This window comes from Oncorhynchus keta, unplaced genomic scaffold (genome assembly GCF_023373465.1).
Source record: "Oncorhynchus keta strain PuntledgeMale-10-30-2019 unplaced genomic scaffold, Oket_V2 Un_contig_25824_pilon_pilon, whole genome shotgun sequence".
Taxonomy (NCBI): domain Eukaryota; kingdom Metazoa; phylum Chordata; class Actinopteri; order Salmoniformes; family Salmonidae; genus Oncorhynchus; species Oncorhynchus keta.
Genome location: NW_026284643.1, coordinates 1 through 56212, shown reverse-complemented (window position 1 = coordinate 56212; position 56212 = coordinate 1). Strand labels below are relative to the sequence as shown.

Below are 56212 nucleotides of genomic sequence, written 5' to 3'. Positions count from 1 at the left end.
ATATTATAATCATGTTCCAGGCCTGCAGCTGAATCTAACTAGTTGCCTACCCCTGGAATATATTATAATCATGTTCCAGGCCTGCAGCTGAATCTAACTAGTTGCCTACCCCTGGAATATATTATAATCATGTTCCAGGCCTGCAGCTGAATCTAACTAGTTGCCTACCCCTGGAATATATTATAATCATGTTCCAGGCCTGCAGCTGAATCTAACTAGTTGCCTACCCCTGGAATATATTATAATCATAAATACATAGAATATAAATTGTGTGTTGCAGCACGGACACTATTGAGAACAGAACAGAATTAAACATATGGGACTGCTACCACAAACTGTACAGAATACCTTAATTGTTACTCCCAGAATTATTGACAATGTCGGGATCTCATTCCTTCAATCTTTCATTTTTATCCAGTGGAGGATGTCTTTTTTTTTATGTTAAACTTTTAATTTTTATTAAATTCATTGAGGACCATCCTCCTCAATGAATTTTAAAGAATTTAAAGTTTAACCTAAAAAAAAAGCATCCTTTTTAGATAAAACTACTCTAAATATATTATTGTCACCAAATCATTGGTTAAAACACTCTTGTTTTGCAATGAAGGTCTACATTAGCCTCAACAGCACTCTGTAGGGTAGCACCATGGTGTAGCCGGAGGACAGTTAGCTTCCGTCCTCCTCTGGGTACATTGTCTTCAATACAAAACCCAGGAGTCTCATGGTTCTCACCCCCTGCCATAGACTTACACAGTAATTATGACAACACACTATCAGAGCTCTTGCAGCATGAACTGACATGTTGTCCACCCAATCAAAGGATCAGAGAATGAATCTAGTACTGAAAGCACAAGCTTCAGCTAGCTAGCACCTGCATATAATGGGGCCCACCGATGTGTAACTGCTAAACTGCTTTCTGACTGTACTGCATGATTGTAGCAGGTTTACTCACATGTTAGTTCTATTATGTTGACTAGGATGTGACAATGTTGTAGGTTGTGTGTAGAGGTTAGAGGTCATGATATGAATGTTTGGCTTGGAAATGGTATTTTCACCTGGTCACAGACAGCTGATGGGTTGTGCACTGAAGTCCACAAGCGAAGGGAAACGAGGAGAGGAGGAGAGGGAGTAGATAGTAGCGAGAAGGAATTATATATACAAGAAGGAAAGTGATTATGCTGTTTTTATGCGGTTGCTATGAAAGTGAGGGGTGTATTCATTCTGCCGACTCTGTTGAAAACCACTCCCTAAATGGAAGCAAACGTAACGACACGGGGATAAACACACCTGAATGTGTCCAATTGAAACTCTCATTTGCAACTGTTGGACTAATGATCACACCCTAGATCAGCTAGATGCAGGCCAGAGGGTACAAGGAGGTATTGAATGTGTCTCTGTCACCTTGATTACTCAAAATCCTCTCGACCTGCAACCTCATGATGGGTACAGGGAACATTCTAGTATCATGTCGTTGCCTAAACCTATCGATGATAACAATGAGCTGGGTGAATGGAATATGAATGACAGTCATCCAATATGCTGTAATAGAAATAAGGCAATGCTCATAAAAAAAATAAAAAATAAACGAATTCTCCCTCATTTTTAAACTCCACCGACCGCCACTGTCTGTCATCCCAGGTTGAGAAACAAGTAGCCCAGCTAAACGTGTCAGGCCGGCTATCTTTCCGGTCCTTTCAATACGGCTCGCTAACAAATCATGGCAGGATGATAGCTAGCTTTGAAATTAACCTTTATTTGAGGACAGAGTTTAGCTTGCAAATAAATAGTATAGATAGAACTATGCATTATGCCGAGCAGGTATTTAAAAAGTTCTATAATGAAAACGACAAAAACAGAAAGATTCATACCCATCAACGTAGAAATCTTCTCGATGGATTTGTACTGTTCACTATTATGTCCGGGCGGAAGCATTCCTTTCCCCCATTAGTTCCTAGGGCGAGAAGCACATCGAGACATTCCAGATTAGAAAACAGACGATGAGGTTCTGACAGCCACTGACGAGACAATAAATTCAACCATTATATCAATGAACAGATTAAATCAAATTATTTCAATTAAATATGAATTATAGAACAAAATGTGTTAATCTGCAAAATTGTAATTATTCGCCTACCTCCTCATGCCTTTTGCACACAATGTATATAGACTCTCTTTTTTTCTACTGTGTTATTGACTTGTTAATTGTTTACTCCATGTATAACTCTGTGTTGTCTGTTCACACTGCTATGCTTTATCTTGGCCAGGTCGCAGTTGCAAATGAGAACTTGTTCTCAACTAGCCTACCTGGTTAAATAAAGGTGAAAATATATATATATATATATATATATATATATATATATATATATATATATTCTTCTTTGAATAACCAAATTTCCATTCCGATACATCTTAATTTTTCTATTTCTCACAGCTCTGTCATATCTCCTAAATTAAATATATATTTTAATAGGGGCATACTTGAGAAAAGTATAAATTAACTAACCATTCATCTATACATGCATCTTATCTGTCCTCAGGTATTACATAAGGTATATTCTGATCCACGGTGAAGACCTCTCTCGCGTTGCGTCCTCGGGGTGATACTGCCATGAGCGATGCACCGGCTGCTAGAACCTCCCCACCATCCACCGTATGTGTGGCGCACCCCAAGAGTGAAGAAATTACACCCCTCATCTGGTACCAAACACACTTTCATGGCAGGTAGGACAGCGCTGTACTTATAGATATCTTTATATACTTTTTAGGACCTTTGTGAGTAATTTATCAAATGTTTATGTTAACATGTTGATGATAGATTTGTTATATTATGCATGATAACAAAAAAAAAATCGAAAATGATACCTAATATAAATAAATATATAGATATATTGAACAAAAAATGTATCTCAACATGTAAAGTGCCGGTCCCATGTTTCATGAGCTGAAATAAAAGATCCCAGAAATGTCAGCCCAGGACTTCCACATCTGGTTTCTTCAAATGCAGACAAGCCACCCGGACAGCTGATGTAACTGTGGGTTTGCACTACCGAAGAATTTCTGAAGGAACCGTCAGAAACCGTCTCTGGGAAGCTCATTTGCGTGCTCGTGGCGAGATCCTGAGGCTCATTGTCGTGCCATTCATCCACCGCCACCACCTAAATGTATCAGCATAATAATGCACAACACTATGTCGCAAATAGTGGTCACACCAGATACTGACTGGTTTCCTGATCCACGACCCGACTCTTTTCTTCTTTTTTTTTAAGTATTTTCTTAAATGAACTATAACTCAGTAAAATATTTGAAATTGTTGCATGTTGGGTTAATATTTTTGTTCATTGTAGAATCAAATTTTTTTGTTTAATTGTCCGTGTATCTCAGATGGAATATACACTGTGATATAGAACACACAATGTTTATACAAAATGGATCTGTGAACCAGGATGTTTCTCCTGAATCAGACAAACCAGAAACAAATGTTTATTATTCTGGTGGTTTATTCAGAATTTAAAACAATCTGTAGATCCAGTCAGGCAGATTCCATGAAAACAAAATCTTACAAATTAGTATTAAACTGTGGTAAAAATGATACATATTATATATTCAAAAGACATAACAGTGCTTCAACGGTGTAAACAACAACATATCGATATCTATAGTGATGATATGGTGATATCATGGTCAATGTGTATAGTAGTTACATACAGGGCCCTCCAACCCTGTTCCTGGAGAGATACTGTCCCGGAGGTGGAGTTAAAACCTACAGGACAGTATCTCTCCAGGAACAGGGTTGGAATTAAAACCTACAGGACAGTATCTCTCCAGGAACAGGGTTGGAGTGTAAACCTACAGGAGGGTCTCTCTCCAGGAACAGGGTTGAAGTGTAAACCTACAGGGTTGGAGACCCCTGGTACAGAGTTATGTAATGGCCACATACCAAAGTACACCTTTTATACACAAAGCTTTCACTCATACTGTGACATCAAGCATAACAAGGAGAGATTTAAAACACAATCAATTCATATTTCTTCCAAAAGGGTAAAATAGAAGATAGAAAAATTGATAGAAAATATTTTAAACTCATCTCCTTTTCTGACGTCCCCACGCCAAACTATGCCTGCTGGGTCTCAACTTTAATTCCAACTGTAAAGCTGTGAAACACCATCGTATCATTTATAAACGAGTGGGTCTTTTATGATTAGTATTCAAATATTTATCAGACCAAGTCATTATTGAAGCGCTCTATGCAATCCGTATCACTGAAGTACAACGCTACGGCTTGATTTAAATTTAAAGGCAATGTTCCCGCGTTATAGCGGAGACTGCATTTACCGTAAACACTGCAGATGTCGTCTCCATCTCAAATGACCTTTGATTAAATTTCTACCGCGCAGTCTGTAACGTTTCAGCCATCCGGGATGAATAGAGAGCTATGCGTCTGGTTGTAATGATGAGTGAAATGACATTCATATATAATATCACAGTACTTTTTCTTGGCAGTAAACAGGCAGGGGTTTTCTACTTACGTTTAACAGTCTGACATGGTAAAACAAGACATTTGTTGAATGATCCTCAACCTAAAGCCTAAAGCTCGTCAACTGTAAACTGTCATCAAGTGCTGTGTTTGTTTTACGTGCTCTTTAGGAAGGAATGTAAAGGAATCAGTCTAAATCAGAACCATTCTGTTGTGGAATGATGTCGGAACCCTCCTCTCTAAAGCCAGTTCATTCACAATATACAAAATTTCCATTTTTTTTTTTTTTTGGGGGTGATATTGTGACAGTTTCAAAACCCCAGTCAGAAGAATACAGACACCTTGACATGTGACACAGCTCTTCTATCTTCTATCCTAACAGTGGACTATGGATCACGGTCAGGAGTAGTCCACTATAGCCTCCTGGGTGACGTAGCGTTCTATGGTACTGCCTCTCAGTGCTAGAGACGTCACTACAGACCCGGGTTCAATCCCAGGCTGTATCACAGTTACTCTGTACAACTATACATAGAAACAGAACATATCATTTACTCTGTACAACTATAAAGCTACAGAGAAACAGAATATACCATTTACTCTATACAACTATACAGAGAAACAGAATATACCATTTACTCTATACAACTATACATAGAAACAGAACATATTATTCACTCTATCCAACTATACAGAGAAACAGAATATACCATTTACTCTATACAACTATACAGAGAAACAGAATATACCATTTACTCTATACAACTATACAGAGAAACAGAATATACCATTTACTCTATACAACTATACAGAGAAACAGAATATACCATTTACTCTATACAACTATACAGAGAAACAGAATATACCATTTACTCTATACAACTATACAGAGAAACAGAATATACCATTTACTCTATACAACTATACAGAGAAACAGAATATACCATTTACTCTATACAACTATACAGAGAAACAGAACAGCTCCATACATTTATTTACAAAAAGTAATGCGTATGTGTGTTGATGAAAGAATTAGAAAACGCGTCTTAATCCACACATTCTGCATTTGTGATGTCAATGTAATAACAATTACCTTATAAAAGAGTATTGCTTTAGTCATTAATTAAAAACATTTCAACAAATCATATTAACAAATGTTCCTTTTATATTCGGTTCATTTGTTTTGGTTGTTCCAATGTATTTTATTGTTATTTTTCTAAAATAAAATTTATAAATAAACACTCCCGTGAAAGTTACAGGAGAAAAGTCTCATCACTATGGTAATACAACTAAATCATACACGGTCTATGTGTATATATCATGTATATATCATGGTCTATGTGTATATATCATGTATATAACATGGTCTATGTGTATATATCATGGTCTATGTGTATATATCATGTATATATCATGGTCTATGTGTATATATCATGGTCTATGTGTATATATCATGGTCTATGTGTATATATCATGGTCTATGTGTATATATCATGTATATATCATGGTCTATGTGTATATATCATGTATATAACATGGTCTATGTGTATATATCATGTATATAACATGGTCTATGTGTATATATCATGGTCTATGTGTATATATCATGTATATAACATGGTCTATGTGTATATATCATGTATATATCATGGTCTATGTGTATATATCATGTATATATCATGGTCTATGTGTATATATCATGTATATATCATGGTCTATGTGTATATATCATGGTCTATGTGTATATATCATGGTCTATGTGTATATATCATGGTCTATGTGTATATATCATGTATATATCATGGTCTATGTGTATATATCATGTATATAACATGGTCTATGTGTATATATCATGTATATAACATGGTCTATGTGTATATATCATGGTCTATGTGTATATATCATGTATATAACATGGTCTATGTGTATATATCATGTATATAACATGGTCTATGTGTATATATCATGGTCTATGTGTATATATCATGTATATAACATGGTCTATGTGTATATATCATGGTCTATGTGTATATATCATGGTCTATGTGTATATATCATGGTCTATGTGTATATATCATGGTCTATGTGTATATATCATGTATATAACATGGTCTATGTGTATATATCATGTATATAACATGGTCTATGTGTATATATCATGTATATAACATGGTCTATGTGTATATATCATGGTCTGTGTGTATATATCATGTATATAACATGGTCTGTGTGTATATATCATGGTCTATGTGTATATATCATGTATATATCATGGTCTGTGTGTATATATCATGTATATAACATGGTCTGTGTGTATATATCATGTATATAACATGGTCTATGTGTATATATCATGTATATATCATGGTCTATGTGTATATATCATGTATATAACATGGTCTATGTGTATATATCATGGTCTATGTGTATATATCATGGTCTATGTGTATATATCATGTATATAACATGGTCTATGTGTATATATCATGTATATATCATGGTCTATGTGTATATATCATGTATATAACATGGTCTATGTGTATATATCATGGTCTATGTGTATATATCATGTATATATCATGGTCTGTGTGTATATATCATGGTCTATGTGTATATATCATGGTCTATGTGTATATATCATGGTCTATGTGTATATATCATGTATATATATCATGGTCTATGTGTATATATCATGTATATATCATGGTCTATGTGTATATATCATGTATATAACATGGTCTATGTGTATATATCATGGTCTATGTGTATATATCATGGTCTATGTGTATATATCATGCATATATATCATGGTCTATGTGTATATATCATGTATATATCATGGTCTATGTGTATATATCATGGTCTATGTGTATATATCATGGTCCATGTGTATATATCATGTATATATATCATGGTCTATGTGTATATATCATGTATATATCATGGTCTATGTGTATATATCATGTATATATCATGGTCTATGTGTATATATCATGGTCTATGTGTATATATCATGTATATAACATGGTCTATGTGTATATATCATGTATATATCATGGTCTATGTGTATATATCATGGTCTATGTGTATATATCATGTATATATCATGGTCTATGTGTATATATCATGTATATATCATGGTCTATGTGTATATATCATGGTCTATGTGTATATATCATGTATATATCATGGTCTATGTGTATATATCATGGTCTATGTGTATATATCATGTATATAACATGGTCTATGTGTATATATCATGGTCTATGTGTATATATCATGTATATATCATGGTCTATGTGTATATATCATGTATATATCATGGTCTATGTGTATATATCATGTATATATCATGGTCTATGTGTATATATCATGTATATATCATGGTCTATGTGTATATATCATGGTCTATGTGTATATATCATGTATATAACATGGTCTATGTATGTTTCCACCCAGAAAAACAAAATGGCTGCCGGATTTAAAGGCGAGACTTGACTGATCTACAAACCACCTTGCATCATAAATAACTACTCTATTATTTGTACATCAGTCAGTCACAATTTACCCATGATACCTCACGGTGTTCATGGTCTCACACTAGGCCAATGGATCCTTCATGTTATATTTGGACTGGTCCTGCCAGAGGGGAGGGGGGTCAGGCCCCATACCTGATCATAGTATAGAGCAGGAAGTCAGGCCCCATACCTGATCATAGTATAGAGCAGGAAGTCAGGCCCCATACCTGATCATAGTATAGAGCAGGAAGTCAGGCCCCATACCTGATCATAGTATAGAGCAGGAAGTCAGGCCCCATACCTGATCATAGTATAGAGCAGGAAGTCAGGCCCCATACCTGATCATAGTATAGAGCAGGAAGTCAGGCCCCATACCTGATCATAGAGCAGGAAGTCAGGCCCCATACCTGATCATAGTATAGAGCAGGAAGTCAGGCCCCATACCTGATCATAGTATAGAGCAGGAAGTCAGGCCCCATACCTGATCATAGTATAGAGCAGGAAGTCAGGCCCCATACCTGATCATAGTATAGAGCAGGAAGTCATAGTATAGAGCCCCCCATACCTGATCATAGTATAGGGCAGGAAGTCAGGCCCCATACCTGATCATAGTATAGAGCAGGTCAGGCCCAATACCTGATCATAGTATAGAGCAGGAAGTCAGGCCCCATACCTGATCATAGTATAGAGCAGGAAGTCAGGCCCCATACCTGATCATAGTATAGAGCAGGAAGTCAGGCCCCATACCTGATCATAGTATAGAGCAGGAAGTCAGGCCCCATACCTGATCATAGTATAGAGCAGGAAGTCAGGCCCCATACCTGATCATAGTATAGAGCAGGAAGTCAGGCCCCATACCTGATCATAGTATAGAGCAGGAAGTCAGGCCCCATACCTGATCATAGTATAGAGCAGGAAGTCAAGCCCCATACCTGATCATAGTATAGGGCAGGAAGTCAGGCCCCATACCTGATCATAGTATAGAGCAGGAAGTCAGGCCCAATACCTGATCATAGTATAGAGCAGGAAGTCAGGCCCCATACCTGATCATAGTATAGAGCAGGAAGTCAGGCCCCATACCTGATCATAGTATAGAGCAGGAAGTCAGGCCCCATACCTGATCATAGTATAGAGCAGGAAGTCAGGCCCAATACCTGATCATAGTATAGAGCAGGAAGTCAGGCCCCATACCTGATCATAGTATAGAGCAGGAATTCAGGCCCCATACCTGATCATAGTATAGAGCAGGAAGTCAGGCCCCATACCTGATCATAGTATAGAGCAGGAAGTCAGGCCCCATACCTGATCATAGTATAGAGCAGGAAGTCAGGCCCCATACCTGATCATAGTATAGAGCAGGAAGTCAGGCCCCATACCTGATCATAGTATAGAGCAGGAAGTCAGGCCCCATACCTGATCATAGTATAGAGCAGGAAGTCAGGCCCCATACCTGATCATAGTATAGAGCAGGAAGTCAGGCCCCATACCTGATCATAGTATAGAGATAATGAGAGAGATAATGTAAGAGATCATGTAAGAGATAACGTAAGAGATAATGTAAGAGATAATGTACGAGATAATGTAAGAGATAATGTAAGAGATAATGTAAGAGATCATGTAAATTACTCTTTGGAAAGTGCTTAAAATCACATGTGAAAGACTTTTACATTACACCCAACAACCCTCCCATCACAACAGTAAAACAGCCCTGACTGTGGTACAGAAAACACACAAAGCTTGAAGCGCACACACAACGAAACAGAAACAAAACGTTTACATACATACACGCTTACAAGATAATCAGATACAGATTGTCTTCAAATATATAGAATATATCACATGGTATATTACAAACATTTGAGTAATGTAATAATAGTGAAAATACAGAGGAATAATACATGTGATACCATGAGGTCCTATTACCATGAGGTCCTACTGTGATACCATGAGGTCCTACTGTGATACCACAAGGTCCTACTGTGATACCATGAGGTCCTATTGTGATACCATGAGGTCCTATTACCATGAGGTCCTACTGTGATACCATGAGGTCCTACTGTGATACCATGAGGTCCTATTGTGATATCATGAGGTCCTACTGTGATACCATGAGGTCCTATTGTGATATCATGAGGTCCTACTGTGATACCATGAGGTCCTATTACAATGAGGTCCTACTGTGATACCATGAGGTCGTATTCTGATACCATGAGGTCCTATTGTGATACCATGAGGTCCTATTGTGATACCATGAGGTCCTATTACCATGAGGTCCTATTGTGATACCATGAGGTCCTATTACCATGAGGTCCTATTGTGATACAATGAGGTCCTACTGTGATACCATGCGGTCCTACTGTGATACCATGAGGTCCTATTGTGATACCATGAGGTCCTATTGTGATCCCATGAGGTCCTATTACCATGAGGTCCTATTGTGATACCATGAGGTCCTATTACCATGAGGTCCTATTGTGATACAATGAGGTCCTATTGTGATACCATGAGGTCCTATTGTGATACCATGAGGTCCTATTGTGATACCATGAGGTCCTATTGTGATACCACGAGGTCCTACTGTGATACCATGAGGTCCTATTACCATGAGGTCCTATTGTGATACAATGAGGTCCTATTGTGATACCATGAGGTCCTATTGTGATACCATGAGGTCCTATTGTGATACCATGAGGTCCTATTGTGATACCATGAGGTCCTATTGTGATACCATGAGGTCCTATTGTGATACCATGAGGTCCTATTGTGATACCACGAGGTCCTACTGTGATACCATGAGGTCCTATTGTGATACCATGAGGTCCTATTGTGATACCACGAGGTCCTACTGTGATACCATGAGGTCCTATTGTGATACCATGAGGTCCTATTGTGATACCATGAGGTCCTATTGTGATACCATGAGGTATCATGAGGTTCTACTGGGATACCATGAGATACCATGTAATAGCTATGTGGTCCCATTGTAATACCATGTCATACCGTGGATACCATGTCAAACCATGTGAATACCATGTGAGGGAGGCAGGTAGCCTAGCGGTTCAGAGCATTGGGCCATTAACCAAAAAATCACAGATTCCAATCCCGGAGCCGACTAAAGTGAAACATCTTTCAATGTGCTCTTGAGCAAGGCACTTAACTCTAATTGCTCCTGTAAGTGTCTCTGGATAAGAGTGCCTGCTAAATGACTGACATGTAAATGTCCTATTGGAACCGTGTGGAGCGTCTCTGAAGGCTTCTAGGATCTTTTCTGTGTATTTGTTCCACACTGAAGCTTCAGTGTCTAAGTACATGTTGGGTACCAATGACTTTCCTCCCCTTGCCTGGGGTGTCAGGTGGGCTGGCCCTGAGGAGTTCACCCCAACACAGAGGGGCCAGAGAGAGGGGCCAGAGAGAGGGGCCACAGAGAGGGAGAAAGGGGCCAGAGAGAGGGGTCAGAGAGGGGGCCAGAAGAGGGGCCAGAGAGGAGAGAGGGGCCAGGTAGGGGGCCACAGAGGGGGGCCAGAGAGGGAGAGAGGGGCCAGAGAGAGGGGTCACAGAGAGGGAGAGAGGGGCCAGAGAGAGGGGTCAGGTAGAGAGGGGCCAGAGAGAGGGGCCACAGAGAGGAGAGGGAGAGAGGGTCCAGAGAGAGGGGTCAGAGAGGGGGCCAGAGAGAGGGGCCAGAGAGAAGTCGAACAGAGAGGGGCCAGAGAGGGGCCACAGAGAGGGAGAGGGGCCAGAGAGAGGGGTCACAGAGAGAGGGGCCACAGAGAGGGACCAGAGAGAGGGGCCAGAGAGAGGGGCCACAGAGAGGGGCCAGAGAGAGGGGCCAGAGAGAGGGGCCACAGAGAGAGGGGCCACAGAGAGGGAGAGAGGGGCCAGAGAGAGGGGCCAGAGAGAGGGGCCACAGAGAGGGAGAGGGGCCAGAGAGAGGGGCCACAGATAGAGGGGCCATAGAGAGGGGGCCACAGAGAGGAGAAAGGGGCCAGAGGGGGGGCCAGAGAGAGGGGCCACAGATAGAGGGGCCACAGAGAGGGGCCACAGAGAGGGGCCACAGAGAGGGACCAGAGAGAGGGGCCACAGATAGAGGGGCCACAGAGAGGGGCCACAGAGAGAGGGGCTGGTAGTAAGTGAGCAGCAGTCATGTTTTGGGAGGGATGGGTGGATAGCAGCCAGGGGGGGTCACAGAATGGGTTTCCCGAACATCCTTCTACATTCCATGACTCCTGCTCCCGGGGGCCGGTCACAGTTGTGTGTCAGCTTCACTTGGCTGGGGCTGAGGCGGTCGTAGGCAACCTTGTACTCACGATCAAACGCATCTGGAACAGAGAAGCAAGGTTAGTTTACAATCACTATTACTGATCATGATGTGGTTGTTTAAACCTACTAGGTGACCATGATGGGAGAATACAGGAAGAGGAAGAGGAGAGGAAACCCCAGGAAGAGTAGCTGCTGCCTTGGCAGGAACTAATGGGGATCCGTAATAAACCCCAGGAAGAGTAGCTGCTGCCTTGGCAGGAACTAATGGGGATCTATAATAAACCCCAGGAAGAGTAGCTGCTGCCTTCCGTAACAAACCCCAGGCTGCTGCCTTGGCAGGAACTAATGGGGATCTATAATAAACCCCAGGAAGAGTAGCTGCTGCCTTGGCAGGAACTAATGGGGATCCGTAATAAACCCCAGGAAGAGTAGCTGCTGCCTTGGCAGGAACTGGGGATCCGTATGGGAGATCTAGGAACTAATAAACCCCCAGGAAGAGTAGCTGCTGGGGATCCTTGGCAGGAAACTAATGGGGATCCATGGGGATCCATAATAAACCCCAGGAAGAGTAGCTGCTGCCTTGGCAGGAACTAATGGGGATCCATAATAAACCCCAGGAAGAGTAGCTGCTGCCTTGGCAGGAACTAATGGGGATCCATAATAAATAGGAGCGACAGGTGGTTAGAGTGTTGGACGAGTAACCTAAAGGTTGCACGATTCTAATTCCTGAGCTGACAAGGTAAAAAGCTGTCATTCTGCCCCAAAACAGCCCACTGTTCCCTGGTAGGCAGTCATTTGAAATAAGAATGTGTTCTTTAACTGACATGCCTCGTTAAATAAAAGTAAAAAACCTTTTTCAACATATTTCTCTAGCTTCAGTGGACGAAGAAAGCAGAGCGGGAAAGATATGGTTTCAACTCACCAATATTGATGTTGCTCTTCCCCAAGGCGGTCAACGCCAGGAAGAGGAGATCTCTGTACAGACTCCTGTAGAATAGAGAGAGAATGATTTGATTTATTATCATATTATCATTATGATGTTCACATGAATTCACTATTGAATTTGAATGAACTGATTGATGAGGATGATGAGGATGAAGAGGGGGATTGAACAAGAGGGTAAGAATGGTGGCAGCAGCGTCCTGCTCCTCGTCTTCACACAACAGATCACACAGTACTAATAAGGTGTAACTAGACTGCATAACGCACTACCTAGTACTAATAAAATCTATAAATAAAAGTAATTAAATGTATTGCACACTTCTTGTAGGAGTATCAAAAATATGTTAATGGGGATGTCTCAACACCTCTGTTTTATAGGGACTCCATGAGAGGGGCTGTTAATGGAGATGTCTCAACACCTCTGTTTTATAGGGACTCCATGAGAGGGACTGTTAATGGGGATGTCTCAACACCTCTGTTTTATAGGGACTCCATGAGAGGGACTGTTAATGGGGATGTCTCAACACCTCTGTTTTATAGGGACTCCATGAGAGGGACTGTTAATGGGGATGTCTCAACACCTCTGTTTTATAGGGACTCCATGAGAGGGGCTGTTAATGGGGATGTCTCAACACCTCTGTTTTATAGGGACTCCATGAGAGGGACTGTTAATGGGGATGTCTCAACACCTCTGTTTTATAGGGACTCCATGAGAGGGACTGTTAATGGGGATGTCTCAACACCTCTGTTTTATAGGGACTCCATGAGAGGGACTGTTAATGGGGATGTCTCAACACCTCTGTTTTATAGGGACTCCATGAGAGGGACTGTTAATGGGGATGTCTCAACACCTCTGTTTTATAGGGGCTCCATGAGAGGGACTGTTAATGGGGATGTCTCAACACCTCTGTTTTATAGGGACTCCATGAGAGGGACTGTTAATGGGGATGTCTCAACACCTCTGTTTTATAGGGACTCCATGAGAGGGACTGTTAATGGGGATGTCTCAACACCTCTGTTTTATAGGGGCTCCATGAGAGGGACTGTTAATGGGGATGTCTTAACACCTCTGTTTTATAGGGACTCCATGAGAGGGACTGTTAATGGGGATGTCTCAACACCTCTGTTTTATAGGGACTCCATGAGAGGGACTGTTAATGGGGATGTCTCAACACCTCTGTTTTATAGGGACTCCATGAGAGGGACTGTTAATGGGGATGTCTCAACACCTCTGTCTTATAGGGACTCCATGAGAGGGACTGTTAATGGGGATGTCTCAACACCTCTGTTTTATAGGGACTCCATGAGAGGGACTGTTAATGGGGATGTCTCAACACCTCTGTCTTATAGGGACTCCATGAGAGGGACTGTTAATGGAGATGTCTCAACACCTCTGTTTTATAGGGGCTCCATGAGAGGGACTGTTAATGGGGATGTCTCAACACCTCTGTCTTATAGGGACTCCATGAGAGGGACTGTTAATGGGGATGTCTCAACACCTCTGTTTTATAGGGACTCCATGAGAAGGTGGACATTTTTCTTGCAACAATTAAACCAATCACACGCTGCAGTATTCAAACTTGTTTTTTGAATAACTGCTAAGTCACGCTTTTGAAAATGTTACAGTGCCAGGACTTCATGTGTCCTTCCCCATACCTCTGTCTGTCTGTCTGTCTGTCTGTCTGTCTGTCTGTCTGTCTGTCTGTCTGTCTGTCTGTCTGTCTGTCTGTCTGTCTGTCTGTGTATAGATGTACCTCTGTCTGTTGAAGCCCAGCTCTGGTCCCAGCAGCTGTAGGATCTGACTCATGGGCTGGTAGACATCCCCCTTCTGGATGTTCCTCACTGCACCCTGTAGGACCTCAGAGGAGAAGAGATGGTCCTGGGGCTGGCCCTCCTCATATACCGTTCCACTGGCTGAGGGGAGAGAGACTAGAGACAGACAGCAGGGTCACAGAGTTAGCACCTAGACAGGGACAGAGACAGGAGGGGTCAGACTCTACAGAGAGACAGGGACAGAGACAGGAGGGGTCAGACTCTACAGAGAGACAGGGACAGAGACAGGAGGGGTCAGACTCTACAGAGAGACAGGGACAGAGACAGGAGGGGTCAGACTCTACAGAGAGACAGGGACAGAGACAGGAGGGGTCAGACTCTACAGAGAGACAGGGACAGAGACAGGAGGGGTCAGACTCTACAGAGAGACAGGGACAGAGACAGGAGGGGTCAGACTCTACAGAGAGACAGGGACAGAGACAGGAGGGGTCAGACTCTACAGAGAGACAGGGACAGAGACAGGAGGGGTCAGACTCTACAGAGAGACAGGGACAGAGACAGGAGGGGTCAGACTCTACAGAGAGACAGGGACAGGAGGGGTCAGACTCTACAGAGAGACAGGAGGGGTCAGACTCTACAGAGAGACAGGGACAGGAGGGGTCAGACTCTACAGAGAGACAGGGACAGGAGGGGTCAGACTCTACAGAGAGACAGGGACAGGAGGGGTCAGACTCTACAGAGAGACAGGAGGGGTCAGACTCTACAGAGAGACAGGGACAGAGACAGGAGGGGTCAGACTCTACAGAGAGACAGGGACAGGAGGGGTCAGACTCTACAGAGAGACAGGGACAGGAGGGGTCAGACTCTACAGAGAGACAGGGACAGGAGGGGTCAGACTCTACAGAGAGACAGGGACAGGAGGGGTCAGACTCTACAGAGAGACAGGGACAGGAGGGGTCAGACTCTACAGAGAGACAGGAGGGGTCAGACTCTACAGAGAGACAGGAGGGGTCAGACTCTACAGAGAGACAGGGACAGGAGGGGTCAGACTCTACAGAGGGACAGGAGGGGTCAGACTCTACAGAGAGACAGGAGGGGTCAGACTCTACAGAGAGACAGGAGGGGTCAGACTCTACAGAGAGACAGGGACAGGAGGGGTCAGACTCTACAGAGAGACAGGAGGGGTCAGACTCTACAGAGAGACAGGAGGGGTCAGACTCTAGAGAGAGACAGGAGGGTCAGACTCTACAGAGAGACAGGGACAGGAGGGGTCAGACTCTACAGAGAGACAGGAGGGGTCAGACTCTACAGAGAGACAGGAGGGGTCAGACTCTACAGAGAGACAGGGACAGGAGGGGTCAGACTCTACAGAGAGACAGGGACAGGAGGGGTCAGACTCTACAGAGAGACAGGGACAGGAGGGGTCAGACTCTACAGAGAGACAGGGACAGGAGGGGTCAGACTCTACAGAGAGACAGGGACAGGAGGGGTCAGACTCTACAGAGAGACAGGAGGGGTCAGACTCTACAGAGAGACAGGAGGGGTCAGACTCTACAGAGAGACAGGGACAGGAGGGGTCAGACTCTACAGAGAGACAGGAGGGGTCAGACTCTACAGAGAGACAGGAGGGGTCAGACTCTACAGAGAGACAGGAGGGGTCAGACTCTACAGAGAGACAGGGACAGGAGGGGTCAGACTCTACAGAGAGACAGGAGGGGTCAGACTCTACAGAGAGACAGGAGGGGTCAGACTCTAGAGAGAGACAGGAGGGGTCAGACTCTACAGAGAGACAGGGACAGGAGGGGTCAGACTCTACAGAGAGACAGGAGGGGTCAGACTCTACAGAGAGACAGGAGGGGTCAGACTCTACAGAGAGACAGGGACAGGAGGGGTCAGACTCTACAGAGAGACAGGGACAGGAGGGGTCAGACTCTACAGAGAGACAGGAGGGGTCAGACTCTACAGAGAGACAGGAGGGGTCAGACTCTACAGAGAGACAGGAGGGGTCAGACTCTACAGAGAGACAGGGACAGGAGGGGTCAGACTCTACAGAGAGACAGGAGGGGTCAGACTCTACAGAGAGACAGGAGGGGTCAGACTCTACAGAGAGACAGGAGGGGTCAGACTCTACAGAGAGACAGGGACAGGAGGGGTCAGACTCTACAGAGAGACAGGGACAGGAGGGGTCAGACTCTACAGAGAGACAGGGACAGGAGGGGTCAGACTCTACAGAGAGACAGGAGGGGTCAGACTCTACAGAGAGACAGGAGGGGTCAGACTCTACAGAGAGACAGGGACAGGAGGGGTCAGACTCTACAGAGAGACAGGAGGGGTCAGACTCTACAGAGAGACAGGAGGGGTCAGACTCTACAGAGAGACAGGAGGGGTCAGACTCTACAGAGAGACAGGGACAGGAGGGGTCAGACTCTACAGAGAGACAGGAGGGGTCAGACTCTACAGAGAGACAGGAGGGGTCAGACTCTACAGAGAGACAGGAGGGGTCAGACTCTACAGAGAGACAGGGACAGGAGGGTCAGACTCTACAGAGAGACAGGAGGGGTCAGACTCTACAGAGAGACAGGAGGGGTCAGACTCTAGAGAGACAGGGACAGGAGGGGTCAGACTCTACAGAGAGACAGGGACAGGAGGGTCAGACTCTACAGAGAGACAGGAGGGGTCAGACTCTACAGAGAGACAGGAGTGGTCAGACTCTACAGAGAGACAGGAGGGGTCAGACTCTACAGAGAGACAGGGACAGGAGGGGTCAGACTCTACAGAGAGACAGGAGGGGTCAGACTCTACAGAGAGACAGGAGGGGTCAGACTCTACAGAGAGACAGGAGGGGTCAGACTCTACAGAGAGACAGGAGGGGTCAGATGCTACAGAGAGACAGGGACAGGAGGGGTCAGACTCTACAGAGAGACAGGAGGGGTCAGACGCTACAGAGAGACAGGGACAGGAGCAGGAGTGTAAAGAACGTCACGCATAGCGAGTACCATTTCCGCCTGATTCGGTTCAGACTGAGACTACTCAATCACATGGCTTCCTCCAGGGGCATTTAAACCCATCACTCTACAGAGAGACAGGGACAGGAGGGGTCAGACTCTACAGAGAGACAGGAGGGGTCAGACTCTACAGAGAGACAGGAGGGGTCAGACTCTACAGAGAGACAGGAGGGGTCAGACTGAGACTACTCAATCACATGGCTTCCTCCAGGGGCATTTAAACCCATCACGCTATTGAAAAGGCCTTCTGGGGCCTCCCGGGTGGCGCAGTGGTTAAGGGCGCTGTACTGCAGCGCCAGCTGTGTCACCAGAGACTCTGGGTTCGCGCACCCAGGCTCTGTTACAACCGGCTGCGACCGGGAGGTCCGTGGGGCAACGCACAATTGGCCTAGCGTCGTCTGGGTTAGGGAAGGCTTGGCCGGTAGGGATATCCTTGTCTTATCGTGCACCAGCGACTCCTGTGGCGGGCCGGGCGCAGTGCGCACTAACCAAGGTTGCCAGGTGCACGGTGTTTCCTCCGACACATTGGTGCGGCTGGCTTCAGGGTTGGATGCGAGCTGTGTTAAGAAGCAGTGCGGCTTGGTTGGGTTGTGTATCGGAGGACCTTTGTCTCTCCCGAGCCCATACGGGAGTTGTATTGATGAGACAATATAGTAGCTACTAAAACAATTGAATACCATGAAATTGGGGAGAAAAAGGGGTACATGTTTTACAAATAAAATCAAAAAGAATCAACAATTCAGGCAGTTTCACAGAACAGGAAGTAACCATGTTTCCTATCACCCTTTATAAATCCGATCCATTGTGATGACTTACAATGTGCGTGCCAGAGCATGTATAGGGCCTGGACAGAGTCCTGGTGGAGTGACGGGTTGTCCCACAGGATGCGAACCAGGACATGTTTACTGTCCTCTGAAGATACGCTCTGGGCTGGGACCTGACAGGAGAGAAAACACAAATAACTGTCTCTTTCTGTTTCAATGACAACTGCTCCGATCCGGCTCGAAGGAACATGTAAAAGACAACTCATATGCGTTCTGTAAGTCGCCCCAAGGTCCAACAACAAACGCCCTAGGAACAACAACAAATGCCCTAGGAACAACAACAAACGCCCTAGGTCCAACAACAAACGCCCTAGGTCCAACAACAAACGCCCTAGGAACAACAACAAACGCCCTAGGAACAACAACAAACGCCCTAGGAACAACAACAAGCGCCCTAGGAACAACAACAACAAACGCCCTAGGAACAACAACAAACGCCCTAGGTCCAACAACAAACACCCTAGGAACAACAACAAACACCCTAGGAACAACAACAAACGCCCTAGGAACAACAACAAACGCCCTAGGTCCAACAACAAACGCCCTAGGTCCAACAACAAACACCCTAGGAACAACAACAAACGCCCTAGGTCCAACAACAAACACCCTAGGAACAACAACAAACGCCCTAGGTCCAACAACAAACACCCTAGGAACAACAACAAACGCCCTAGGAACAACAACAAACGCCCTAGGAACAACAACAAACACCCTAGGAACAACAACAAACGCCCTAGGAACAACAACAAACACCCTAGGAACAACAACAAACGCCCTAGGTCCAACAACAAACGCCCTAGGAACAACAACAAACGCCCTAGGAACAACAACAAACGCCCTAGGAACAACAACAAACGCCCTAGGAACAACAACAAACGCCCTAGGAACAACAACAAACGCCCTAGGAACAACAACAAACACCCTAGGAACAACAACAAGCGCCCTAGGAACTACAACAAACACCCTAGGAACAACAACAAACGCCCTAGGAACAACAACAAACACCCTAGGAACAACAACAAACGCCCTAGGTCAACAACAAACACCCTAGGAACAACAACAAACGCCCTAGGAACAACAACAAACGCCCTAGGAACAACAACAAACACCCTAGGAACAACAACAAACGCCCTAGGAACAACAACAAACACCCTAGGAACAACAACAAACGCCCTAGGTCCAACAACAAACGCCCTAGGAACAACAACAAACGCCCTAGGAACAACAACAAACGCCCTAGGAACAACAACAAACGCCCTAGGAACAACAACAAACGCCCTAGGAACAACAACAAACGCCCTAGGAACAACAACAAACACCCTAGGAACAACAACAAGCGCCCTAGGAACTACAACAAACACCCTAGGAACAACAACAAACGCCCTAGGAACAACAACAAACGCCCTAGGAACAACAACAAACGCCCTAGGAACAACAACAAACACCCTAGGAACAACAACAAACGCCCTAGGAACAACAACAAACGCCCTAGGAACAACAACAAACGCCCTAGGAACAACAACAAACACCCTAGGAACAACAACAAGCACCCTAGGAACAACAACAAACGCCCTAGGAACAACAACAAACGCCCTAGGAACAACAACAAACACCCTAGGAACAACAACAAGCACCCTAGGAACAACAACAAACGCCCTAGGAACAACAACAAACACCCTAGGAACAACAACAAGCACCCTAGGAACAACAACAAGCGCCCTAGGAACAACAACAACAAACGCCCCAGGAACAACAACAAACACCCTAGGAACAACAACAAGCACCCTAGGAACAACAACAAACGCCCTAGGAACAACAACAAACGCCCTAGGTCCAACAACAAACACCCTAGGAACAACAACAAACGCCCTAGGAACAACAACAAACGCCCTAAGAACAACAACAAACGCCCTAGGAACAACAACAAACGCCCTAGGAACAACAACAAACGCCCTAGGAACAACAACAAACGCCCTAGGAACAACAACAACAAACGCCCCAGGAACAACAACAAACACCCTAGGAACAACAACAAGCACCCTAGGAACAACAACAAACGCCCTAGGAACAACAACAAACGCCCTAGGTCCAACAACAAACGCCCTAGGAACAACAACAAACGCCCTAGGAACAACAACAAACGCCCTAGGAACAACAACAAACGCCCTAGGAACAACAACAAACGCCCTAGGAACAACAACAAACGCCCTAGGAACAACAACAAACGCCCTAGGAACAACAACAAACGCCCTAGGAACAACAACAAACACCCTAGGAACAACAACAACAAACGCCCCAGGAACAACAACAAACACCCTAGGAACAACAACAAGCACCCTAGGAACAACAACAAACGCCCTAGGAACAACAACAAACGCCCTAGGAACAACAACAACAAACGCCCCAGGAACAACAACAAACACCCTAGGAACAACAACAAGCACCCTAGGAACAACAACAAACGCCCTAGGAACAACAACAAACGCCCTAGGAACAACAACAAACGCCCTAGGAACAACAACAAACGCCCTAGGAACAACAACAAACGCCCTAGGAACAACAACAAACGCCCTAGGAACAACAACAAACGCCCTAGGAACAACAACAAACGCCCTAGGAACAACAACAAACGCCCTAGGAACAACAACAAACGCCCTAGGAACAACAACAAACACCCTAGGAACAACAACAACAAACGCCCCAGGAACAACAACAAACACCCTAGGAACAACAACAAGCACCCTAGGAACAACAACAAACGCCCTAGGAACAACAACAAACGCCCTAGGAACAACAACAACAAACGCCCCAGGAACAACAACAAACACCCTAGGAACAACAACAAGCACCCTAGGAACAACAACAAACGCCCTAGGAACAACAACAAACGCCCTAGGTCCAACAACAAACACCCTAGGAACAACAACAAACGCCCTAGGAACAACAACAAACGCCCTAGGAACAACAACAAACACCCTAGGAACAACAACAAACGCCCTAGGAACAACAACAAACACCCTAGGAACAACAACAAACGCCCTAGGAACAACAACAAACGCCCTAGGAACAACAACAAACGCCCTAGGAACAACAACAAGCGCCCTAGGAACAACAACAAACGCCCTAGGAACAACAACAAGCGCCCTAGGAACAACAACAAACGCCCTAGGAACAACAACAAACGCCCTAGGAACAACAACAAACGCCCTAGGAACAACAACAAACGCCCTAGGAACAACAACAAACGCCCTAGGAACAACAACAAACGCCCTAGGAACAACAACAAACGCCCTAGGTCCAACAACAAACACCCTAGGTCCAACAACAAACACCCTAGGAACAACAACAAACACCCTAGGAACAACGGATTCCATTCAGTGTAGAGTAATGTATGGGTACATTCAGTGTAGTGTAATGTATGGGTACGTTCAGTGTAGTGTAATGTATGGGTACATTCAGTGTAGTGTAATGTATGGGTACGTTCAGTGTAGTGTAATGTTCGGGTACATTCAGTGTAGAGTAATGTATGGGTACATTCAGTGTAGTTTAATGTATGGGTACATTCAGCGTAGTGTAATGCATGGGTACATTCAGTGTAGAGTAATGTATGGGTACATTCAGTGTAGAGTAATGTATGGGTACATTCAGTGTAGAGTAATGTATGGGTACATTCAGTGTAGAGTAATGTTTGGGTACATTCAGTGTAGAGTAATGTATGGGTACATTCAGTGTAGAGTAATGTATGGGTACATTCAGTGTAGAGTAATGTATGGGTACATTCAGTGTAGAGTAATGTTTGGGTACATTCATTGTAGTGTAATGTATGGGTACATTCAGTGTAGAGTAATGTATGGGTACATTCAGTGTAGAGTAATGTATGGGTACATTCAGTGTAGAGTAATGTTTGGGTACATTCATTGTAGTGTAATGTATGGGTACATTCAGTGTAGAGTAATGTATGGGTACATTCAGTGTAGTGTAATGTATGGGTACATTCAGTGTAGAGTAATGTTTGGGTACATTCAGTGTAGAGTAATGTATGGGTACATTCAGTGTAGAGTAATGTATGGGTACATTCAGTGTAGAGTAATGTATGGGTACATTCAGTGTAGAGTAATGTTTGGGTACATTCATTGTAGTGTAATGTATGGGTACATTCAGTGTAGAGTAATGTATGGGTACATTCAGTGTAGAGTAATGTATGGGTACATTCAGTGTAGAGTAATGTATGGGTACATTCAGTGTAGAGTAATGTTTGGGTACATTCATTGTAGTGTAATGTATGGGTACATTCAGTGTAGAGTAATGTATGGGTACATTCAGTGTAGAGTAATGTTTGGGTACATTCATTGTAGTGTAATGTATGGGTACATTCAGTGTAGAGTAATGTATGGGTACATTCAGTGTAGTGTAATGTTTGGGTACATTCAGTGTAGTGTAATGTATGGGTACATTCAGTGTAGTGTAATGTATGGGTACATTCAGTGTAGAGTAATGTATGGGTACATTCAGTGTAGTGTAATGTTCGGGTACATTCAGTGTAGTGTAATGTATGGGTACATTCAGTGTAGTGTAATGTTTGGGTACATTCAGTGTAGAGTAATGTATGGGTACATTCAGTGTAGAGTAATGTATGGGTACATTCAGTGTAGTGTAATGTTCGGGTACATTCAGTGTAGAGTAATGTATGGGTACATTCATTGTAGTGTAATGTATGGGTACATTCAGTGTAGAGTAATGTATGGGTACATTCAGTGTAGTGTAATGTTCGGGTACATTCAGTGTAGAGTAATGTATGGGTACATTCAGTGTAGAGTAATGTATGGGTACATTCAGTGTAGTGTAATGTATGGGTACATTCAGTGTAGTGTAATGTTCGGGTACATTCAGTGTAGAGTAATGTATGGGTACATTCAGTGTAGAGTAATGTATGGGTACATTCAGTGTAGTGTAATGTTCGGGTACATTCAGTGTAGAGTAATGTATGGGTACATTCAGTGTAGAGTAATGTATGGGTACATTCAGTGTAGTGTAATGTTCGGGTACATTCAGTGTAGAGTAATGTATGGGTACATTCATTGTAGTGTAATGTATGGGTACATTCAGTGTAGAGTAATGTATGGGTACATTCAGCGTAGAGTAATGTATGGGTACATTCAGTGTAGAGTAATGTATGGGTACATTCAGTGTAGAGTAATGTTTGGGTACATTCAGTGTAGAGTAATGTATGGGTACATTCAGTGTAGAGTAATGTATGGGTACATTCAGTGTAGAGTAATGTATGGGTACATTCAGTGTAGAGTAATGTATGGGTACATTCAGTGTAGAGTAATGTATGGGTACATTCAGTGTAGAGTAATGTATGGGTACATTCAGTGTAGAGTAATGTTTGGGTACATTCATTGTAGTGTAATGTATGGGTACATTCAGTGTAGAGTAATGTATGGGTACATTCAGTGTAGAGTAATGTATGGGTACATTCAGTGTAGAGTAATGTATGGGTACATTCAGTGTAGAGTAATGTTTGGGTACATTCATTGTAGTGTAATGTATGGGTACATTCAGTGTAGAGTAATGTATGGGTACATTCAGTGTAGAGTAATGTTTGGGTACATTCATTGTAGTGTAATGTATGGGTACATTCAGTGTAGAGTAATGTATGGGTACATTCAGTGTAGTGTAATGTTTGGGTACATTCAGTGTAGTGTAATGTATGGGTACATTCAGTGTAGTGTAATGTATGGGTACATTCAGTGTAGAGTAATGTATGGGTACATTCAGTGTAGTGTAATGTTCAGGTACATTCAGTGTAGTGTAATGTATGGGTACATTCAGTGTAGTGTAATGTTTGGGTACATTCAGTGTAGAGTAATGTATGGGTACATTCAGTGTAGAGTAATGTATGGGTACATTCAGTGTAGAGTAATGTTTGGGTACATTCATTGTAGTGTAATGTATGGGTACATTCAGTGTAGAGTAATGTATGGGTACATTCAGTGTAGAGTAATGTATGGGTACATTCAGTGTAGTGTAATGTTCGGGTACATTCAGTGTAGTGTAATGTTCGGGTACATTCAGTGTAGTGTAATGTATGGGTACATTCAGTGTAGTGTAATGTTCGGGTACATTCAGTGTAGTGTAATGTATGGGTACATTCAGTGTAGTGTAATGTTCGGGTACATTCAGTGTAGAGTAATGTATGGGTACATTCATTGTAGTGTAATGTATGGGTACATTCAGTGTAGAGTAATGTATGGGTACATTCAGTGTAGTGTAATGTTCGGGTACATTCAGTGTAGAGTAATGTATGGGTACATTCAGTGTAGAGTAATGTATGGGTACATTCAGTGTAGTGTAATGTTCGGGTACATTCAGTGTAGAGTAATGTATGGGTACATTCAGTGTAGAGTAATGTATGGGTACATTCAGTGTAGTGTAATGTTCGGGTACATTCAGTGTAGAGTAATGTATGGGTACATTCAGTGTAGAGTAATGTATGGGTACATTCAGTGTAGTGTAATGTTCGGGTACATTCAGTGTAGAGTAATGTATGGGTACATTCATTGTAGTGTAATGTATGGGTACATTCAGTGTAGAGTAATGTATGGGTACATTCAGTGTAGAGTAATGTAGGGGTACATTCAGTGTAGAGTAATGTATGGGTACATTCAGAGGAGTGTAATGTTCGGGTACATTCAGTGTAGAGTAATGTATGGGTACATTCAGTGTAGAGTAATGTATGGGTACATTCAGTGTAGTGTAATGTATGGGTACATTCAGTGTAGTGTAATGTATGGGTACATTCAGTGTAGTGTAAAGTATGGGTACATTCAGTGTAGAGTAATGTATGGGTACATTCAGTGTAGTGTAATGTATGGGTACATTCAGTGTAGTGTAATGTATGGGTACATTCAGTGTAGAGTAATGTATGGGTACATTCATTGTAGTGTAATGTATGGGTACATTCAGTGTAGTGTAATGTATGGGTACATTCAGTGTAGTGTAATGTATGGGTACATTCAGTGTAGAGTAATGTATGGGTACATTCAGTGTAGAGTAATGTATGGGTACATTCAGAGGAGTGTAATGTTCGGGTACATTCAGTGTAGAGTAATGTATGGGTACATTCAGTGTAGAGTAATGTATGGGTACATTCAGTGTAGTGAAATGTATGGGTACATTCAGTGTAGTGTAATGTATGGGTACATTCAGTGTAGTGTAATGTATGGGTACATTCAGTGTAGAGTAATGTATGGGTACATTCAGTGTAGAGTAATGTATGGGTACATTCAGTGTAGAGTAATGTATGGGTACATTCAGTGTAGAGTAATGTATGGGTACATTCAGTGTAGAGTAATGTATGGGTACATTCAGTGTAGAGTAATGTATGGGTACATTCAGTGTAGAGTAATGTATGGGTACATTCAGTGTAGAGTAATGTATGGGTACATTCAGTGTAGAGTAATGTATGGGTACATTCAGTGTAGAGTAATGTATGGGTACATTCAGTGTAGTTTAATGTATGGGTACATTCAGTGTAGAGTAATGTATGGGTACATTCAGTGTAGAGTAATGTATGGGTACATTCAGTGTAGAGTAATGTATGGGTACATTCAGTGTAGAGTAATGTATGGGTACATTCAGTGTAGAGTAATGTATGGGTACATTCAGTGTAGAGTAATGTATGGGTACATTCAGTGTAGTTTAATGTATGGGTACATTCAGTGTAGTGTAATGTATGGGTACATTCAGTGTAGTGTAATGTATGGGTACATTCAGTGTAGTGTAATGTATGGGTACATTCAGTGTAGTGTAATGTATGGGTACATTCAGTGTAGTGTAATGTATGGGTACATTCAGTGTAGTGTAATGTACGGGTACATTCAGTGTAGAGTAATGTATGGGTACATTCAGTGTAGAGTAATGTATGGGTACATTCAGTGTAGTGTAATGTTCGGGTACATTCAGAGGAGTGTAATGTTCGGGTACATTCAGTGTAGTGTAATGTACGGGTACATTCAGTGTAGAGTAATGTATGGGTACATTCAGTGTAGAGTAATGTTCGGGTACATTCAGTGTAGAGTAATGTATGGGTACATTCAGTGTAGTGTAATGTATGGGTACATTCAGTGTAGTGTAATGTATGGGTACATTCAGTGTAGTGTAATGTTCGGGTACATTCAGTGTAGAGTAATGTATGGGTACATTCAGTGTAGAGTAATGTATGGGTACATTCAGTGTAGTGTAATGTTCGGGTACATTCAGTGTAGAGTAATGTATGGGTACATTCAGTGTAGAGTAATGTATGGGTACATTCAGTGTAGTGTAATGTTCGGGTACATTCAGTGTAGAGTAATGTATGGGTACATTCATTGTAGTGTAATGTATGGGTACATTCAGTGTAGAGTAATGTATGGGTACATTCAGTGTAGAGTAATGTATGGGTACATTCAGTGTAGTGTAATGTATGGGTACATTCAGTGTAGAGTAATGTATGGGTACATTCATTGTAGTGTAATGTATGGGTACATTCAGTGTAGTGTAATGTATGGGTACATTCAGTGTAGTGTAATGTATGGGTACATTCAGTGTAGAGTAATGTATGGGTACATTCAGTGTAGAGTAATGTATGGGTACATTCAGAGGAGTGTAATGTTCGGGTACATTCAGTGTAGAGTAATGTATGGGTACATTCAGTGTAGAGTAATGTATGGGTACATTCAGTGTAGTGTAATGTATGGGTACATTCAGTGTAGTGTAATGTATGGGTACATTCAGTGTAGTGTAATGTATGGGTACATTCAGTGTAGAGTAATGTATGGGTACATTCAGTGTAGAGTAATGTATGGGTATATTCAGTGTAGAGTAATGTATGGGTACATTCAGTGTAGAGTAATGTATGGGTACATTCAGTGTAGAGTAATGTATGGGTACATTCAGTGTAGAGTAATGTATGGGTACATTCAGTGTAGTTTAATGTATGGGTACATTCAGTGTAGTGTAATGTATGGGTACATTCAGTGTAGAGTAATGTATGGGTACATTCAGTGTAGAGTAATGTATGGGTACATTCAGTGTAGAGTAATGTATGGGTACATTCAGTGTAGAGTAATGTATGGGTACATTCAGTGTAGTTTAATGTATGGGTACATTCAGTGTAGAGTAATGTATGGGTACATTCAGTGTAGAGTAATGTATGGGTACATTCAGTGTAGAGTAATGTATGGGTACATTCAGTGTAGAGTAATGTATGGGTACATTCAGTGTAGAGTAATGTATGGGTACATTCAGTGTAGAGTAATGTATGGGTACATTCAGTGTAGTTTAATGTATGGGTACATTCAGTGTAGTGTAATGTATGGGTACATTCAGTGTAGTGTAATGTATGGGTACATTCAGTGTAGTGTAATGTATGGGTACATTCAGTGTAGTGTAATGTATGGGTACATTCAGTGTAGTGTAATGTATGGGTACATTCAGTGTAGTGTAATGTACGGGTACATTCAGTGTAGAGTAATGTATGGGTACATTCAGTGTAGTTTAATGTATGGGTACATTCAGTGTAGTGTAATGTTCGGGTACATTCAGTGTAGAGTAATGTATGGGTACATTCAGTGTAGTGTAATGTACGGGTACATTCAGTGTAGAGTAATGTATGGGTACATTCAGTGTAGAGTAATGTATGGGTACATTCAGTGTAGTGTAATGTACGGGTACATTCAGTGTAGAGTAATGTATGGGTACATTCAGTGTAGAGTAATGTATGGGTACATTCAGTGTAGTGTAATGTTCGGGTACATTCAGAGGAGTGTAATGTTCGGGTACATTCAGTGTAGTGTAATGTACGGGTACATTCAGTGTAGAGTAATGTATGGGTACATTCAGTGTAGTGTAATGTACGGGTACATTCAGTGTAGAGTAATGTTCGGGTACATTCAGTGTAGTGTAATGTTCGGGTACATTCAGAGGAGTGTAATGTTCGGGTACGTTCAGTGTAGTGTAATGTATGGGTACATTCAGTGTAGAGTAATGTTCGGGTACATTCAGTGTAGTGTAATGTTCGGGTACATTCAGTGTAGTGTAATGTTCGGGTACATTCAGTGTAGTGTAATGTTCGGGTACATTCAGAGGAGTGTAATGTTCGGGTACGTTCAGTGTAGAGTAATGTATGGGTACATTCAGTGTAGAGTAATGTTCGGGTCCATTCAGTGTAGTGTAATGTTCGGGTACATTCAGTGTAGTGTAATGTTCGGGTACATTCAGTGTAGAGTAATGTTCGGGTCCATTCAGTGTAGTGTAATGTATGGGTACATTCAGTGTAGAGTAATGTATGGGTACATTCAATGTAGTGTAATTTATGGGTACATTCATTGTAGTGTAATTTATGGGTACGTTCAGTGTAGAGTAATGTATGGGTACATTCAGTGTAGAGTAATGTATGGGTACATTCAGTGTAGTGTAATGTATGGGTACATTCAGTGTAGAGTAATGTTCGGGTACATTCAGTGTAGTGTAATGTTCGGGTACATTCAGTGTAGTGTAATGTATGGGTACATTCAGTGTAGAGTAATGTTCGGGTACATTCAGTGTAGTGTAATGTTCGGGTACATTCAGTGTAGTGTAATGTTCGGGTACATTCAGTGTAATGTGTAGTGTAATGTATTCAGTGTAGTGTAATGTTACGTCATTCAGTGTAGAGTAATGTATGGGTACATTCAGTGTAGTGTAATGTTCGGGTACATTCAGTGTAGAAGTAATGTATGGGTACATTCAGTGTAGTGTAATGTATGGGTACATTCAGTGTAGTGTAATGTTGGGTACATTCAGTGTAGTGTAATGTTCGGGTACATTCAGTGTAGTGTAATGTTGGGTACATTCAGAGGTGTAATGTTCATTCAGTGTAGTGTAATGTTGGGTACATTCAGTGTAGAGTAATGTATGGGTACATTCAGTGTAGTGTAATGTATGGGTACATTCAGTGTAGAGTAATGTATGGGTACATTCAGTGTAGTGTAATGTTCGGGTACATTCAGTGTAGAGTAATGTAAATATGGGTACATTCAGTGTAGAGTAATGTATGGGTACATTCAGTGTAGTGTAATGTTGGGTACATTCAGTGTAGTGTAATGTATTCAGTGTAGTGTAATGTAATGGTACATTCAGTGTAGAGTAATGTATGGGTACATTCAGTGTAGAGTAATGTATGGGTACATTCAGTGTAGTGTAATGTGTTCAGTGTAGTGTAATGTACATTCAGTGTAGAGTAATGTATGGGTACATTCAGTGTAGAGTAATGTATGGGTACATTCAGTGTAGAGTAATGTATGGGTACATTCAGTGTAGAGTAATGTATGGGTACATTCAGTGTAGTGTAATGTATGGTACATTCAGTGTAGAGTAATGTTCCGTGGTACATTCAGTGTAGAGTAATGTATGGGTACATTCAGTGTAGTGTAATGTTGGGTACATTCAGTGTAGTGTAATGTTGGGTACATTCAGTGTAGAGTAATGTATGTACATTCAGTGTAGAGTAATGTATCCAGTGTAGAGTAATGTACACATTCAGTGTAGTGTAATGTTGGGTACATTCAGTGTAGAGTAATGTTCATTCAGTGTAGTGTAATGTATGGGTACATTCAGTGTAGTGTAATGTATGGGTACATTCAGTGTAGTGTAATGTATGGGTACATTCAGTGTAGTGTAATGTATGGGTACATTCAGTGTAGAGTAATGTATGGGTACATTCAGTGTAGTGTAATGTATGGGTAATTCAGTGTAGAGTAATGTATGGTACATTCAGTGTAGTGTAATGTATGGGTACATTCAGTGTAGTGTAATGTTGGGTACATTCAGTGTAGTGTAATGTATGGGTACATTCAGTGTAGAGTAATGTATGGGTACATTCAGTGTAGTGTAATGTATGGGTACATTCAGTGTAGAGTAATGTATGGGTACATTCAGTGTAGAGTAATGTATTCAGTGTAGAGTAATGTACATTCAGTGTAGTGTAATGTTCGGGTACATTCAGTGTAGAGTAATGTATGGGTACATTCAGTGTAGAGTAATGTATGGGCACATTCAGTGTAGTGTAATGTTGGGTACATTCAGTGTAGTGTAATGTTGGTACATTCAGTGTAGTGTAATGTGGGTACATTCAGTGTAGAGTAATGTTGGGCATTCAGTGTAGTGTAATGTTGGGTACATTCAGTGTAGTGTAATGTTCCAGTGGGTATTCAGTGTAGTGTAATGTATTCAGTGTAGAGTAACGTATGGTACATTCAGTGTAGTGTAATGTTCGGGTACATTCAGTGTAGAGTAATGTATGGGCACATTCAGTGTAGTGTAAATGTTGGGCACATCCAGTGCAGAGTAACGTATGGGCACATTCAGTGTAGTGTAATGTATGGGCACATACATTCAGTGTAGAGTAATGTATGGGTACATTCAGTGTAGTGTAATGTATGGGTACATTCAGTGTAGTGTAATGTATGGGTACATTCAGTGTAGAGTAATGTTGGGCACATTCCAGTGTAGAGTAATGTATGGGTATTCAGTGTAGAGTAATGTATGGGTACATTCAGTGTAGAGTAATGTATGGGTACATTCAGTGTAGTGTAATGTGGGTACATTCAGTGTAGTGTAATGTATGGGTACATTCAGTGTAGAATGTGTAGAGTAATGTATGGTACATTCAGTGTAGTGTAATGTTGGCACATCCAGTGTAGAGTAAATGTATTCAGTGTAGAGTAATGTATGGGTACATTCAGTGTAGAGTAATGTATGGGTACATTCCAGTGTAGTGTAATGTATGGGTACATTCAGTGTAGTGTAATGTATCCAGGTACATTCATTGTGTAGTGTAATGTATGGCACATTCAGTGTAGTGTAATGTATATGGGTACATTCAGTGTAGTGTAATGTATGGGCACATTCAGTGTAGTGTAATTTGGGCACATCCAGTGTAATGTTCATCCAGTGCAGTGTAATGTATGGGCACATTGTAGAGTAATGTATGGGTACATTCAGTGTAGTGTAATGTATGGGTACATTCAGTGTAGAGTAAATGTAATGTTGGAGTACATTCCAGTGTAGTGTAATGTATGGGTACATTCAGTGTAGAGTAATGTATGGGCACATTCAGTGTAGTAAATGTCCGGGTAATTCCAGTGCAGAGTAACGTATGGGTACATTCAGTGTAGTGTAATGTATGGGTACATTCAGTGTAGTGTAATGTATGGGTACATTCAGTGTAGTGTAATGTTCGGGTACATTCAGTGTAGTGTAATGTATGGGTACATTCAGTGTAGTGTAATGTATGGGTAATATTCAGTGTAGAGTAATGTATGGGCAATTCAGTGCTGTAATGTATGGGTACATCAGTGTATGAGACCGGGCAGATTCAGTGGGGAGTTGTTGGGTACATTCAGTGTAGTGTAATGTACCACATTCAGTGTAGAGTTCACATCCAGTGAGTGTAACATTCAGTGTAGGGTAATGTATGGGCATTCAGTGTAGAGTAACGTGCTGGGCACATCCAGTGTAGTGTAATGTATGGGTACATTCAGTGTAGAGTAATGTTGGGTACATTCAGTGTAGTGTAATGTTGGGACATTCAGAGGAGTGTAATGTTCAGGTCAGTGTAGAGTAATGTATGGGTACATTCAGTGTAGAGTAATGTTCGGGTGTAGTGTAATGTTCTGGACATTCAGTGTAGAGTAATGTCCGGGTACATTCAGTGTAGTGTAATGTTCGGGTACATTCAGTGTAGTGTAATGTATGGGTACATTCAGTGTGAGTAATGTATGGGATTCAATGTAGTGGCTGGGTACATTCAGTGGTGTAATTTATGGTTGTGTAGAATGTATGGGCTTCAGTGTTGAGAATGTATGGGCACATTCAGTGTAGTGTAATGTATGGGTACATTCAGTGTAGAGTAATGTTGGGTACATTCAGTGTAGTGTAATGTTCGGGTACATTCAGTGTAGTGTAATGTATGGGTACATTCAGTGTAGAGTAATGTTCGGTAATTCAGTGTATGTAATGGTACATTCAGTGTAGTGTAATGTTCGGGTACATTCAGAGGAGTGTAATGTTGGGCGTTCAGTGTAGTGTAATGTTGGGTACATTCAGTGTAGAGTAATGTATGGGCATTCAGTGTAGTGTAATGTTCTGGTACATTCAGTGTAGAGTAATGTATGGGCACATTCAGTGTAGTGTAATGTATGGTACATTCAGTGTAGAGTAATGTTCACCCAGTGTACAATGTCCCATTCAGTGTAGTGTAATGTTCCGGTACATTCAGAGGAGTGTAATGTTGACTGTTCAGTGTAGTGTAATGTGCTACATTCAGTGTAGAGTAATGTATGGGTACATTCAGTGTAGTGTAATGTTCGGGTACATTCAGTGTAGAGTAATGTATGGGTACATGTCAGTGTAGAGTAATGTTGGTACATTCAGTGTAGAGTAATGTATGGGTACATTCCAGTGTAGACAAATGGGTACATTCAGTGTAGTGTAATGTTCGGGTACATGTGTAGAGTAATGTATGGGTACATTCAGTGTAGTGTAATGTTCGGGTACATTCAGTGTAGAGTAATGTATGGGTACATTCAGTGTTAATGTATGGGTACATTCAGTGTAGTGTAATGTGTACATTTGTAGAGTAATGTCTCCACATTCAGTGTAGAGTAATGTGGGCATTCAGTGTAGAGTAATGTATGGGTACATTCAGTGTAGAGTAATGTATGGGTACATTCAGTGTAGTGTAATGTATGGGTACATTCAGTGTAGTGTAATGTTCTGGTACATTCAGTGCCAGTAATGTTCGGCACATTCAGTGTAGTGTAATGTTCGGGTACATTCAGTGTAGTGTAATGTTGGTACATTCAGTGTAGTGTAATGTTGGTACATTCAGAGGAGTGTAATGTTTTCGTTCAGTGTAGAGTAATGTATGGGTACATTCCCAGTGTAGAGTAATGTTCGGGTCCATTCAGTGTAGTGTAATGTTGGGTACATTCAGTGTAGTGTAATGTTCGGTGTAGAGTAATGTTCGGGTCCATTCAGTGTAGTGTAATGTATGGGTACATTCAATGTAGAGTAATGTGGGTACATTCAATGTAGTGTAATTTATGGGCCGTTCAGTGTAGAGTAATGTATGGGTACATTCAGTGTAGAGTAATGTATGGGTACATTCAGTGTAGTGTAATGTATGGGCCTTCAGTGTAGAGTAATGTTCGGGTACATTCAGTGTAGTGTAATGTTCGGGTACATTCAGTGTAGTGTAATGTATGGGTACATTCAGTGTAGAGTAATGTTCGGGTACATTCAGTGTAGTGTAATGTTCGGGTACATTCAGTGTAGTGTAATGTTCGGGTACATTCAGAGGAGTGTAATGTTCGGGTACGTTCAGTGTAGTGTAATGTTCGGGTACATTCAGTGTAGAGTAATGTATGGGTACATTCAGTGTAGTGTAATGTTCGGGTACATTCAGTGTAGAGTAATGTATGGGTACATTCAGTGTAGTGTAATGTATGGGTACATTCAGTGTAGAGTAATGTTCGGGTACATTCAGTGTAGTGTAATGTTCGGGTACATTCAGTGTAGTGTAATGTTCGGGTACATTCAGAGGAGTGTAATGTTCGGGTACGTTCAGTGTAGTGTAATGTTCGGGTACATTCAGTGTAGAGTAATGTATGGGTACATTCAGTGTAGTGTAATGTTCGGGTACATTCAGTGTAGAGTAATGTATGGGTACGTTCAGTGTAGTGTAATGTTCGGGTACATTCAGTGTAGAGTAATGTATGGGTACATTCAGTGTAGAGTAATGTATGGGTACATTCAGTGTAGAGTAATGTATGGGTACATTCAGTGTAGTGTAATGTTCGGGTACATTCAGTGTAGAGTAATGTATGGGTACATTCAGTGTAGTGTAATGTTCGGGTACATTCAGTGTAGAGTAATGTATGGGTACATTCAGTGTAGAGTAATGTATGGGTACATTCAGTGTAGTGTAATGTTCGGGTACATTCAGTGTAGAGTAATGTTCGGGTACATTCAGTGTAGAGTAATGTATGGGTACATTCAGTGTAGAGTAATGTATGGGTACATTCAGTGTAGAGTAATGTATGGGTACATTCAGTGTAGTGTAATGTATGGGTACATTCAGTGTAGTGTAATGTTCGGGTACATTCAGTGTAGAGTAATGTTCGGGTGTGTGTGTAATGTATGGGTACATTTAGTGGTGTAATTTATGGTACGTTCATTGTAGTGTAATGTATGGGTACATTCAGTGTAGTGTAATGTATGGGTACGTTCAGTGTAGTGTAATTTATGGGTACGTTCATTGTAGTGTAATGTATGGGTACGTTCAGTGTAGTGTAATTTATGGGTACGTTCATTGTAGTGTAATGTATGGGTACGTTCAGTGTAGTGTAATTTATGGGTACGTTCAGTGTAGTGTAATTTATGGGTACGTTCAGTGTAGTGTAATTTATGGGTACGTTCATTGTAGTGTAATGTATGGGTACGTTCAGAGTAGTGTAATTTATGGGTACGTTCATTGTAGTGTAATGTATGGGTACGTTCAGAGTAGTGTAATTTATGGGTACGTTCATTGTAGTTTAATGTATGGGTACGTTCAGAGTAGTGTAATGTATGGGTACGTTCAGTGTAGTGTACCTACCTGCGGTACGTGTCCCTGGCTGCAGTGCTGTGAGGTCAGTATGAGACCGGGCAGATGAGAGGGGAGTTCCAGTCTGCGGTAGCACCACACCAGGTTCCAGAACACGATAGGGTGCTGGTCCACGATGCTGGGACAACTAATCACCTGGTCCCCCTCATTACCCAGCAGAGACTCTAGCTCTTTCCACAGAACCAAGGGACTCAGGTAGGGAACCGTCACCGGGGCTGGGGGAGATGGGGATGGGGTTGGGGTTGGAGAACTACTCACTGGGGAACTACGAGTTGTAGTTGAGGCAGGGGATGGGGGAGAGGCTGGAGGTGGGGGAGAGGTTGGAGATGGGGCTGAGGTTGGAGATGGGGGAGAGGCTGGAGGTGGGGGAGAGGCTGGAGGTGGGGAAGATGTTGGAGGTGGGGGAGAGGTTGGAGATGGGGCTGAGGTTGGAGGTGGGCCTGAGGTTGGAGATGGGGCTGAGGTTGGATCTGAAGTTGTGCATGGGACAGGGTCCTGTGGACACCCAGCTACACCCTCAGTGTCCTCTTCCTCCGCTGCTAGAGCTGTGGTTGACTGGGGTGTCAGTGCTCCAGCTGCAGTCTCAGGGTTGACTGAAGCAGCCGTGTCCTCTCCTAAAGGTTGGTGACCCTCGTCACTGGTCCTAAAGAGACAAACATGTACGGGATCTGAGATGTGTGTACCAGTGGTGGAAAGTACTTAAGTTAAAATACTTTTTTGTCACGCCCTGATCTTTAACCCGTCTTTGTGATTGTCTCCACCCCCCACCAGGTGTCGCCCATCTTCTCCATTATCCCCTGGGTATTTATACCTGTGTTCTCTGTTTGTCTGTTGCCAGTTTGTTTCGTTTCATCAAGCCTACCAGCGTTTTTCCCGTGCCCCTGTCTTTCTCTAGTCCTGGTTTTCTAGTTTTCCCAGTTTTTGACCATTCTGCCTGCCCTGACCCGGAGCCTACCTTCCCTGACCCTGAGCCTACCTGCCCTGAGCCTGAGCCTACCTGCCCTGACCCTGAGCCTCCCTGCCTTGACCCTGAGCCTACCTGCCCTGACCCTGAGCCTACCTGCCCTGACCCTGAACCTACCTGCCCTGACCCTGAGCCTCCCTGCCCTGACCCTGAGCCTACCTGCCCTGACCCTGAACCTACCTGCCCTGACCCTGAGCCTACCTGCCCTGACCTGTGTGTGTGGGTGTGTCGTAGTGTGTGTGTGGGTGTGTCGTAGTGTGTGTGTGTGTGTGTGTCGTAGTGTGTGTGTGTGTGTGTCGTAGTGTGTGTATGTCGTAGTGTGTGTGGGTGTGTCGTAGTGTGTGTGTGGGTGTGTCGTAGTGTGTGTATGTCATAGTGTGTGTGGGTGTGTCGTAGTGTGTGTGTGGGTGTGTCGTAGTGTGTGTGTATGTCGTAGTGTGTATGGGTGTGTCGTAGGGTGTGTATGTCATAGTGTGTGTGGGTGTGTCGTAGTGTGTGTGTGGGTGTGTCGTAGTGTGTGTGTATGTCGTAGTGTGTGTGGGTGTGTCGTAGTGTGTGTGGGTGTGTCGTAGTGTGTGTGTGGGTGTGTCGTAGTGTGTGTCGGTGTGTCGTAGTGTGTGTGTGTCGTAGTGTGTGTGGGTGTGTCGTAGTGTGTGTGTGGGTGTGTCGTAGTGTGTGTGTGTGTGTCGTAGTGTGTGTATGTCGTAGTGTGTGTGGGTGTGTCGTAGTGTGTGTGTGGGTGTGTCGTAGTGTGTGTGTGTCGTAGTGTGTGTGTAGGTGTGTCGTAGTGTGTGTGTGGGTGTGTCGTAGTGTGTGTGTGTGTGTCGGAGTGTGTGTGTCGTAGTGTGTGTGTGTCGTAGTGTGTGTGTGTGTCATAGTGTGTGTCGGTGTGTCGTAGTGTGTGTGTGTCGTAGTGTGTGTGGGTGTGTCGTAGTGTGTGTGTGGGTGTGTCGTAGTGTGTGTGTGTGTGTCGTAGTGTGTGTATGTCGTAGTGTGTGTGGGTGTGTCGTAGTGTGTGTGTGGGTGTGTCGTAGTGTGTGTCGTAGTGTGTGTGTAGGTGTGTCTTAGTGTGTGTGTGGGTGTGTCGTAGTGTGTGTGTGTGTGTCGTAGTGTGTGTGTCGTAGTGTGTGTGTGTGTCGTAGTGTGTGTCGGTGTGTCGTAGTGTGTGTGTGTCGTAGTGTGTGTGGGTGTGTCGTAGTGTGTGTGTGGGTGTGTCGTAGTGTGTGTGTGTGTGTCGTAGTGTGTGTATGTCGTAGTGTGTGTGGGTGTGTCGTAGTGTGTGTGTGGGTGTGTCGTAGTGTGCGTATGTCGTAGTGTGTGTGTAGGTGTGTCGTAGTGTGTGTGTGTGTCGTAGTGTGTGTGTGTGTGTCGTAGTGTGTGTGTCGTAGTGTGTGTGTGTGTCGTTGTGTGTGTGTCGTAGTGTGTGTGTGTGTCGTGGGTGTGTGTGTGTGTCATAGTGTGTGTCGGTGTGTCGTAGTGTGTGTGTGTCGTAGTGTGTGTGGGTGTGTCGTAGTGTGTGTGTGGGTGTGTCGTAGTGTGTGTGTGTGTGTCGTAGTGTGTGTATGTCGTAGTGTGTGTGGGTGTGTCGAGTGTGTGTGTGGGTGTGTCGTAGTGTGTGTCGTAGTGTGTGTGTAGGTGTGTCTTAGTGTGTGTGTGGGTGTGTCGTAGTGTGTGTGTGTGTCGTAGTGTGTGTGTCGTAGTGTGTGTGTGTGTCGTAGTGTGTGTCGGTGTGTCGTAGTGTGTGTGTGTCGTAGTGTGTGTGGGTGTGTCGAGTGTGTGTGTGGGTGTGTCGTAGTGTGTGTGTGTGTGTCGTAGTGTGTGTATGTCGTAGTGTGTGTGGGTGTGTCGTGTGTGTGTGTGGGGTGTGTCGTAGTGTGTGTATGTCGTAGTGTGTGTGTAGGTGTGTCGTAGTGTGTGTGTGTGTCGTAGTGTGTGTGTGTGTGTCGTAGTGTGTGTGTCGTAGTGTGTGTGTGTGTCGTAGTGTGTGTGTCGTAGTGTGTGTGTGTGTCGTAGTGTGTGTGTCGTAGTGTGTGATCACCTGTGTCTCAGGTCCCTGATGTGTACAGTAAGGAAGGGCAGGAAGGAAGAGCCACAGAAGGGACAGGTGGTGTTGAGGTTGGAGTCATCAGCCGTCCATCCTGCCATGATCTCTTCATCATACACCAGACAGTCACATGTCTTACAGCGACAGCAGCTAGACATCAACACCTAGAGACGTAAGAGACCCGGATACGGTTGACTAACTGACCAGTTGATTGACTGCAACACTGACCTCAGTAGTGTAGTGGTGACTGAGGTGGAAGAGGCTATAACAGGTTATAACACTGACCTCAGTAGTGTAGTGGTGACTGAGGTGGAAGAGGCTATAACAGGTTATAACACTGACCTCAGTAGTGTAGTGGTGACTGAGGTGGAAGAGGCTATAACAGGTTATAACAGTCTATAACAGGCTATAACACTGACCTCAGTAGTGTAGTGGTGACTGAGGTGGAAGAGGCTATAACAGGCTATAACAGGCTATAACAGGCTATAACACTGACCTCAGTAGTGTAGTGGTGACTGAGGTGGAAGAGGCTATAACAGGTTATAACACTGACCTCAGTAGTGTAGTGGTGACTGAGGTGGAAGAGGCTATAACAGTCTATAACAGGCTATAACACTGACCTCAGTAGTGTAGTGGTGACTGAGGTGGAAGAGGCTATAACAGGCTATAACACTGACCTCAGTAGTGTAGTGGTGACTGAGGTGGAAGAGGCTATAACAGGTTATAACACTGACCTCAGTAGTGTAGTGGTGACTGAGAAGGAAGAGGCTATAACAGTCTATAACACTGACCTCAGTAGTGTAGTGGTGACTGAGGTGGAAGAGGCTATAACAGGCTATAACAGGCTATAACAGGTTATAACACTGACCTCAGTAGTGTAGTGGTGACTGAGGTGGAAGAGGCTATAACAGGCTATAACAGGCTATAACAGTCTATAACAGGCTATAACACTGACCTCAGTAGTGTAGTGGTGACTGAGGTGGAAGAGGATATAACAGGCTATAACAGTCTATAACAGGTTATAACACTGACCTCAGTAGTGTAGTGGTGACTGAGGTGGAAGAGGCTATAACAGGCTATAACAGGCTATAACAGTCTATAACAGGCTATAACACTGACCTCAGTAGTGTAGTGGTGACTGAGAAGGAAGAGGCTATAACAGGCTATAACAGGCTATAACACTGACCTCAGTAGTGTAGTGGTGACTGAGGTGGAAGAGGCTATAACAAGCTATAACACTGACCTCAGTAGTGTAGTGGTGACTGAGGTGGAAGAGGCTATAACAGGTTATAACACTGACCTCAGTAGTGTAGTGGTGACTGAGAAGGAAGAGGCTATAACAGGATATAACAGTCTATAACAGGCTATAACACTGACCTCAGTAGTAGTGGTGACTGAGGTGGAAGTGGCTATAACAGGTTATAACACTGACCTCAGTAGTGTAGTGGTGACTGAGGTGGAAGAGGCTATAACAGGCTATAACAGTCTATAACAGGTTATAACACTGACCTCAGTAGTGTAGTGGTGACTGAGGTGGAAGAGGCTATAACAGGCTATAACAGGCTATAACACTGACCTCAGTAGTGTAGTGGTGACTGAGGTGGAAGAGGCTATAACAGGCTATAACAGTCTATAACAGGTTATAACACTGACCTCAGTAGTGTAGTGGTGACTGAGGTGGAAGAGGCTATAACAGGTTATAACACTGACCTCAGTAGTGTAGTGGTGACTGAGGTGGAAGAGGCTATAACAGGTTATAACACTGACCTCAGTAGTGTAGTGGTGACTGAGGTGGAAGAGGCTATAACAGGTTATAACACTGACCTCAGTAGTGTAGTGGTGACTGAGGTGGAAGAGGCTATAACAGGTTATAACACTGACCTCAGTAGTGTAGTGGTGACTGAGGTGGAAGAGGCTATAACAGGTTATAACAGTCTATAACAGGCTATAACACTGACCTCAGTAGTGTAGTGGTGACTGAGGTGGAAGAGGCTATAACAGGCTATAACAGGCTATAACAGGCTATAACACTGACCTCAGTAGTGTAGTGGTGACTGAGGTGGAAGAGGCTATAACAGGTTATAACACTGACCTCAGTAGTGTAGTGGTGACTGAGGTGGAAGAGGCTATAACAGTCTATAACAGGCTATAACACTGACCTCAGTAGTGTAGTGGTGACTGAGGTGGAAGAGGCTATAACAGGCTATAACACTGACCTCAGTAGTGTAGTGGTGACTGAGGTGGAAGAGGCTATAACAGGTTATAACACTGACCTCAGTAGTGTAGTGGTGACTGAGAAGGAAGAGGCTATAACAGTCTATAACACTGACCTCAGTAGTGTAGTGGTGACTGAGGTGGAAGAGGCTATAACAGGCTATAACAGGCTATAACAGGTTATAACACTGACCTCAGTAGTGTAGTGGTGACTGAGGTGGAAGAGGCTATAACAGGCTATAACAGGCTATAACAGTCTATAACAGGCTATAACACTGACCTCAGTAGTGTAGTGGTGACTGAGGTGGAAGAGGATATAACAGGCTATAACAGTCTATAACAGGTTATAACACTGACCTCAGTAGTGTAGTGGTGACTGAGGTGGAAGAGGCTATAACAGGCTATAACAGGCTATAACAGTCTATAACAGGCTATAACACTGACCTCAGTAGTGTAGTGGTGACTGAGAAGGAAGAGGCTATAACAGGCTATAACAGGCTATAACACTGACCTCAGTAGTGTAGTGGTGACTGAGGTGGAAGAGGCTATAACAAGCTATAACACTGACCTCAGTAGTGTAGTGGTGACTGAGGTGGAAGAGGCTATAACAGGTTATAACACTGACCTCAGTAGTGTAGTGGTGACTGAGAAGGAAGAGGCTATAACAGGATATAACAGTCTATAACAGGCTATAACACTGACCTCAGTAGTGTAGTGGTGACTGAGGTGGAAGTGGCTATAACAGGTTATAACACTGACCTCAGTAGTGTAGTGGTGACTGAGGTGGAAGAGGCTATAACAGGCTATAACAGTCTATAACAGGTTATAACACTGACCTCAGTAGTGTAGTGGTGACTGAGGTGGAAGAGGCTATAACAGGCTATAACAGGCTATAACACTGACCTCAGTAGTGTAGTGGTGACTGAGGTGGAAGAGGCTATAACAGGCTATAACAGTCTATAACAGGTTATAACACTGACCTCAGTAGTGTAGTGGTGACTGAGGTGGAAGAGGCTATAACAGGCTATAACAGGCTATAACAGTCTATAACAGGCTATAACACTGACCTCAGTAGTGTAGTGGTGACTGAGAAGGAAGAGGCTATAACAGGCTATAACAGGCTATAACACTGACCTCAGTAGTGTAGTGGTGACTGAGGTGGAAGAGGCTATAACAAGCTATAACACTGACCTCAGTAGTGTAGTGGTGACTGAGGTGGAAGAGGCTATAACAGGTTATAACACTTACCTCAGTAGTGTAGTGGTGACTGAGAAGGAAGAGGCTATAACAGGTTATAACACTGACCTCAGTAGTGTAGTGGTGACTGAGAAGGAAGAGGCTATAACAGGATATAACAGTCTATAACAGGCTATAACACTGACCTCAGTAGTGTAGTGGTGACTGAGGTGGAAGAGGCTATAACAGGTTATAACACTGACCTCAGTAGTGTAGTGGTGACTGAGAAGGAAGAGGCTATAACAGGATATAACAGTCTATAACAGGCTATAACACTGACCTCAGTAGTGTAGTGGTGACTGAGGTGGAAGAGGCTATAACAGGTTATAACACTGACCTCAGTAGTGTAGTGGTGACTGAGGTGGAAGAGGCTATAACAGGCTATAACAGGCTATAACAGTCTATAACAGGCTATAACACTGACCTCAGTAGTGTAGTGGTGACTGAGAAGGAAGAGGCTATAACAGGCTATAACAGGCTATAACACTGACCTCAGTAGTGTAGTGGTGACTGAGGTGGAAGAGGCTATAACAAGCTATAACACTGACCTCAGTAGTGTAGTGGTGACTGAGAAGGAAGAGGCTATAACAGGATATAACAGTCTATAACAGGATATAACACTGACCTCAGTAGTGTAGTGGTGACTGAGAAGGAAGAGGCTATAACAGGATATAACAGTCTATAACAGGCTATAACACTGACCTCAGTAGTGTAGTGTTGACTGAGAAGGAAGAGGCTATAACAGTCTATAACAGGCTATAACAGGCTATAACACTGACCTCAGTAGTGTAGTGGTGACTGAGAAGGAAGAGGCTATAACAGTCTATAACAGGCTATAACACTGACCTCAGTAGTGTAGTGGTGACTGAGAAGGAAGAGGCTATAACAGGCTATAACAGGCTATAACAGGATATAACAGGCTATAACACTGACCTCAGTAGTGTAGTGGTGACTGAGAAGGAAGAGGCTATAACAGTCTATAACACTGACCTCGGTAGTGTAGTGGTGACTGAGAAGGAAGAGGCTATAACAGTCTATAACAGGCTATAACACTGACCTCAGTAGTGTAGTGGTGACTGAGAAGGAAGAGGCTATAACAGTCTATAACAGTCTATAACAGGCTATAACACTGACCTCAGTAGTGTAGTGGTGACTGAGAAGGAAGAGGCTATAACAGTCTATAACAGTCCATAAGAGTCTATAACAGGCTATAACAGGCTATAACACTGACCTCAGTAGTGTAGTGGTGACTGAGAAGGAAGAGGCTATAACAGTCTATAACAGGCTATAACACTGACCTCAGTAGTGTAGTGGTGACTGAGAAGGAAGAGCCTGTAGCCTGTAGCCTGTAGCCTGTCAACTATGTGTCTGTCTATCCCTGTTCTCTCCTCTCTGCACAGACCATACAAACGCTCCACACCGCATGGCCGCGGCCACCCTAATCTGGTAGTCCCAGCGCGTACGACCCACGTGGAGTTCCAGGTCTCCGGTAGCCTCTGGAACTGCCGATCTGCGGCCAACAAGGCAGAGTTCATCTCAGCCTATGCCTCCCTCCAGTCCCTTGACTTCTTGGCACTGACGGAAACATGGATCACCACAGATAACACTGCTACTCCTACTGCTCTCTCCTCGTCCGCCCACGTGTTCTCGCACACCCCGAGAACTTCTGGTCAGCGGGGTGGTGGCACCGGGATCCTCATCTCTCCCAAGTGGTCTTTCTCTCTTTCTCCCCTTACCCATCTGTCTATCGCCTCCTTTGAATTCCATGCTGTCACAGTTACCAGCCCTTTCAAGCTTAACATCCTTATCATTTATCGCCCTCCAGGTTCCCTCGGAGAGTTCATCAATGAGCTTGATGCCTTGATAAGCTCCTTTCCTGAGGACGGCTCACCTCTCACAGTTCTGGGCGACTTTAACCTCCCCACGTCTACCTTTGACTCATTCCTCTCTGCCTCCTTCTTTCCACTCCTCTCCTCTTTTGACCTCACCCTCTCACCTTCCCCCCTACTCACAAGGCAGGCAATACGCTTGACCTCATCTTTACTAGATGCTGTTCTTCCACTAACCTCATTGCAACTCCCCTCCAAGTCTCCGACCACTACCTGGTATCCTTTTCCCTCTCGCTCTCATCCAACACTTCCCACACTGCCCCTACTCGGATGGTATCGCGCCGTCCCAACCTTCGCTCTCTCCCCCGCTACTCTCTCCTCTTCCATCCTATCATCTCTTCCCTCTGCTCAATCTTTCTCCAACCTATCTCCTGATTCTGCCTCCTCAACCCTCCTCTCCTCCCTTTCTGCATCCTTTGACTCTCTATGTCCCCTATCCTCCAGGCCGGCTCGGTCCTCCCCTCCCGCTCCGTGGCTCGACGACTCATTGCGAGCTCACAGAACAGGGCTCCGGGCAGCCGAGCGGAAATGGAGGAAAACTCGCCTCCCTGCGGACCTGGCATCCTTTCACTCCCTCCTCTCTACATTTTCCTCCTCTGTCTCTGCTGCTAAAGCCACTTTCTACCATTCTAAATTCCAAGCATCTGCCTCTAACCCTAGGAAGCTCTTTGCCACCTTCTCCTCCCTCCTGAATCCTCCCTCCCCCGCCCCCCTCCTCCCTCTCTGCAGATGACTTCGTCAACCATTTTGAAAAGAAGGTCGACGACATCCGATCCTCGTTTGCTAAGTCAAACGACACCGCTGGTTCTGCTCACACTGCCCTACCCTATGCTCTGACCTCTTTCTCCCCTCTCTCTCCAGATGAAATCTTGCGTCTTGTGACGGCCGGCCGCCCAACAACCTGCCCGCTTGACCCTATCCCCTCCTCTCTTCTCCAGACCATTTCCGGAGACCTTCTCCCTTACCTCACCTCGCTCATCAACTCATCCCTGACCGCTGGCTACGTCCCTCCCCGTCTTCAAGAGAGCGAGAGTTGCACCCCTTCTGAAAAAACCTACACTCGATCCCTCCGATGTCAACAACTACAGACCAGTATCCCTTCTCTCTTTTCTCTCCAAAACTCTTGAGCGTGCCGTCCTTGGCCAGCTCTACCGCTATCTCTCTCAGAATGACCTTCTTGATCCAAATCAGTCAGGTTTCAAGACTAGTCATTCAACTGAGACTGCTCTTCTCTGTATCACGGAGGCGCTCCGCACTGCTAAAGCTAACTCTCTCTCCTCTGCTCTCATCCTTCTAGACCTATCGGCTGCCTTCGATACTGTGAACCATCAGATCCTCCTCTCCACCCTCTCCGAGTTGGGCATCTCCGGCGCGGCCCACGCTTGGATTGCGTCCTACCTGACAGGTCGCTCCTACCAGGTGGCGTGGCGAGAATCTGTCTCCTCACCACGCGCTCTCACCACTGGTGTCCCCCAGGGCTCTGTTCTAGGCCCTCTCTTATTCTCGCTATACACCAAGTCACTTGGCTCTGTCATAACCTCACATGGTCTCTCCTATCATTGCTATGCAGACGACACACAATTAATCTTCTCCTTTCCCCTTCTGATGACCAGGTGGCGAATCGCATCTCTGCATGTCTAGCAGACATATCAGTGTGGATGACGGATCACCACCTCAAGCTGAACCTCAGCAAGACGGAGCTCCTCTTCCTCCCGGGGAAGGACTGCCCGTTCCATGATCTCGCCATCACGGTTGACAACTCCATTGTGTCCTCCTCCCAGAGCGCTAAGAACCTTGGCGTGATCCTGGACAACACCCTGTCGTTCTCAACTAACATCAAGGCGGTGTCCCGTTCCTGTAGGTTCATGCTCTACAACATCCGCAGAGTACGACCCTGCCTCACACAGGAAGCGGCGCAGGTCCTAATCCAGGCACTTGTCATCTCCCGTCTTGATTACTGCAACTCGCTGTTGGCTGGGCTCCCTGCCTGTGCCATTAAACCCCTACAACTCATCCAGAACGCCGCAGCCCGTCTGGTGTTCAACCTTCCCAAGTTCTCTCACGTCACCCCGCTCCTCCGCTCTCTCCACTGGCTTCCAGTTGAAGCTCGCATCCGCTACAAGACCATGGTGCTTGCCTACGGAGCTGTGAGGGAACGGCACCTCAGTACCTCCAGGCTCTGATCAGGCCCTACACCCAAACAAGGGCACTGCGTTCATCCACCTCTGGCCTGCTCGCCTCCCTACCACTGAGGAAGTACAGTTCCCGCTCAGCCCAGTCAAAACTGTTCGCTGCTCTGGCCCCCCAATGGTGGAACAAACTCCCTCACGACGCCAGGACAGCGGAGTCAATCACCACCTTCCGGAGACACCTGAAACCCCACCTCTTCAAGGAATACCTAGGATAGGGTAAGTAATCCTTCTCACCCCCCCCCCCCTAAAAAGATTTAGATGCACTATTGTAAGTGGCTGTTCCACTGGATGTCATAAGGTGTATGCACCAATTTGTAAGTCGCTCTGGATAAGAGCGTCTGCTAAATGACTTAAATGTAATGTAATGTAAATGTAAGAGGCTATAACAGTCTATAACAGTCCATAAGAGTCTATAACAGGCTATAACAGGGTATAACACTGACCTTAGTAGTGTAGTGGTGACTGAGAAGGAAGAGGCTATAACAGTCTATAACAGGCTATTACACTGACCTCAGTAGTGTAGTGGTGACTGAGGTGGAAGAGGCTATAACAGGCTATAGCAGTCCATAAGAGTCTATAACAGGCTATTACAGTCTATAACACTGACCTCAGTAGTGTAGTGGTGACGGAGGTAGAAGCGGGAGGCATCAGGAGAAGAGTCTGGAGTCTGGGGACCTCTAGATGGAGGAGCCAAACCACCTGAGAATAACAGGACATACCGGTACATAGAGTTACCATCAGCCAATCACATTCAGTACAGAAATACACAGAGTTACCATCAGCCAATCACATTCAGTACAGAAATACATAGAGTTACCATCAGCCAATCACATTCAGTACAGAAATACATAGAGTTACCATCAGCCAATCACATTCAGTACAGAAATACATAGAGTTACCATCAGCCAATCACATTCAGTACAGGAATACATAGAGTTACCATCAGCCAATCACATTCAGTACAGAAATACATAGAGTTACCATCAGCCAATCACAATCAGTACATAAATACATAGAGTTACCATCAGCCAATCACAATCAATACAGAAATACATAGAGTTACCATCAGCCAATCACAATCAGTACATAAATACATAGAGTTACCATCAGCCAATCACAATCAATACAGAAATACATAGAGTTACCATCAGCCAATCACATTCAGTACAGAAATACATAGAGTTACCATCAGCCAATCACATTCAGTACGACTTTACAAAACATTAAACACTCAAAAGTTTCATTATTCAATTCAATTGCTTCCTTTATGAAAAAACAGATTGCAGTACACTGTTGTGTAAATGTACTTAGAATGCAGTATAACTGCAGTACACTGTTGTGTAAATGTACTTAGAATGCAGTATAACTGCAGTAAACTGTTGTGTAAATGTACTTAGAATGCAGTATAACTGCAGTACACTGTTGTGTAAATGTACTTAGAATGCAGTATAACTGCAGTACACTGTTGTGTAAATGTACTTAGAATGCAGTACACTGTTGTGTAAATGTACTTAGAATGCAGTATAACTGCAGTACACTGTTGTGTAAATGTACTTAGAATGCAGTATAACTGCAGTAAACTGTTGTGTAAATGTACTTAGAATGCAGTATAACTGCAGTAAACTGTTGTGTAAATGTACTTAGAATGCAGTATAACTGCAGTACACTGTTGTGTAAATGTACTTAGAATGCAGTATAACTGCAGTACACTGTTGTGTAAATGTACTTAGAATGCAGTATAACTGCAGTACACTGTTGTGTAAATGTACTTAGAATGCAGTATAACTGCAGTACACTGTTGTGTAAATGTACTTAGAATGCAGTATAACTGCAGTACACTGTTGTGTAAATGTACTTAGAATGCAGTATAACTGCAGTACACTGTTGTGTAAATGTACTTAGAATGCAGTATAACTGCAGTACACTGTTGTGTAAATGTACTTAGAATGCAGTATAACTGCAGTACACTGTTGTGTAAATGTACTTAGAATGCAGTATAACTGCAGTACACTGTTGTGTAAATGTACTTAGAATGCAGTATAACTGCAGTACACTGTTGTGTAAATGTACTTAGAATGCAGTATAACTGCAGTACACTGTTGTGTAAATGTACTTAGAATGCATTATAACTGCAGTACACTGTTGTGTCAATGTACTTAGAATGCAGTATAACTGCAGTACACTGTTGTGTAAATGTACTTAGAATGCAGTATAACTGCAGTACATTGTTGTGTAAATGTACTTAGAATGCATTATAACTGCAGTACACTGTTGTGTAAATGTACTTAGAATGCATTATAACTGCAGTACACTGTTGTGTCAATGTACTTAGAATGCAATATAACTGCAGTATACTTCAAGGACTTCGTAAATTTTGCAGTTTAACTGCAGTTCAACTGAAGGTCTTCTGCAATTACCACATCCAAAATACCACACAGTCAGTTTCAAAACTGCAATAATTTTGTTGTTGTTGTATTTCTTGTATTTTTACCCCCCTTTTTCAATTATGATCTTGTCTCATCGCTGCACCTCCCCAACGGGCTCGGGAGAGGCGAAGGTCGAGTCATGCGCCCTCCAAAACATGACCTGCCAAACCGTGGTTCTTAACACCCACCTGCTTAACCCGGGAGCCAGCTGCACCAATGTGTCGGAGGAAACCCTGTTAAACTGACGACCGAAGTTACCCGGACGATGCTTGACCAATTATGCTTCGCCCTATGCGACACTCGGTCACGGCCATTTGTGACACAGCCTGGGATCAAACCCGGGTCTGTAGTTATGCATCAAGCACTGCCCTTGCAATATTTTTTGGTTCTAATTTTTCTGAAACATAGTTTTTCGAAAGCCTTAAAAAAAATCTTTAGATTTTTTTTGTAATTGATGTTTAATATTATATAACATTCTTAAAATTGTTGCAATACTAAAACGTAATAAAAATAACAATTTTGGTGAGGAATTAACCATTGTCAAACTTATGTCAAACTCAAACGCCGCTGAAACTAGCACACTTAGACACAGAGTGAGAATGAGGCGGGACTACTTTACGCACTAGAGAAGGAGTTGTGGCAGAACACCTTGCAGGGCGAGGTGGGGCTCTGAGAGACGAGGCGTCCCCTGGCTGGGCTCCTCCTCAGGCACGCAATGCTGTCGTGCTGGGGCGAGGCGTAGGAGGAGGCGAAACCTTCAGGGTCCAGGACAGAGCCCTCCTCCAACAGAGAGGTGCATTCTGGGTCCACTGAGGTCATTGATGACACGCTGATCTGGTCGCAGTTCACATCCTGTGGGAGAAGAGGGTTCCTTTTCAAATGGTGCACAGTACCCAAAATGGCATCTTGACAATGATCAGGTTTCAACAAACGAGTTGAACTTTTATTAAAGGTCATTTCAGATTGAGCTGACGTCTCCAGCATTGAGGGAATGTGATCTTTAAAAAAAAAAAAATGTAATGTCTATTGCTATGCACATGTCGTTAATCTGCGTTGGATCCCGGACAATGTCTTCCATTTGATGGATGGTTGTACATACCTGTGAGAGTGATGTCTGTGATGACAGGCGGGAGTAGAGCCTGCTGGCCTTCTCAGCCACCCCCTTCCCTGCTGACAGGAAGCTGCTCTTAAACATGTCCAGACTGAGAGTTGGGGAGGAGGGGGAGACCAGGGAGGAGGGACGGAGACGTTCTTTGGGCCTGGAGAGGGGGAGGTGCGAGTTGGCACGAAGTAAGGGAGGAGGTGGTCGGGGGGAGGTACAGGGGGAGTGGGTCAGGCTGAGGGGCCGAGGTCGGCGGGAGGAGGGTTTAGATGGGGTGGAGGTGGCGTGGACTAGCGGGCTGGATGGGTTCTGAAGGTCCATGCTGGCGGTCCTGCTGCTCAGAGGGCTCAGAACCTTCATGTACATCTCTATCTCTTCTGCCAGGTCCCGGCGGGCTGTGGAGGTACTGCTACTGTCCCCATCACCCTCTGTCTCCGTCTCAGCTGCTATAATGGACAGAGGGTCAAAGCCAGTCTCAACGATACTTGTCCTCTTCACGGCTCCGCCCACGGTTTCACTGCTGTTTCTTACACTGCTCTGTTTGGAGACACTGCAATCTGCAGCCCCGTCTCCATCTCCACCAACACTGTGGGTTGCAGCCCCGTCTCCATCTCCACTAACACTGTGGGCTGCAGCCCCGTCTCCATCTCCACCAACACTGTGGGCTGCAGCCCCGTCTCCATCTCCACCAACACTGTGGGTTGCAGCCCCGTCTCCATCTCCACCAACACTGTGGGCTGCAGCCCCGTCTCCATCTCCACTAACACTGTGGGTTGCAGCCCCGTCTCCATCTCCACTAACACTGTGGGCTGCAGCCCCGTCTCCATCTCCACTAACACTGTGGGTTGCAGCCCCGTCTCCATCTCCACTAACACTGTGGGCTGCAGCCCCGTCTCCATCTCCACCAACACTGTGGGTTGCAGCCCCGTCTCCATCTCCACCAACACTGTGGGTTGCAGCCCCGTCTCCATCTCCACTAACACTGTGGGCTGCAGCCCCGTCTCCATCTCCACTAACACTGTGGGCTGCAGCCCCGTCTCCATCTCCACTAACACTGTGGGTTGCAGCCCCGTCTCCATCTCCACCAACACTGTGGGCTGCAGCCCCGTCTCCATCTCCACCAACACTGTGGGCTGCAGCCCCGTCTCCATCTCCACCAACACTGTGGGCTGCAGCCCCGTCTCCATCTCCACCAACACTGTGGGCTGCAGCCCCGTCTCCATCTCCACTAACACTGTGGGCTGCAGCCCCGTCTCCATCTCCACTAACACTGTGGGCTGCAGCCCCGTCTCCATCTCCACCAACACTGTGGGCTGCAGCCCCGTCTCCATCTCCACTAACACTGTGGGTTGCAGCCCCGTCTCCATCTCCACTAACACTGTGGGCTGCAGCCCCGTCTCCATCTCCACTAACACTGTGGGCTGCAGGCCCGTCTCCATCTCCACTAACACTGTGGGCTGCAGCCCCGTCTCCATCTCCACTAACACTGTGGGCTGCAGCCCCGTCTCCATCTCCACTAACACTGTGGGCTGCAGCCCCGTCTCCATCTCCACCAACACTGTGGGCTGCAGCCCCGTCTCCATCTCCACCAACACTGTGGGCTGCAGCCCCGTCTCCATCTCCACTAACACTGTGGGCTGCAGGCCTTTCAGTGTCTCCACCACTGATGTTCACACTCCTCCTTTCCACCTCTTTGGCAGGTGTCTGTCTGTCCTTACCGCCTTCTACCTCCTCCCCCTCTCCCCCATCCAATCTCTTCTGGTTCTGGGTAGGAACAGCCTGACTGGTCTTCCCAGGTTTGCAGTTCGGAGGCGGGGGGCGTTTCGGAGCAGGGCCTCGGACCTGCATGGTGGTGGAGGTGAAGTTGAGTGTGATGGTCCTGAGAGTCCCCTGTCCTCCAGTCAGGTCCAGGGAGTTGGGCCTCAGCCTCCGGTTCTTTGGTCTGGTACCACAGGGAGTTTTGGAGTCACCAGGGCTGGTCGTGTGGTCCTGTCTAGTCAGAGGACCTAAAGACACAACAAATTGTATTAACTGCCTAAATTTTGCTGGACCCCAGGAAGAGTAGCTGCTGCCTTGGCAGGAAATAATGGGGATCCATAATAAACCCCAGGAAAAGTAGCTGCTGCCTTGACAGGAACTAATGGGGATCTATAATAAACCCCAGGAAGAGTAGCCGCTGCCTTTACAGGAACTAATGGGGATCTATAATAAACCCCAGGAAGAGTAGCTGCTGCCTTGGCAGGAACTAATGGGGATCCATACTAAACCCCAGGAAGAGTAGCTGCTGCCTTGACAGGAACTAATGGGGATCCATAATAAACCCCAGGAAGAGTAGCTGCTGCCTTGACAGGAACTAATGGGGATCCATAATAAACCCCAGGAAGAGTAGCTGCTGCCTTGGCAGGAACTAATGGGGATCCATAATAAACCCCAGGAAGAGTAGCTGCTGCCTTGACAGGAACTAATGGGGATCCATAATAAACCCCAGGAAGAGTAGCTGCTGCCATGGCAGGAACTCATGGGGATCCATAATAAGCCCCAGGAAGAGTAGCTGCTGCCTTGGCAGGAACTAATGGGGATCCATAATAAACCCCAGGAAGAGTAGCTGCTGCCATGGCAGGAACTCATGGGGATCCATAATAAACCCCAGGAAGAGTAGCTGCTGCCTTGACAGGAACTAATGGGGATCCATAATAAACCCCAGGGGGATCCATAATAAACCCCAGGGAGTAGCTGCTGCCATGGCAGGAACTCATGGGGATCCATAACAAACCCCAGGAAGAGTAGCTGCTGCCTTGACAGGAACTAATGGGGATCCATAATAAACCCCAGGAAGAGTAGCTGCTGCCTTGACAGGAACTAATGGGGATCAATAACAAACCCCAGGAAGAGTAGCTGCTGCCTTGACAGGAACTAATGGGGATCCATAACAAACCCCAGGAAGAGTAGCTGCTGCCTTGACAGGAACTAATGGGGATCCATAACAAACCCCAGGAAGAGTAGCTGCTGCCTTGACAGGAACTAATGGGGATCCATAATAAACCCCAGGAAGAGTAGCTGCTGCAATGTCAGGAACTCATGGGGATCCATAACAAACCCTAGGAAGAGTAGCTGCTGCCTTGACAGGAACTAATGGGGATCCATAATAAACCCCAGGAAGAGTAGCTGCTGCCTTGACAGGAACTAATGGGGATCCATAATAAACCCCAGGAAGAGTAGCTGCTGCCTTGGCAGGATCTAATGGGGATCCATAATAAACCCCAGGAAGAGTAGCTGCTGCCTTGGCAGGAACTAATGGGGATCCATAATAAACCCCAGGAAGAGTAGCTGCTGCCTTGACAACAGGAACTAATGGGGATCCATAATAAACCCCAGATAGAGTAGTTGCTGCCTTGACAGGAACTCATGGGGATCCATAATAAACCCCAGGAAGAGTAGCTGCTGCCTTGGCAGGAACTAATGGGGATCCATAATAAACCCCAGGAAGAGTAGCTGCTGCCTTGACAGGAACTAATGGGGATCCATAATAAACCCCAGGAAGATTAGCTGCTGCCTTGGCAGGAACTAATGGGGATCCATAATAAACCCCAGGAAGAGTAGCTGCTGCCTTGACAGGAACTAATGGGGATCCATAATAAACCCCAGGAAGAGTAGCTGCTGCCATGGCAGGAACTCATGGGGATCCATAATAAACCCCAGGAAGAGTAGCTGCTGCCTTGGCAGGAACTAATGGGGATCCATAATAAACCCCAGGAAGAGTAGCTACTGCCATGGCAGGAACTCATGGGGATCCATAATAAACCCCAGGAAGAGTAGCTGCTGCCTTGACAGGAACTAATGGGGATCCATAATAAACCCCAGGGAGAGTAGCTGCTGCCATGGCAGGAACTCATGGGGATCCATAACAAACCCCAGGAAGAGTAGCTGCTGCCTTGACAGGAACTAATGGGGATCCATATTAAACCCCAGGAAGAGTAGCTGCTGCTTTGACAGGAACTAATAGGGATCCATAACAAACCCCAGGAAGAGTAGCTGCTGCCTTGACAGGAACTAATGGGGATCCATAACAAACCCCAGGAAGAGTAGCTGCTGCCTTGACAGGAACTAATGGGGATCCATAACAAACCCCAGGAAGAGTAGCTGCTGCCTTGACAGGAACTAATGGGGATCCATAATAAACCCCAGGAAGAGTAGCTGCTGCCATGGCAGGAACTCATGGGGATCCATAACAAACCCCAGGAAGAGTAGCTGCTGCCTTGACAGGAACTAATGGGGATCCATAATAAACCCCAGGAAGAGTAGCTGCTGCCTTGACAGGAACTAATGGGGATCCATAACAAACCCCAGGAAGAGTAGCTGCTGCCTTGACAGGAACTAATGGGGATCCATAACAAACCCCAGGAAGAGTAGCTGCTGCCTTGACAGGAACTAATGGGGATCCATAACAAACCCCAGGAAGAGTAGCTGCTGCCTTGACAGGAACTAATGGGGATCCATAATAAACCCCAGGAAGAGTAGCTCCTGCCTTGACAGGAACTAATGGGGATCCATAACAAACCCCAGGAAGAGTAGCTGCTGCCTTGACAGGAACTAATGGGGATCCATAACAAACCCCAGGAAGAGTAGCTGCTGCCTTGACAGGAACTAATGGGGATCCATAACAAACCCCAGGAAGAGTAGCTGCTGCCTTGACAGGAACTAATGGGGATCCATAACAAACCCCAGGAAGAGTAGCTGCTGTCTTGGCAGGAACTAATGGGGATCCATAACAAACCCCAGGAAGAGTAGCTGCTGCCTTGACAGGAACTAATGGGGATCCATAACAAACCCCAGGAAGAGTAGCTGCTGCCTTGACAGGAACTAATGGGGATCCATAACAAACCCCAGGAAGAGTAGCCGCTGCCTTGGCAGGAACTAATGGGGATCCATAATAAACCCCAGGAAGAGTAGCTGCTGCCTTGGCAGGAACTAATGGGGATCCATAATAAACCCCAGGAAGAGTAGCTGCTGCCTTGACAGGAACTAATGGGGATCCATAACAAACCCCAGGAAGAGTAGCTGCTGCCTTGACAGGAACTAATGGGGATCCATAACAAACCCCAGGAAGAGTAGCTGCTGCCTTGGCAGGAACTAATGGGGATCCATAACAAACCCCAGGAAGAGTAGCTGCTGCCTTGGCAGGAACTAATGGGGATCCATAATAAACCCCAGGAAGAGTAGCCGCTGCCTTGACAGGAACTAATGGGGATCCATAACAAACCCCAGGAAGAGTAGCTGCTGCCTTGACAGGAACTAATGGGGATCCATAATAAACCCCAGGAAGAGTAGATGCTTACTAAGGGGATCCATAATAAACCCCAGGAAGAGTAGCTGCTTACTAAGGGGATCCATAATAAACCCCAGGAAGAGTAGCTGCTTACTAAGGGGAAGAGTCTGCATAATAAACCCCAGGAAGAGTAGCTGCTTACTAAGGGGATCCATAATAAACCCCAGGAAGAAGTAGCTGCTTACTAAGGGGATCCATAATAAACCCCAGGAAGAGTAGCTGCTTACTAAGGGGATCCATAATAAACCCCAGGAAGAGTAGCTGCTTACTAAGGGGATCCATAATAAACCCCAGGAAGAGTAGCTGCTTACTAAGGGGATCCATAATAAACCCCAGGAAGAGTAGCTGCTTACTAAGGGGATCCATAATAAACCCCAGGAAGAGTAGCTGCTTACTAAGGGGATCCATAATAAACCCCAGGAAGAGTAGCTGCTTACTAAGGGGATCCATAATAAACCCCAGGAAGAGTAGCTGCTTACTAAGGGGATCCATAATAAACCCCAGGAAGAGTAGCTGCTTACTAAGGGGATCCATAATAAACCCCAGGAAGAGTAGCTGCTTACTAAGGGGATCCATAATAAACCCCAGGAAGAGTAGCTGCTTACTAAGGGGATCCATAATAAACCCCAGGAAGAGTAGCTGCTTACTAAGGGGATCCATAATAAACCCCAGGAAGAGTAGCTGGAAGAGTAGCTGCTACTAAGGGGATCCATAATAAACCCCAGGAAGAGTAGCTGCTTACTAAGGGGGAAGAGTCCATAATAAAAACCCCAGGAAGAGTAGCTGCTTACTAAGGGGATCCATAATAAACCCCAGGAAGAGTAGCTGCTTACTAAGGGATCCATAATAAACCCCAGGAAGAGTAGCTGCTTACTAAGGGGATCCATAATAAACCCCAGGAAGAGTAGCTGCTTACTAAGGGGATCCATAATAAACCCCAGGAAGAGTAGCTGCTTACTAAGGGGATCCATAATAAACCCCAGGAAGAGTAGCTGCTTACTAAGGGGATCCATAATAAACCCCAGGAAGAGTAGCTGCTTACTAAGGGGATCCATAATAAACCCCAGGAAGAGTAGCTGCTTACTAAGGGGATCCATAATAAACCCCAGGAAGAGTAGCTGCTTACTAAGGGGATCCATAATAAACCCCAGGAAGAGTAGCTGCTTACTAAGGGGATCCATAATAAACCCCAGGAAGAGTAGCTGCTTACTAAGGGATCCATAATAAACCCCAGGAAGAGTAGCTGCTTACTAAGGGGATCCATAATAAACCCCAGGAAGAGTAGCTGCTTACTAAGGGGATCCATAATAAACCCCAGGAAGAGTAGCTGCTTACTAAG

General features: G+C 44.5%; 1 protein-coding gene and 1 long non-coding RNA gene across 3 annotated transcripts; both read right to left on the bottom strand.

Moving 5' to 3' along the window:
• Positions 1 to 8124: 8124 nt before the first annotated feature.
• LOC127922479 (uncharacterized) lies at positions 8125 to 10367 on the bottom strand. 2 transcript variants are annotated; one of them, XR_008111515.1, is made up of 4 exons: positions 9218 to 10367; positions 8626 to 9180; positions 8397 to 8507; positions 8125 to 8364 (listed from the first exon to the last, which is right to left on the bottom strand). It is a non-coding gene; the product is annotated as an uncharacterized LOC127922479 (long non-coding RNA). The 2 variants fall into 2 exon arrangements; XR_008111516.1 differs by lacking the exon at positions 8397 to 8507.
• Positions 10368 to 12161: 1794 nt separating this feature from the next.
• On the bottom strand, positions 12162 to 51553 carry LOC118380183 (C-myc promoter-binding protein-like; the record flags this gene model as incomplete). Its single annotated transcript, XM_052506345.1, has 9 exons — positions 12162 to 12305; positions 13169 to 13233; positions 14943 to 15117; positions 18783 to 18903; positions 35472 to 36123; positions 38483 to 38652; positions 46627 to 46718; positions 49069 to 49297; positions 49545 to 51553. Coding segments are annotated over 9 exons (3650 nt in total), but the record flags the coding sequence as incomplete, so codon positions are not given.
• Between the last annotated feature and the right edge of the window lie 4659 nt (positions 51554 to 56212).